The 72,089-nt window shown below is 34.8% G+C and overlaps 2 protein-coding genes and 2 pseudogenes across 2 annotated transcripts; 1 reads left to right on the forward strand and 3 right to left on the reverse strand.

Annotated features, from left to right (window-relative positions):
* Positions 1-5,036: 5,036 nt before the first annotated feature.
* On the forward strand, positions 5,037-5,975 carry LOC103562331 (olfactory receptor 6C70). The gene has a single exon (XM_008537371.2). It carries the CDS (start codon positions 5,037-5,039, stop codon positions 5,973-5,975), a length of 939 nt encoding a protein of 312 aa, XP_008535593.2.
* A 17,128-nt stretch (positions 5,976-23,103) lies between these two features.
* LOC103562344 (olfactory receptor 6C2-like) lies at positions 23,104-24,037 on the reverse strand. Its single transcript, XM_008537377.2, has one exon. It carries the CDS (start codon positions 24,035-24,037, stop codon positions 23,135-23,137), a length of 903 nt encoding a protein of 300 aa, XP_008535599.2. The 3' UTR covers positions 23,104-23,134.
* A 19,781-nt stretch (positions 24,038-43,818) lies between these two features.
* LOC103562343 (olfactory receptor 6C76-like) lies at positions 43,819-45,014 on the reverse strand (annotated as a pseudogene).
* A 17,812-nt stretch (positions 45,015-62,826) lies between these two features.
* Positions 62,827-63,998, reverse strand: LOC103562341 (olfactory receptor 6C3-like; annotated as a pseudogene).
* Positions 63,999-72,089: the final 8,091 nt, after the last annotated feature.

Raw genomic sequence — 72,089 nt, forward strand, 5'->3', positions numbered from 1 at the left:
GGCCAGCCCCGTGGCCGAGTGTCTAAGTTCGCCGTGCTCTGCTTTGGCAGCCCAAGGTTTCTCTGGTTCGGATCCTGGGTGTGGACATGGCACCACTCATCAGGCCACATTGAGGTGGTGTCCCACGTACTACAACTAGAAGGACCCACAACTAAAATATACCACTATATACCTGGGGGATTTGGGGAGGAAAAAACAGAAAGAAAAAAAAAAAAGATTGGCAAGTTGTTAGCTCAGGTGTCAATCTTTAAAAAAAATTCTAGGTGCTGGCCCCGTGGCCGAGTGGTTAAGTTCGTGCCCTCTGCTGCAGGCAGACCAGTGTTTCATTGGTTCGAATCCTGGGCGCGGACATGGCACTGCTTATCAAACCACGCTGAGGCAGCGTCCCACATGCCACAACTAGAAGGACCCACAACGAAGAATATACAACTATGTACTGGGGGACTTTGGGGAGAAAAAGGAAAAATAATATCTTTAAAATCTTTAAAAAAATCTTTAATAAAATCTTTAAAAAAAATTCTAGTTTTAAAAAAAAGAAATCATTAGTTTACACTGCTGCCTCTAATTCTAACTCAACACCACCGAATTTTTCTGTCATTTGTATTTGCTTCCCCTGCCTCCTTTTTTCTGTGGTGAGATTTCTAGTTCTCAATCTTAATATATTTACGAATTTGCCAAGTGTTAAAATTCACACAGAATAAAATCAGAATTGTTGTTCTATCAGTGCCACCAATAACACACAAACTATAGGAAGTTAAAGATGCATTTGTAATCCTTTTTCTCTTTAGAACATATCCCATGGAGAATCAATGATTAGAGCATGATATTTTTAAAAGTTAAATTCTAAATTATTTTTGTGTTTCTTTGCTTTTTACTCCTGCGATTTTTTTATTGTGTGAAATACTATTACTTTATTTGTTTCTATTTATACTTAATTGTAGTTTAATTCTCTGTGATATGGTACCTCAAAACTTTATAATATATAAAATATTTTGGTTGAACAATCAGAATTTTATTTAAAAAGTATACTCAGAAGAGCTGAGTGAGTTCATTTCGTTTCTTGAAAAATTTTTTGCGTGAATCATATAAGAATGTCAATCTTTCAATTGTAGATTTGTTTATTTATTTAAAAAAACTTCAGCACTGGAATGCTAGGTATGCTATCAGGCATTAGATATCTGTCGTCTATCTATCGTCTACCTATTATCTAAGGATCATTTACTTAATTGGAATTATTGCATAATGGTTAACAAACTACACTTTGAAATCAAAGATCTGATTGCAATCCTGTCTCCATAATTTCTAAGCTTTTTCACGAGGGTGAGCAAGTCAAATTATTTCCCTAATTCTGTTTTTTTAACAGCAAAAGAAAAATGTTCATAATTATGTGCATTTTGCCTATTATGATGATTAGATTGAATAATCTATGTATGATAATTAGCACAGTACTTCATGCATAGTAATGTTCACTACATGACAGGTGTTATAATAATTAGTAAGACTTCAAAAAAGGTTGAACTTGGGTGCACATCCTGAAATAACTCAAGAAAATATTTGCACTCAAAACATAATGTTGTGCAGAAGTTCTAATTATTTTCTTAATATTTACACAGCTGCTATTAAAAATATAAGTAGGAGTAGTATTTCTTAGCTACCCATATGCTGTTCTCCTAGTGATAGTTTACATATTGAAAAAAAAAAAACCCAGGAATGCTCAAAAAGAATTCTCTTGGTATCTTGGGACATATGTAATTATTTATAATCCAAAATAATCTGCTAGTTTGCAGTGTTTACATGATTGTTTTGAAATGAGTATTTTTTAATGTGACAACTTAAATGGTACTTTATATCATCATGCTTGAAACAAAATGCTTATTTTTAATTAAATGAAAAAGACAAAGGCCAATTGTGTTTTGTAGGCTCTTTTGAATATTTTTTCATCTTAACTATTTCTCCTCACGGACGCTATCCCTTTAGATTTCCTGTAGGGAAGCATTCACCCCATTTATGTAATTTGAAACTAGCAAGTATTTCCCAAGTTTCAAGCTAATCATCTCAGTTATGATAATCTTTATGAATGTTTGTGAGATGGGACTAGATACACATCGTATAAATTATCTGTTATTAAAAAGAGGAGTTTATTAGAAATCTTTATTATCCAAGGCATAGACACTACCATATGTTCAGATATATGTCATAGTGCAGAATAATTATGTTACTAAAATAGTCACACTAGCTCTCTGCTTTGAATTAAACTGAGAGATTATTTTATACTAACTTTCCTGCCCACAAAATTAAATATTATTTTCCCATGAGTACATTTGCCTTTTATTATGATTGATCCTTGCTCAGGTAATCTAGAGGGAAAAAAAGACATCAACATATACTACTAGTGGTAAGTAAAATAGTGGTGGCACTTTTCTTTCAAAATTTTAAGATTGATTATGAATACCATGCAAGTTACATACAAATAAATAACAGTGATTTAAGGGTGGTATTTTATTATTCCTCTTTGAAAAAAATATTCATTATTCTTCATTTACTATTTTCTGAATCAGTAAATGCAAGAACATGAAGTTTAATTTATGCACTTGCATTTGATTTTCTAATACTTTAGTATTTAAATCAGACACTGCACTGGAATTGCAGAGGAAGAGATGATTATTCCACTGATGTCTAGATAAAGAGAGCCTGAACAACCCTAGATGACCATCAAGCGTAACAAGGTTGGAGGACACTTTTTCCTGGAGAATTGATTTCACATGTTTAAATACATTTTCAAAAATAGAACAAAATAGCTGTTTTGGAAGGGCTAATTCTGATCAACACATTAAGCAACAACAACTTAACATTCATAATTATTAATTGCCAAATCTGCACTGGTCACAGAACAAACATCTGCTTCACAGCTTTGAAATTATTCTGAAATTATACCAACACTGAACCTATGGAAATGCTCAACGTCTTTTGCAGAAAAAGTAAAAGTTAGAGCAAGGACATATTAACAAATTGAACAGGACCAAATGAAGAGGAGATGAAGGGAGAAAGATTCAGATTCATCTACGGTTCTCTGAGATCTACCGTTTCCATCGACAGCCTGGAGATATTTCACTGGAAAATTAGTATAAGAGGAGAAGAAATATGCTAAGAAATATGAAGTTAAAAACAACGATTTGCTAAAAGAATAAAATTTTTAATCTAAATAATGTCGGGTTTATGAATTAGCATATGAGGTAATGGGCTCAATCATGTAGATGGCAAAATATTATGTGTTCAATAATAAAAAGATGAACTACTTCAGAACAGCCAAAGATATTGATTGGCAAAATTTAATGAATAAGAAGCAATTTAATTTAAATAGTTTTTATTTAAAAGACAGAAACATTGCACATTATGTGATGTAGTTGATTTTTTCTGTCTGTCAGTGCTTATGTTCTAAGTTTATTTGGAAAGAGTTTACATTTTTGCAAATTAGTAACAAAGATTTCCTCAGGCTAAGAGGAAAATGTACATCACTAGATTTGTTTTAGTTGAAAATATGGCTATAAAATATATAACCAGTGTTCTGAATTCATTAATAGTGTTTTTTGCTTTTATAAAATAATAAATTAGATAAGTTTGGAAAAAAACATGTTTTATTGGATTGTTTGCTTTGGTTGAATATTATTAACAGAATTTTTAGTGAAAAATATGAATACACTATAATTTAATATCTCACTGAAAGAGTACTTTTATTTTCAATTACTATTATTTTTGTATGTATTTGCAGAAATCATAACTGCATGTACTGTATGTGGACATTTATAAAAATGGGTCGGCTTGCATATACCTTCATGTAATTTGGTATCTAAAATACATTTATAATATTTTTAGTGAGAATATATATTCATCAATGTCCTCACTTCAAAATGTAACTATCAGAATGAATGAAATTATTTAAGGAACTGCTTATTTTTAAATTTTTCTCTCTTAAACTATGCCATGACATATAGCTCATATCTAAACATGGAAGTTGCATTTCTTTTTGAGAAAGGTAAGTTTCCCATTATATATTCTAAACATTTTTTTCCTCTTTAAAAAATTGTTTTGTCTGTTCACATTACTGGACTATCTTCTTATAATAGCTTCAATTTATTATCTTGGATATTCTTTAAAAATTTATTCTTAAGTAATAAAAGGCCTGTTCAAACTTTAATCTTAAGACTGTGAGACAGTCTTAAACAGTCTTAAAACAGTGATTTTTCACTCTCACAGAGCTGCATCTGGAAAGTAGGCTTAGACTCTAGATATCTGTAACTGGGTGGAGACTGTGAAGCAACATAATTCATTTTCTGTGTTTTCTCTTTTAATCTTAAAGGTCTCGACTACATGTGGCAAAATGTTGAAGTCCTGAATAGATTATTATTTTTTTTAAACATGGTTATATCTGCTTTATGTTCAGTTCCAATTCTTTCCTAGATTCAACTAGTATTTATTTTGTTGTGTTATTATACACCTACACTTTTTTTTTGTCTTTTTCTGTGTCTTCATCAGTAGTTCATATAGAAGTTATAAAAGGCTATAATGGAGATCTAAATGTCATTTTAATATGAAATCTAAAGTTGCATAATCTAACTATACGTCTTAATTCATTGTACTGGCATAATTTTATTTTGGTGAAGTTAATAATCAAAAATGAATGAATTATTTTTGAATCCTGAACCAAGATTTCATCTAATTCATTTAACAAATGGACAAATTTGGAATTAGTTATGATTGACTGGCAGTTGTAAGCAAGGGTGAAAAAACCAACTATTATGGGTTTTGCAGGTCAATTTCCAAAACTGAGTTGATCTCTATAGTGCTTTTTAAAAATAGTTTCTGTTGCACAGTTCTACATCATGTCTTCAACGTCCACGGAATATTATCTTGTAAATGGGTATGTTTGTGAACATGAATCCTTTTATATATCAATTCTTGAATATAAAGCTACTCACATAGCTTCTTATTTTTGTACCTTTTTATTTCTAGAATTTGACTGAAATTACAAAAGAGAAATGAAGAACCATACAAGGCAAATAGAGTTTATCCTTCTGGGACTGACGGATAATTTCCAGTTCCAGATTGTAATTTTCTTCTTTTTACTTCTAAATTACATGCTGAGCATACTAGGAAATGTAACCATCATTGCCCTAACTCTACTAGATTCTCATCTCAAGACCCCAATGTATTTCTTCCTCCGTAATTTCTCTTTCCTGGAAATTTCATTCACAAGTTCTTGCATCCCCAGATTCCTAATCACCATTGTAACAAGGAAAAAGACTATTTCCTATAATGGTTGTATATCTCAGTTATTTTTTTACATATTCTTGGGGGTTACAGAATTTTTCCTTCTGGCCGCCATGTCCTATGACCGCTATGTTGCCATCTGCAAACCTTTGCATTATACATCCATCATGAACAGCAAAGTTTGTCATCAGCTTGTACTCAGTTCTTGGGTAACTGGATTTTTGGTCATTTTCCCTCCACTGATTTTGGGTCTTAACCTGGATTTCTGTGCTTCAAATATCATTGATCATTTCATTTGTGACATTTCTCCCGTCTTGCAACTTTCTTGCTCTGACACACGTTTACTAGAACTGATTGCTTTTTTCTTAGCTGTGATGACCCTCATTGTCACATTATTACTAGTAATCCTTTCTTACTCTTACATCATCAAGACAATTCTAAAATTTCCTTCAGCTCAGCAAAAGAAGAAAGCCTTTTCCACCTGCTCTTCTCACATGATTGTTGTCTCCATCACTTATGGTAGTTGCATATTCATCTACATAAAGCCATCAGCAAATGAAAGAGTCTTTTTGAGTAAAGGTGTGGCTGTGCTCAATACTTCCATTGCCCCTTTGTTGAACCCATTCATTTATACTCTGAGGAACAAGCAAGTTAAAGAAGCCTTCCGAGCTATATTTAGAAAGATATTTTCTTCTTCAGACAAGTAATACTATTTATTGAAATAATTAACATGAGACCATAAAAGGGATATTGAACAAAAATTATTTTCACTGTCCTAGTTTAAAAATTGATCTCTAATATTTAATTATTTGGATCACTTTAGCTTACCCGAGCTTAGAACTCTTCCCATTCTTTACATTCTGACTTTAACTTATTGTTCTTCAAAATTAAACCTTTCTATGTTAGAAATATAAATGGAAAATTTATTTTCTCTAAAAGTATGTTAGAGGGTCCGGCCCAGTGGTGTAAGCGGCTAAGTTCACTTGCTCGCTTCTATGGCCTGGGGTTCACTGGTTCGGATCCTGGGCCTGAACCTAGCACCACTTATCAAACCATGCTGTAGTAGGCATCCCATGTATAAAAAGAAGGAGGATGGGCACAGATGTTAGCTCAGGGCCAATCTTCCCCAGCAAAAGGAGGAGGTTTGGCAGCAGATGTTAGCTCAGGGCTAATCTTCCTCAAAAAATAAAAAAAGTAAAAGTATGTTAGAATAAAATGAATGAAGAGTTTTAATAGAATTGTATAATATAAGTTCTTGGAGAGCTATATCTTAACTAATTTAAGTAAATGTGCCAGGTTTTACTTAAAAGCCATATTATTTAAAATTCTTAGATAAATTGAATTTTGTCATCATTAAATATGCTTAAGATTCTCTAAGACACCTTACTCCTTAAAAGAATAATGTAGAGGATTATTTTGTAAAGTGGTTTTTTGAAATGTCAGTGTCAACATAGTAAGAAATTATAATTTTCTTTGAAATAAATCATACATGTCATTTGTGTGATTTTGTTTTGGTATTTATGTTGGATAAATTTGAAAATTCCAGTAGAAAATCAAATATGATTTAATACACAAGTAGTTGGTTTCTCACACAATCTTCTTCAAGAACATATAAGTAAGTTTAATCTCTTGAACATGTCAATGAATATGTTGAATAATTGGGAATATATTATGAATTTCATGACCTGTCATATAATTATTAGTCTTTAATTCTGTACAAGTTTCTCACAGCAAATTATATCAAATATCAATTTCTCAAAATTCAACTGGCTTCTTTAAAGATAAAAGTATGTTTCATTTCCTCCAAAAGTGAAACATGAAATTATTATAATTTTTTTTTTACTACAAGTGTCAGCTCTTAGAACACCTAGATGCCACAACTCTATAGTTGTCCTAATGTATATGCCATTATACCATAATGGTGATTAAGCTATTTGTTCTTGTCTATGTCTACAGTTACTATACATTTCTCTAGTCAACATTCTTGAAAATATTTATATATTAACTTTAATGACAATAGGAAAAGAAAACATGAATGGATCAACTAAAATTTATTACCAGATTTTTGGTGGACTCTAATCTTCACAATAGATTATAAGAAGATAAGGACTTTTAGAAAGATACATGCAAAGTTAAAAAGACAGACTATTTCTCCAATACCAAGACAAGGATTATTGCTGTCAAGCTGCCTAGAATAACTGGAGGAGATAAATCTATAGAGTAGTGTGCTAAATAAACTTCCCATAATTTTTCATTATCTGTACAGCCTCATTGAATAAGAAATAAAGCAACACATCAAAGGGGAGGAAGAACTATTCCTCTCCCCTCTGGGTTCTTCTGGCTGGTCTAAGAAATAAATTGACATGAGACAGAACAGGAGAAAATCAAACAAATTTTAATAACATGTATACATGGGAGAAACCCAGAAAAACTGAGTAACTTGACAAAATGGCTGAAGCCACCACCTTATATACCATCTTCAGCTAAAGACAAAGGAGGGTGTTGGGAGTAGAGGTTTGGGACTTCAATGGAGAGGAAGGCAATTTACATGGAAATGGAAAACTAAATGTTTGGTAGAAAAAAGTTTGCTGGGCCATGTATTGACAATGGGACCTGAGAGAGAACTTTGATAAAAATGAGCCCAGCAAAGTTCCTCTCTGTCTACCACACCTAGAGTTATCTGTGGTGACAGCTCCTTCCTGGGATAGGCCTTCTATCTTAAATTCTTCTAGGCAGTTAGGAGGAAGGTCAAAGTTTCTTCCCGAGTCTTTTGTTCTTAAAAATAATCATGCCAGGGAGACACATTTTGGCGTGGCAAATTCTGATTCTCCACAATGTTATGTACTCTGCCTTCACCTCTCTGGCACATAGCATTTCCCTAAATGACAGTAACACAACAATATCTCCCATCCAACATCTTCTTACAATGTGACTTTGGCATGCCTTCCAAGGAGAAGTAGGGTCTAAATTCCTCCCCTTGAATTTGGGCAGAAACTAGTGACTACCCCAATCTATAGAGTTGATGCTATGTGACTCCAAGGTTAGGTAGTAAAAATGATATATTCCTGTCTAGATCCCTCTATTTTGAAAGACTTACCCTTTGAACCCAGCCATGCTGTGAAAAATCCTGAACTGGCTCTAAGAAGAGAAAACATAGAGGAGTATAGACCAAAAAAAAAAAAAACCCACAAAAAACTGAGGCCCCAAACTGACAGCCAGATTCACCTGCCAGACACATGAATGAAGGTGTCTTAAGATGACTCCACTTCTCAGTCTTCAAGTCTTTCATATGAGGTGCCAGACATCATGGAGCAGAAAGACCTGCTGTACTCTCTACGTATAAATTCTCTGTATAAATTCCTGACAACAGAATCTGTGAGCATAGTAAATGTTTGCTTTATGCCATAAAGCATTGAAGCAATTTTTAACAGGGGTCTCCTGGCATATAGGTGCCTACAACTGACAATATTTTTTCCTTTGGGAATCGAACCAAAAGTAAAACTCAAAGTAGAAACACACAACTCAAAGTAGAAACCTGTAATTGATTAATTGATCGATCTTGACAAATAATAGAAATGTGGTTTACATTTGTCGAAACTCATTGAATTGGTTGCTTAAGATTTGTGCATTTCACTAGATGTAAATTTTACTTAAAAATTGTGAAAGAAATTGAATTCTGGATGTTAGGTTTGCTTTTCACAGTGACGTGGATTATCAATTCTATAATTTCTTTGTGTGTACTCTAGGCTTATGCAAGTGGGGCATTGAAGAAAATGACACTGAAGTTTCTCACTGTGGGAGAAAGAAATTAGAAACACAGACAGGAGGCTCCCACTCATCATATTTGGATAATTTGGATGTCAGAATAAATGATGATATTAATGGATTATAACTTATTGAGTAAAATAATAATACTTGAGTCAACACTGCCTTACAATAAATAATATATACAGGAGAAAAGAAAGATTGTCTTCACAGTAAAATATGCTAATCAATATAGAAGTAATGATTAAGTTAGCAAATCATCAATGGATGCTAAAACTAGTGGATGAAAATTTCATGAGGAACAGGATATTTACGTAGTCTTAAGATATCTCCTAAGAAATTACTTATTATGGAGAAAATAGTAACTTTGCAGTCTAGAGAGATCAGGAAGAGATCACACTAACCAAGCGATCAATTGCCATCACCACAGGGAAAACCGACATTACATGGCTGATAATATACCCTAGGAAGGATCTATCATCACCTCTGTTTTATTCCTGCAAAAACATCAAAACCTCAGTTTCACCTTGAAGAAAAATCAGATGAGCTCAATTAACTTGTTCTCTTCCAAAACCTCAAGACAATAAGGTGAAAGATAGGCTGAAGAACTGTTCCAGATTAAACAACTAAACAGAAATGAGAACTAAATGCAGTGTGTAATCCTGGATTATGCTGGACCTGAAAGAAATAAAAAGATACAAAGGACGTTACTGAAGAAATTTATAAAATTGTATTATGGACTATGGACTATATAATATACCAATGTCAGATTTTCTGATTTTGATCAGAATATTATGATCTTATTAGGAAAGATACCCTGAAAAAGTTAGAGATAAAGAGGCACAATGTCCAACTTACTATAAAATGGTTCAGAAAAAGTGTATATATATTTATTTTTATAGTATTAGTATTTGTATATATAAAATATAAAAAGTATATATAATATATAAAGTATATGTATGGAGAGAGAGGGAAAGAGAGAATGACAAAATAAATCATACAAAATGTAAACAACAATGACTCTAGATAAAGGGCATATGGAGTATCATACTATTTGTGGAATTTGTTTTTAAGTTTAAAATAGCAAAAATATTATAAAAAACAGCTTTGGACTAACACAACCAGTCTCAGAATCTTGTACGACTTCTTGTTGTGGGCTTAGCTTGTCTTACAAGGGGAGTCATGATGGACTATGGGCTGTGCTAAAATTACAAAGACATTTCTTCATTTGGGAATAGTTCACTTAAAATGACTGAAAGCTATTAAATATCCAAGAATTGACTCATTAAGAGTTTCTAGAATGTCATGTTCATACACAAATGTCAGAATATTATTAAACTTTATTGATATCTAACATGTGGTATTTTCTTACAAAGCTTGGATGTTACAAAACATGTGGGAAGATTTCACCTGTTTTCATTCTTATAACTTAGGGAGTATGTTGTCTTGTTTTCCAGCCATCAGTAGTATGATCATACATTGATCGAAGTTTTTACTTGTTATTTTGTCTATCTTTTTTTGAATTTTTCTTTGGCTTGAATTTATTTTATTTTATTTTCTATTTCTTTGACGGTTTATTTATTCACATTTTGATTGTTTTATTGCAGTAAAATTGGTTTGTAACATTATATAAATTTCAGATATACATCATTAAATTTTGATTTCTGTGTAGATTACAACATGTTCACCCTCGAAAGACTAATTAAAATCCATCACCATACACATGTGCCTAATCTCTCCTTTTGCCCTCCTCCCTCCTCCTTCGCCTCTGGGAACCACCAATCCAATCTCTGTCTCTATGTGTTTGCTGTTGCTTTTATCTTCTATTTATGAGCGAGATCACATAGTGTTTGACATTCCCTCTGACTTATTTCACTTGGCTTAATGCCCTCAATGTCACAAATGGCAAGATTTCATCCTTTGTTGTGGCTGAGTAGTATTTCATTGTATTCCACATCTTCTTTATCCATTCATCTCTTGATGGACACCTAGCTTACTTCCAAGTCTTGGTTATTGTGAATAATGCTGCAAAGAACATAGGAGTGCAAAGATCTTTATGCATTCACGTTTTCATGTCCTTTGGGTAAATACCCAGCAGTGGAATAGCTGGATCATATGGCAGTTCTATTCTTAATTTTTTGAGGAATCTCTGTACTGTTTTCCATAGTGACTGCACAAGTTTGCACTCCCACCAGCAGTGTATGAGAGTTCCCTTTTCTCCACATCCTCTCCAACACTTTTTATTTCCTGTCTTGTTAATTATAGCCATTCTGATGGGAATGAGGTGATATCTCATTGTAGTTTTGATTTGCATTTACCAGATAGTTAGTGATGTTGAACATCATTTCATATGCCTGTTGGCCATATATATATCTTCTTTGGAGAAATGTCTGTTCAGATCTTTTGCCCATTTTTTAATTGGGTTGTTAGTGTTTCTCTTGTTGAGATGTGTGAGTTCTTTATATATTTTGGATATTAAGACTTTATCAGATATATGGTTTGCAAATATCTTCTCCCAATTATTAGGCTGTCTTTTCGGTTTGTTGATGGTTTCTTTTGCTGTGCAGAAGCTTTTTAGTTTGAAGTAGTCCCATTTGTTTATTTTTGCTATTGTTTACCTTGCCTGGTGAGACATGAAATATGCTGAAAGTATGAAACTATGCTGCTAGGACCAATGTCAAAGAGCATATTGCCTATGTTTTCTTCTAGAAGTTTCATGGCTTCAGGTCTTATATTCAAGCTTTTACTCTATTTTGGGTTAATTTTTGTTTATGGTGTAAGATAATGGTCTACATTCCTTCTTTTGCATGTGGCTGTCTGGTTTTCCTAACAACATTTATTGAAGAGATTTCTTTTCTCCATTGTATGTTCTTTCCCTCCTTGTCAAAAATTAGCTGTCCGTAGATGTGTGGGATTATTATTGGTCTCTTAGTTCTGTTCCATTGATCTATGTGTCAGATTTTGTGCTGGTACCATGCTGTTTTGGTTACTATGGCTTTGTAGTATATTTTGAAATCAGGGATTTTGAAATCAGTGATACCTCCAGCTTTGTTGTTTTTCTCAGAATTCCTTTGGCTATTTTGGGTCGTGTTCTATATAAATTTTAGGATTCTTTGTGCTGTTTCTGTGAAAAATGTTGTTGGAACTTTGATAGGGATTGTTTTGAATCTGTAGATTGCTTTAGGAAGTATGGACATTTTAACTATGCTAATTCTTCCAATCCAAGAACACGGAATATCTTTCCATTTCTTTGTGTCTTCTTCAATTTCATTAGGCAATGTTTTATTGTTTTCAGTGTACATATCTTTCACCTTTTTGGTTAAATTTATTCCTAGATAATTTATTCTTTTTGTTGCAATTGTAAATGGGATTGTATTTTAATATCTGTTTCTGCTACTTCACTATCAGTGTATAGAAACACAACTTATTTTTATGTGTTGATTTTGTATCCTGCAACATTACTTTATTCATTTATTATTTCTAAAAGTTTTTTGGTGAACTCTTTAGGGTTTTCTATGTATAAAATCATGTCATCTGCAAATAGTGACAGCTTTCCTTCTTCCTTTCCAATTTGGATCCCTTTTATTTCTTTTTCTTGCCTGCTTGCTCTGGCTAGGACTTCCAATACTATGTTAAATAAGAGTGGTCAAAGTGGGCATCCTTGTCTGGGTCCTGTTCTTAGAAGGACAGCTTTCAGATTTCTGCATTGAGAATGATATTAGCTATGAATTTGTCATATATTGACTTTATTATGTTGAGGTACTTTCCTTCTTTATCCATTCTATTCAGAATTTTTATCATAAATGAATGCTGTATCTTGTCAAATACTTTCTCTACATCTATTGAGATAATCATGTGATTTTATTCTTCACTTTGTTAATGTGGTGTATCACGTTGATTATTTTACAGATGTTGAACCATCCCTGCAATAAATTCCACTTGATCATGGTGTATGATCTTTTAATGTTTTGCTGTGTTCAATTTGCTAGTATTTTGTTGAGGATTTTTGCATCAATGTTTATCAGTGATATCAGACTATAATTTTCTTTTTTGTGTGTTATCCTTGTCAGGATTTGGTATCAGGGTAACGTTGGCTTCATAGAATGAGTTAAAAAGCTTCCTCTCCTCTTCAACTTTTTGGAAGAGTTTGAGAAGGATAGATATTAAGCCTTCTTTGAATGTTTGGTATAAGTAACCAGGGAAGCCATCTGACTCTGGACTTTAATTTTTTAGGAGGTTTTTGATTACTGTTCAATCTCCTTTCTGGTGATTGGTCTACTCAAATTCTCTATTTGCTCTTTTTTTTGTTTTCAAGGAAGACCAGCCCTGAGCTAATATCCACCACCAATCCTCCTCTTTTTGCTGAGGAAGACTGGCCCTGTGCTAACATCTGTGCCCATCTTCCTCTACTTTATATAAGGGATGCCTGCCACAGCATGGCTTGACAAGTGGTGCCATGTCCACACCCAGGATCCGAACCCAGGATCTGAACCAGCGAACCTCAGGCCACCAAAGAGGAGCTTGCAAACTTAACCACTGCCCCACCGGGCCAGCCACTTTGTTTCTCCTTGATTCAGTTTTAGAAGGTTGTATGATTCTAAGAATTTATGCATTTCTTCTAGGTTATCCAATTTTTTGACATATAGCTTTTTGTAGTATTCTCTTTTAATCTTTTGTATTTCTGAGGTGTCCATTGTATTCTCTGCTCTTTTATTTCTGATTTTATTTACTTGAGCCATCTCACTTTTTTCTTGGTGAGTCTAGCTAAAAGTTTGTCAATTTTGTTTATCTTCTTGAAGAACCAGCTCTTCATTTCATTGATTTTGTCTTCTTTTTTAATCTCTTGTTTTTATTTCTGCTCTGATTTTTATTATTTCCTTTCTTCTACTGATTTGGGTTTTTATTTATTCTTCTTTTTCCAGTTTCTTTAGGAAGAGCATTAGTTCATTTATTTGAGGTTTTTCTCATTTATTGAAGTGAGCCTGTATTGCTATAAACTTCCTTTTTAGAACCACTTTTGCCATATCCCATAAATTTTGGCATGCTGCATTTTCCTTTTCATTTGTTTCCAGGAATTTTTTGATTTCTCCTTTGATATCATCATTGTTCAGTAACATGATGTTTAATCTCCACATATTTGTGTCTTTTCCAATTTTGTTCCTGTAGTTGATTTCTACTTTCATACCATTGTGATCACAAAAGAATGCTTTGTTTTATTTCAATCTTCTTTAACTTATTGAGACTTGTTTTGTGGCCTAATATGTGATCTATCCTGGAGAATTTTCCATGTGCTTTCAAAAAGAATATGTATTCTGATTTTTGGATGGAATGTTCTGCATATGTCTACTAAGTCCATTTGGTCTAACATGTCTTTTAAAGCCAATGTTTCCTTATTGATCTTCTGTTTGGATGATCTTTCCATTGGTGTAAGTAGAGTGTTAAAGTCTACTAATATTGTGTTGCTGTCTATTTCTCCTTTTAAATCTGTTAATAATTGCTTTATATATTTAGGTGTTCCTATGTTGGGTGCATAGATATTTGCAAGTGTTATATCCTCTTGTTGGATTGTTCCCTTTATCGTTATGAAGTGCCCTTCTTTGTCTCTTATTTTAGTTTTTGTTTTAAAATCTATTTTGTCTGATATAAGTATTCTTACCCTAGCTTTCTTTTCATTGCCATTTGCATGGAGTATCTTTTTCCATCCTTTCACTTTCAGTTTGTGAGTGTCTTTAGGTCTGAAGTGTGTCTCTTGTATGAAGCATATACATGGGTCTTGTTTTTTTATCTGATCGGACACGCTATGCCTTTTTATTGGAGACTTAGTCCATTGACATTTAAAGTAGCTGTTGATAAGAATGTGCCCATTGCCATTTTGTTACTATTTTTTCTGGGTGTTTTAGTAGTTCTTCTCTGTTCCTTTCTTCTTCTCTTGCTCTCTTCTCTTGCGGTTTGATGGCTTTCTTTAATGTTATGTTGGGTTCCCGTCTCTTAATTTTTTGTGTACTTATTATAGGTTTCTGGTTTGTGATTATCAGGAGCTTCATATATAATAACCTTCATATATAGTAATGTATATTAAGATGATGGTCTCTTTAGTTTGACCTCTTGCTAAAAGCTCTACTCTTTTACTCCCCTCCTCCCACACTTTATGTTTTTGATACCATATCTAACCTCTGTTTTGTATGTGTGTATCTCTTACCCTCTACCACAGAAACAGATAATTTTAGTACTTTTATGTTTCAATCTTTCCATTAGCTTCATAGGTGGTTGATCTGCTATCTTTACTGTATTTTTGCCTTTAGTAGTGATTTTCTTTATTTATTGTTTGAAAATTTTATTCTTCCTATTTGTGGTCTTCTCTTTTCCTCTTAAATAGTCCATTCAGCATTTCTTGTAAGGCTGATTTCTTGGTGATAAACTCCTTTAGTTTTTGCTTTGCTGGGAAACTTTTATCCTCCTTCCATTCTGAATGATAACCTTGCCAGGTAGAGCATTCTTGACTGTAGGATTTTTCCTTTCAGCACTTTAAATATATTGTGCCACTCCCTTCTAGCCTGTAAGTTTTCAGCTGCGAAGTCAGTTGATAGCTTTACAGGGTTTCCTTTGTATGTAACTTATTGTCTTTCTCTTGCACCTTTTAGGATTCTCTGTTTATCTTTAATTTCATGACATTTTAATTATAATATTTCTTGGTATGGGCCTCTTTGGGTTTATCTTGTTTGATGCTCTCTGTGCTTCCTATACCTGGGTGCCTGTTTCCTTCCTTAGGTTAGGAAAGTTTTCAGCTATTATTTCTTCAAATAGATTCTCTGCCCCTTTGGCTCTCTCTTCTCCTTCTGGGACACCTATAATAAGGATATTAGTGCACTCGATGTTGTCCCAGAGGTCCCTTAGACTGGCCTCATTCTGTTTAATTCTTTTTTCTGTTCAGCTTAGGTGATTTCCTCTAGTCTTTTATCCAGCTCGCTGATCCATTCCTCTGTATCATCTACTCTGCTACTAAGTATCTGTAGTGAATTTTTCATTTCCAGTATTGTATTCTTCATTTCTGATTTTTTCCTTTTTATATTTTCCAATTCTTTGTTGAAGTTCTGAGTTCATCCATTCTTCTCCTAAAATCAATGAGCATCCTTATGATCATTAGTTTGTACTTTTTGTCAGGTGGATTGTATATCTCTGCTTCATTTAGTTCTTTTTCTGCGATTTGGTCCTGTTCCCTTTCTTGGAAAGTATTCTTCTGTCTCATCATTTTGTCTTTTTCTTTGTGCTTATATCTATGTATTGGGTCGGTCAGCTACTTCTCCTGAACTTGGAGAAGTAGCCTTATGTAAGAGATACCTTATGAGGCCCAGCAGTGTGTTGACCTCTCATCACCAGCTCCAAATGTTCCAGGAGTGTCCCCTGTATGAGCTACGTGTGTCCCTCTGTTGTGGTAGGGCTGCTCTTGCTGCAGGTGCTCAAGGAGGCTAGGCTATCCCCTACCCAGCTGGTTATAATGCTCAACTACATGTGGCTTCTATGGTCCCTTCAGTCACTTTATCAGGCATGGGGAGCCCCAGCACAGTTGGCTGCAAGGTCTAATAGCACATTCCTATTGCAGTTTTTCTGTGAGTGAATAGGCTCCCAGTGTGGTTGGTTGCTAGGCTCAGGGGCTTACAATTGCTGTAGACCTCTGGCCTCTAAGGCTATTGTCAGCTCTCTCAGGATTGCAGGTGAGTGGGGCAACCAGGTCTTCTAAATATTAGAAAGTATATCTAAATGTGCTGTGGTTCAAACAAAAACCTGTACATGAATCTTCATAGCAGCATTATTCATAATAGTCAAAAATTGGAAACAACCTAAATGTCTATCAGCTAATGAATGGATAATCAAAATGTGGAAAATCCATGCAATAGAGTATTATTCAGCCATAAAAAGGAATGAAATACCAATATATTCTACAAAAGGATGGCCTTTGAAACCATTGTGCTAAGTGAAAGAAGTCAGACACAAAATGTCACACATATTGTAAGATTCAATTTATAAGTGACCAGAATAGGCAAATCCATGGAGACAAAAAACAGATTAATGGTTGCCAGGGGCTAGAGGAAAGGAGTAATTGAGGTCACTGCTTAATAGATATGGAGTTTCTTTCTGAGGTGATGAAAATGTTCTAGAATTAGATAATGGTGATGACTGCTCAACTTTGTGAATGTTCTAATAACCACTGAATTGTACACTGTAAAATTATTAAAATGGTGAATTTTATGTTACGTGAATTTTACCTCAATAAAACAAAGCAGTTTTGGAGAGGAATATAAAAAAAGTTTAGATTGGACTAGAAGCTCTGAGAGCCTTCAGCACCCTAACTTCGTGATTGTCAGCCCACTTTGTGGAAATCCCTGTCTTGTTCAGAAGGGAGATTGAAATGTTAAAGGAGAAGGTAGAATTACTAACAACAAAAATGTTGATTGCACTGCTGATGTATTTGGTGATAGTGCTGTTTAGTTTAGAAAAATCACAGGGAATCAAAGACAGAGAGGACTTATATTCAATTTATTGTGCCAACTCTTCATCCAAGAACACAAAGTAATAGGCTCCTAAGCATAAAGCTGAGAAAAATCAAATGTTGACATCTAAAGTGACAGATTTTGCACTCATCTCGGAAAGGCAAGCCGTAAAGCAGCCAAAATTGAGGCTAGCAGAGAGAAAATGGTGGAAGCATGAGAATGTGACATACAGATTGCATGCAAAAGGGTGAATTAACAAAAATCATATAAGCCTGTATAAAATTAAATACAGTATTAGTAGATAAAACAGTCCTAGAAAAGATGTGGTAAGCTTTAGATTTTAAATCTGGACGCTTATCAAAATCCTTTATTCAGTCATTATAAAGAGATTTTAATACATTTATTTTAAATAAAATGTTTAATTAGAAGAGGGAAGGTTCATAAGTAAATTTCCAGATATAGGAGAATTAAAATGAATTTTTACAGTTAACACTGCTATCTAAAGGCACCTATCTTAATGAAAAACGTATGGTCTTAGATTTTAAACAAGCTTCAAATTTTTATCAGTCATGTAAATATCTCAGAAAAGTGTAAAGAATATAATTTATAAACTACAGATGAATAAAGTTTTCTCCTGCCAGATCAAGAGATAAAGGACATTTGCACTATGAAAATGCAATAATAATCTTTTTTCAATAATTTTAACTAAGAAAAGCTACGCTAAAATCTAGACATATGATTCTAACCTTCATATCCCAGTGTAATTATATCATGTTACAGATTAATAAGCATGGAAAATCAATATTTGAGTAATACCTATTTTCTCATACAAACTAGACAAGATTAAAAATTATCCCTATATAATGCCTCCCTCACATATTTCCCTACCACAAAGCATCCTTTATTTGGAAAGAAAAGATTAGAATAACAACTAGTCACATATGGGATTTCAAAAAACACTGCAATTTTTTCCACAAATAACAAATTAAAGCAAAATAGTTATTAAAGTGAAAATTGGAATATTTCCAGTTCTACTAATGGCACATATTTGATCCATTAATAAATACTTGGTATAATATGTTAATTCTAAGTATTGTACTATAAAACAATATTTCAAAGTTATTTTATGCATTTTTAAATTGTTTGAATATTTTCTGCTTATTCTCATTACTGGAGGAATAGCAGCTCAAAAAAACAAGACTCTTAATATATAAAAATCACTACCTTAAGCTAAACTGTGCACATTTGTTTTCCTCATAAAATAGCAACTTATTGAGAAATTTAAATGCCACATTTTCTTATTTGCATGCTTGTAAATGCTTTCACAAATGACATGCAATGTCAATTTGCTTTACTTCTTCACAAAATTCATTTTTGTTCTTTTGGTCAAAATCTGGATCAACCCATGTAACTGAATTATATGTGGAAACAATATCCAGAATTTGACACAGGATGCAATATTAAACTTCTTGAGTACATTGAGTAATTTTTCAAGTGATGGAAGCTTATCAAAAAGACACAGTGCCAGCTTAAGGGTGCTCCAGTTGGATACATCTTGAAAAACTGAGAATCAGATGATAAATAGAACAATGTATTATAACACATAGAATAAGAAAAAAATATGTAAAAGTGTTACTGATATAAAAATGAGTAAATAAATAAAAGACAACAAAAGAAAGCCCTTTCTTATGGTAAAATGTGAACTAGCAAGCATAGAAGGAATGATAGAGTTAGAAAATCTCAATAGAGGCGAAAACTAGTGGGTAAATGTTTGATGAGAAACAGGTTATATATATATATATTCTCAAATTATTACCTAACTGAAAAATTATAATAATCAGTGTGGCAAGACCAGGAGGACACCACCTTACTACATAACCAAAGTTAGCTTTACAACCAAAGAAAATGGCTAAATGTAGAGTTAATAAGTTAACAGAAACAAACAAAAATATATTTAATTAAAACTAAATGAGGAAAGAAAGAAAAATAAATGACATTAAAACTCCTGGGATAAATTAAAATGATGGTAAGACAGGAAACAGAAGGCAAAAGGTAACCATAAATATGACATCAGCAAGATGGTACGATAGGAGTTTCCTGTCCTCATCCCCTCACAGAAGCATAAATTTGAATAACTGTCCATGCACAAAAATGCCTTCACAAGAGCCAAGGGTTCCAACTGAGAGATGACAGCCCATGCATTGAGCACAAATATAAGAAAAGGCATATGGAAGAGGGGAGGAAGGACAATCTCACATGACCTGTGTCACCCTTCCCTAAGCCCAGGTAGTGCAAGATGGAGAGAAAAAATTTCCCTGTGGGGCAAGGAGAGTGAAGTGAGCAACTGACATCACCGGGGACGCCAGCCCCAGTGAACTTCAGTGCCAGGCCAGCCCCCACAGCCCAAGGCTGCATGTTGGCACCTGCTCTAGCACCAGTCCAGCCCCTGAGGCCCCAGGCTCCAGACCAGCTCTCACAACCCCAGCCTCAGGCCTGCTGCAGCACCAGGCCGACTCCACAGTTCTAGGCTTCAGGCCACTCTAGAACCACACGGCTCCTGAGGCCCTGAGCTCCAGAACTTCCCTGCGTTTCAAGGCTTCAGGAATGCCCCAGGAGACTTAGGCTCCCAGCCCACCCAAGTAGCAGGCCAAACCTTGCAAACCCAGGCTCTAGGCCTACCCCCTATTGACCCAGGCTCCAGGACCAACGCCACACTCCCAGACCAGTCCTGTCCCCATGGACATAGGTGCCAGACCACCCTAGCAGACTCCAGCACCAGGCTGACCCCCATAGACTCAGGAAACCAGGCCCAACCCGACACCAGGTCAGCCCCCAGTAGATTCAAGCTTCAGGCTACCCCCATGGGCACAGGTTCCAGATCTGCCCCGTGGACCCAGGTCCCAGATTTGCCATAATGGAATCAGATGCCAGTCCTACATCAGTGGACACACGCTCCAGTCACTCCCATGGAGACTCAGGCTCCAGGTCAGACCCTGTGGACCTAAGCAGCAGGCCTTTGTACCTCCTGAGCCAGTCAGAAAGCCAGCCCACTTGAGGTCTTCAGCAGCAAGCCCACCCTTGGACCCACCAGATGGTGAGCCCAGAACTTCTGGGCGGAGGGCTGGTGAAGGGTTTTTCCTGCCAAAGCCAGTCTATAAAGACTGGAAGAGGTACCTACTTCAAATTTATAGACACCAATGAGTCCACAAGGATCACAAATAATCAGAGAAACATGATACCCACACAAGGAAAAAAATAAAGCACTAGTAAACAACCCTAAGGCCGTGCAGCTGCTCAGGATTAGCAGCTTGCTTTCTTTTATTTGAAACTATAATACTCCCACCACTGCGCATCTTTCTTCTCCAGTTTAAAAGAATGCTACTCTTCAATCCTGAGTGAAATTTCAATGTTTAAGATATTAACTACTAGTTATTATTATTTTTTCATTTATTTGTTGATATAAGACTTTGAACTCCGCATGTCAAGAAGATTGGAGTAATGCTCTTTGGCTCAGTTTCTTGGCTTGTACTCCTGTCTCTTCAATTTTAGATATTGATGTCCTGAACTTTTTCGTGTTTCAATTTATAAATTTAATAGTACATTATCTAAATTAAGCATAAAGTTATTTAGTAAATATATCAAATATAATAGTTATATTCAATGACTATTAACATTAAATTAAACACATTACTAAATGGCACATAACTACTTTGGTCTCGATAATGACTATTTTAGAGTCTCTTGTGCAGATTTCTTTATTCAGATATTTCTTATAGTGATTTCAGGACATGAGAGCCCTTTGGCGAATGCTGCATGAGGTCATGTTGATAATGAATATGCTTCAAATTTGGCAGGGAGATGATAACTGCAATTTCACCTCATCTTCTTTCTCCTTATCAAAATATAAAATCTTCAATATGCTACAATAAGACAGATTATGGCACATAAAATTCATTACATAAATTCTGAAATACTTAGACAACAATTTTTTCCTCTGGTGTCAATAAAGCAATTTAGTAAACAGAGATAAACAGACACGTCGATAAACTAAGAGCATATTATTGCAGAGACAGATCTCTACTACTCCATCAGCTTCTATGCATCCAATTACAGGGTCCTTTCCCATCCCTCTGCCACAAAAATGACACAGCTGCTTGAAAGGTAGTGTATTCCAGCAGATTGAACGTGACTTGAAATCAGAATTCAGTCTCCGTTATTTGCTACCTATGATATATTACTCAATTTTCTTCTGTCTACATTTTGATACAGCTAAAAATATATTTACAGGATCGGTAAGGGCCTTAATAGTAAAGTTTGAAAGCAGTTTCACATACGATTGGAGGTTCAAAATGACAGTTATTTTCAAAATTATGCCAATGGAAATAATTTAAAGAATGTTAACTGTTGTTTCAAAGCCCACTTTTAAAATCTAAAGTAAGTAGTCCCTGAGTTTTTAATTTAATATAGCAGGTAATGTTTTAAAAAAGTTTTAAAAAATTAATTCTTTGTCGTTTCTGTTAGCCAGTAGAAGTAATTATTTGCTTTCAAAGATAATAATTAAAAACGTGGGAGCATTATCAGTGGAAGTTTGTTTTCATTTCTTTTTCTTTCTTTCTTTCTGTCTTTCTTTTATTTTTCTTTTTCTTTTTTCATTGGCAAGCACACTGTTACTTGCTTCAAACTCTAAGTTCTTCAAGTTAGGATTTGTCTTCAATTTTCCCCTTGATTATAATTCCAGTATTTAATCCCTTTTGTAATTTCTTATTTTTTCCTATTACTTCCTGTTAGATACCCTTGGTATCCTCTCAATTATTCAGTTAGCCTTGTGTTGATGTGAATAGCTGTCTTATTCCATCAGTATTTAAACTTGGTTTTCCAGTTCACTCTTATGCATCTGTTCTGACTTTGTAGCCCATAACAAGCGCAGTTATGTTTAAATTTGCTTTATTTATGTGTATGACTTTGAATGGAAGTTCTCTAATGAATGTAAATAAATTGCTAATACATCTTATCAGTGATTGTAAAGATGTTTCCCTATCTTCAGTTCTGATTATTCCCGAACTCCCGTTGATGTTTCAAATTTCATGTTGTTGTTTTTATTATTTTAATAGGCCTGGAATGCCTTATTTTTTAAATTTATTTTTAATACATCATTGCTGTTGTTGTTTTCTATTTTTTTATTCTTAGCTTTATGATATTAATTTTGATAACTGTTTTGGAGAAAGAAGTTAGTACTATAACTATATAATGTATCTTCTATATAATTTACCTACTTTAAAATATTATTACTTTCCTTCCTTCCCTAGAGCATTGAAGAAAAGACTAGGTCACAAATGAAGACAAGTTTAATTACTCAGAAATATATTTTGTAGTTTCACAATGAGGGAAAATACAACGTATGAATTTGTTTGAAAGATGAAGGAATTTGATTAAGGTGAGACTAGGATGCAGTATTGAATGTCTTTGAGGAGGTTAATCTAACTAAATTATAGGCACAACATAATGAAATAAGTTAGAAACTTTAGATAAATATTTAGAGGAATTTTCTTTCATTTACTCTGATTCATCAGAACTTCTATTTGTTTGAGAGATATATAATCCTCTTTATGGAGTCATTGAAAGCTTTTTTCACTTGCTTTATTCCTCAAGGTGTAAATGAAGGGGTTCAACAAGGGAGCAACAGAACTACTGAGCACTACAACTCCTTTATTTATGGCCACCTGGTCCTTTGCCGAGGGCTTGACATAGATGAAGATGCAGCTTCCATAGGTGATGGAAACCACAATCATGTGGGATGAGCAGGTAGAAAAGGCCTTTCTTCTTTGTTGGACCGAAGGGAATCTCAGAATTGTCCTGATGATGTATGTGTAGGACAGAAGTACACACACTAGGGTGATAATGAGTGCAAATACAGCCACAAGGATAATCATTTGTTCTATTACCCAGGTGTCTGAGCATGAGATCTTTAGGAGGGGTGCTACATCACAGCCAAAATGGTCAATGGCATTGGAGTCACAGAATTCCAGCTGGAGAACCAGGCTAAGGGGTGGGAGAATGATCATCAAGCTAGACACCCAACAGCAGATGACTAATAAGGAGCACACCCTATTGTTCATGATGGTCATGTAATGAAGAGGTTTACAGATAGCAACGTACCGATCATAGGACATGGCTGCCAGGAGAAAAAACTCTGTTGCTCCAAAGAGAATAACAAAAAATAGTTGACTTATACAAGCATTGTAGGTAATGTTATTGTCCCCAGTTGATATACTGTACAGAAATCTAGGAATGCAGGCAGTGGTAAATGAAACTTCTAAGAAGGAAAAATTTCTGAGGAAAAAGTACATAGGCGTTTTAAGATGGGAGTCCACCAATGTGAGAGTGATAATAACAAGATTCCCTGTTACACTCAGCAAGTAGGTGAGAAATAGAAAGATAAAAATCAGGATTTGCAGTAGTGGGTCATCTGTCAGTCCCAGCAGGATAAAAGTTGTTATTGCTGTGTGGTTTCTCATCACTGACTTTTGAATTCTACGCAGCCAGCATGTAAAACATCAAAGGGATTTAATGAGGAGGTAGATATTCAAATTCTGTAATACAAGACTGCAAATAAAAGTCAAGCAAATTACTCCACATTTATTTTCTCCTTTCTCGTGATAATCAATATTGCCACAATTGCAATGGCCTTCCCGAATTTTACGTGTATGAGCAGCAGATTATTCCTTCTGGATTCAGATTGTAGTAAACAATCCATCTTTTTCTCGGATAACTCTTCACCCCTCAAAATTTAAGAATTTAGTTGATTGTAATTCATTACACGGATTGGGTTTACAAATAAGTTAGAGGAAAACAACATGATGTTATTTCATGTGTACTTAAACGGTCTTTATCCAAGACAAACCTTGGATATAGGACATATCCAGATAATTAAGACCATGAATTCTCTTCAATTGTTACTGTCAAAGGATTGTTATAAGGGTAAGATGCATTTCTCCTGGAATTCAAACAAACACCAATGACAACAAAACATAGCTCTGAATCCTGAGATTTTCCTTTGTCTTCTTATTCTTTTCTGTTGGTATTTGTTATTTTTAGTTCATAGATGGTTTGATGTACAACTATTTTATCTATAGTATGAGAAAATGTTGTATTCCAGTTATTTACAAAAGGAATATCCTCATATGCATTCATGTTCTATTTCACTTAACTGACTGTGGTCCCATTTCTCTCAAAGTCCTTTAAGCTGAAAAGACATGTAATGTCACTGAATATAGTCTTCCAGGCTGTGCCTTTTTTCGTTATGTTTTTAGTTCCTTTGAAAAGGTATTAGTGTCTCCACCTTCTCATCTTACCCCTATTCAGTTTAACTTTAAGCCTCTGCAACCTGATTTTCACTGCCAACCCCCCACTGCTTTCTAACGTCTGCAAGAGCTATATCACTTTTGAAGCCAGTGGCACATTTTTGTAACTATTTTGTGGCATTGCCATAACACTTTTCTAATTAAAGTTCAGTCCCTCTTCAAGTGGATTCTCTGCCATCACTCTGATATTCCTCCTAACTCTACATCTCCCTTTTCTAGTGTCCTGCACACTCTCCTCATTCTCTGTTCGTCTGTCAAATACTGCTCTTCCCCAGTATTCTGTCTTGAGACCTCTCCGTTATTGTTTTCTGGTTTTTATTTTTCTTACTCCATATTCTCCAAGGGAGATGTCATCTCAGTGAAATTGTATTGTCATTTGTATGATGGATTGCCGCATGAAGATCATTGCTAAGTATTCACCACCAGTTGGATGCTCCACAGACACGTCACATGCTGTACGCTCAAAGTGAAATCTTGCTCCCTCTCCAAGCCTTCTCCTCCTCCAGTGTTGACTGTTGCTTCGTAAAGATTAGTCTCTTTTTTGTTGCCTGTAAAGCTCTTCATGGAGAGGACCTTCCTTATTTCCCCACCTCATCACTTTCAAGGTCCTCACCCTTCTTCCTCAAAATTTAAGTTCCACTAACCTTGACTACTTGCAGTTCTTAAAATTTTCTACATGTTGTCCCCTCTGCAAGGGCTCATCCTGTAACTGACTAATGGCTCTTGGTCCTTCAGGGTTCTCCTCAGGTAGAAGTTCTTCAAGGAAATCTTCACTGACCCACCCAGAGTATGTGAGATTATGATCCTGTGTTATTTCCAAGCACCTGTTGCCCACCCTGTCTCAGAATATACATACTGGATACTTCAGAAGGCTTATATTTCTCCTCTGTGTTTCTGGAAACTTCTCCATTGTAGAGGCTATTTTTACATATCCTCACATTCCCTTATGTCTGGCATCTATAGAGTATTATGTAAATGTGAACTGAAGAAACGAAACAGCGTTCTCCATGTACTGAGACTAAGCTATATTCTTTACTGCCTATTTTTGTCAGTTGGTTCAACATTTTAATTTTCACATCTGTTTCAAATTGCACTGTAATTTTGAGTGCATTCTTACACAAAAGGCCTGAAAAATCACAATTGTAAACTTTGTAAGTCCTCCTTTTCCAGACTTTTCCTCTGGCCTTTGAACTAGCCCTTACTTTACTTTCAACGTAATTCTTCACCCACTGTTGTTGTTCACTTGCTGGTTTTCCTCTAGCAATCTCTCTTCCGGATCTCTTGCTTTTAGCTCCTTACATATTTTCCTATTGTCCTGAATGTGCTCCCCATTTAATATTTTTAGATACTGAAGTTGTTTCACTTTCTGCTTCCCCTTTTTTTCAAAGTTGAAACCACCTACCACGTGTCTAAAGATTCACTCCTCTTCTAAGAGAGACGGTGGAGTGTGGCATGTTCTCTTTAGTTTTCCCACCTCAGTCCCCAACTTCAGCACCCTTCCCCTGAGAAGAGGCACTGATGTTCTTCATTCAAGGAATTGCTTTGCTTAGTTTTTGTTAAAATTGGCAAGAAATCACATCAATACTATATATGAAGACATTCCAGAAGTTCAAGAATATACTAATATGCTTAGGATCCCCAACAAAATCTAAGAACAGAGGATTTGTTCTTTCTTTGTTAAATCCTTTGTTGCTGCAGAAACTGAGCCTGACACACAGCACGTATTTCATAATTTTTGAATGCGTGATTTAATGTACCTCATATAGAATTTTAACTCAATTTGGATTTTAATATTTTAAAATATAGAGACAATTTCAGACAATACAGATAGTTAAAAATCTCAGACTGCAACATCAGGAAGATTAGAATTCCTGCTAAATCCTGTGATTGTACCAAGATAGGCTCTATTTCTTCTTTATTTACATAATTTACTTTCCTACCTATATTCTAAAACCAATTTCTCTCCTACTGAAACTCTCAGTCCATTTGCTAATATAACCTGAAATTAATTAATGAGGTATCCTATAATGTTCATAGTATTAATTCCATCCCTCTCTTTATAAACAGATCAGAAGGTTCATTTAGCTGCCCAGTTTATTGCTCTGTCCAGAACCAACCTCAGTGAATAATCTTTTTAGACAAACAAATGCTTAAGCAGAAAGAGAAACCAACAAACTGACTTTTGGTAAGGGAGAAATTATGTCATCCATTGCTGCCCCTTGAAACTGTCATAGAGCTTCTAAAGACTATGTTATTCAACTTTTCCTTGCCTTGTCCGTATTCCTGTTTCTCCATCTTCTTATCTGCCAATCAATCTAAAATAGCACAGCAATCTAATCTTTATTTGGACCCATATTTTGAGATATAGAATCTGACACCATAGTAGCAGTGAATTGCCCTCTTTTGCAGTGATTTTTAATTGGGAGCCAAGTATAGGCTGGTGAGTCTATCACCCCTAGGATGTGTGATCATGCTGGAGATTCTTCAGTGCAGTGGGAATTTCAGGAGTTTGGAATCAGACACACTCAAAACAGAATTCTGATTTGTACAAGGGTCCATAAAAATATTCAAATAAATTACAAATTTTATAATTACTAATAGACTTCAGAACATACTCCAAAATAGCTTTCTGTTCCATTCTCACAGCCAGGGATCTCAGTCCCTTGTGAACAGACTCTTGGTGAATCACAACTACAGTCATTACAGAAGCAATATCATTTGGAAAGGAGAAGAGAAAGCTCATTCTGAGTGTCTTAAAGATAAAATTTCCTGAATCATTTAATCTGTAGTTTGCTTTTTAAATTTTTTCTACTTTCTAACATGATCCTTTATCCAAACTTTAAAGTTAACCAGCTTCCTTTCTCTCTTCCTCTTCAGAAACACAACATCTTTTTATTCTCCCTTTCCATCTTTATATTTTATTAAGTAAGGATGAATTATCTTCTCCTTTTTCAGAAGATAAGAATCTCCGCATTCTTCTAGTTTATCTGGGTCTTATGCAATCAGAAATCCTTCCACAAATGGAGGGTAGGCAAACTAGGGCAAAGGTCAAGTTTGCTTCCATAGCCTTTGTTCTCCATCTCACCTGCCAAAACTCCCAACCTCCTTTTGCCTGACTCCCCAAGGTGTACTGGCCTGTGCATTGGTTGCGTGTGGAATGCTGCACTCTGAAATTCTCTTGGGCTCTCTCTTCCCAGCTAATGATGCACCTCTGGAGCCTTCTCTCCCCATCCCCCTTCTCCTATTAAAGCACATCCACTTAATTCTCTGGCAGGACTTGTTTCCACTTGGCTATAGGAAAATCTGAGACAAGCCATTTTTAGTGGTACTACTCTATCCAGTGTCTACTATTTGCCAAGTACAGGGCTAGGCTCTGTATGGTAAAATTCATTTAATTTATACAGAAATTCTCACAGTAGTTATTTATCTAATGTTTTATCTTCTTTTTCCAAAAATACTTGCATTTAACTAGGTTATTTAATGTGTGTAACTCTCTGAATTGGAGTCATCAAGGATGCTTTTCACAACATAGATTCTTGAACTCAGAAATCTGTATCGTTTGTTGATAGTATCTGTGACCATTACGTGTTTTCTTTAGCAAGAAGAAAAGGCTCCGTTTCTGTTCACAGAGTAATAACTACTCCTACTCCTTAACTGGCATTAGTTATTTATAACAGCAGCTATGAAAGTACATCTTATCTAAAAGCACAGTCTCCAGGGTTCTTGCTATTTCTCTGTCACTGAAAGAAATGATATCTCCCAGCAGACATCAGTTTGTTATGTGAATGATTTTTCACTTAGTTAGCTTTAAAATATTTCCTGCAAATGACATGAGCCCTCTGAATCTGAAAAATTAATTCCTCTCTCTATAAACATGTGCCTTATAAAATCCTGTGAGGTCCGTCTCTTGGGGCCAATCTTGCTGTAAATGGACCATCATAGGAAAATGGGCTCTCATGCAGGATAACTAAAGCAAAAGAATAATAAAAGTAATGGTGCAGACCTGGCACGAAAAGAATGAAGACACTAACAAAGCTACTGGCCAACATTACACAGTGGCAGCCTGTCACATCCACTGATCTCTCTGTTAAACTCTCAAGGTTTTCAAGAAATTGATAAATAATGGAAACCCTTTCCTTTGATGACCCTTCCACTCCTTGTGAGCCTCTCACACTAATCAACAGCTTTTACAAGGCAAAGTTCTTTGTTTTCAAATTCTCTGAGATTTTCCATATCCCCTCAATCCTTTCTCTATGCAAATCTTATTTTTGCCTTTGTTAGATAGGACCAATTTATGAATCGTTTCTCTTTTATGCTAGTAAAGTAATAAGCTAATAAATTACTATGATTTATTCTTTGCCTTGTCCTCTGATTTTGGTTTATCTAAGAATTAATTCTCTCCTAACTACTTCAGGGCTACAAAAAGGGCAATAAATGGAACAATCTATAAAATAACTAAAATGGGACATCCTTGCTGTCATCCCTTTTTCGTACCTCTCCCTCTGAACACACCAGGCACAAACTGCCTTAGTGAGATCCTCTTCTCAACCTTACAGTCCTGTGCAGTGCTTCATGAACAACAACGAATGTGCCTCTTTCTCCTGGTCATCAAAGTACTCTTTATTGAGTAATTCAGATATTAATGCAACATGTCCATTGAGCTAACAGACTCTTAAGAGGGATTGAATTCTTTCTACTTAAATTTGTCATCACAAAAGAATATTTATAATTTAGGAAATGTTGACATCTTGAGCAATGTAATATTCTTTTGGGATATAAATTCCAGGGGTTTGGAAGGTACTTTTCTGCACATTTCTGAAACAATACTGCATGGATGACTACTTATAGATGCAAAATGTAGCCCTACGTATGATCTTAGTCTTACAAAGGGCTAATGAATAGTACTTCACATGTCTACTACAATTTTTCACATTAAAAGTTGAAAAAAGCTTAACTAAGTGCACTACAGAAGAAAATGCCAATAAATATTTCTTTCTCCTATCTCTCAAAAGGAAAGGTAATTCTCATATCTACCTTTGTGGTACTTACTCTTTTGATACTTTTTCCTGGTTTCAGCTGGCAGCTCCTTGCTGTATTTAACTGTGCTGTGTTAAGGAACATGTGACTCTGCACTGGTCTAACAGGATAGGGTAGGGGAGGAAGATATTTCCTCTACCCACTCTGGGTCCTTCTGGCTGGAAAATGAATTAAATTCACATGAGACAGAATAACAGGAGAAAATTAAACAAAGCTTTATAACATGTATACATGGGAGAGGCTCAGGCAAGCTGAGCAACTCCCCAAAATGGCTGAAGCCACCACCTTAAATATCATGTTTAGCTCAAGACAAAGGAGGATGTTGTGGGTGGGGAGAGTCAGTTATGGGAGATTACCAGAAAAGCACAGTAAACAAGGGTAAGGTTATTATTCAGATTTAAGTCCTTGCCTTCCTCATTGATAAGAGTTTCTAGACCTAAGGTCATCCCTCCCTCTTCCTGGTACAGAGAGGGAGACACCTTTATAGATGGAGATTTCCTTTACAAATGTAAATGTCTCTTAACAAAGGGTCAGCAAATTATACTTTTCAGAATTTCTTTCCTGTCTGCAGTTTTTAAAAGTAACCAGCCCAAAATAATCCTCAAGCCAAAGAGATATATCGTGGGGTGGCCCATTCCACTCCCCCACAATAGTCAACCTGCATTAACTCTCTAGGCATCTTCTGGAGGGTCTAGAGTTCTTGAGTTTCCCATTTTCATATCATATAAAGACTCTCATTAGGGACTTTTTCTTATTTTAAACCTTGGAAACGTTTTCCTTTGGTCTCTGTCATGAAGGGAAGAAAGTCTAATGTAAGGGAGGAGAACAAAAGAACTCCCTCTGGGTTTTGGAAGATCTCCTATCAATCTGAGCAAGAACTGGCTTTCCTACACCAAAATTAATGATATTTATGTTCTTCTGCTCAGTATTCCGGAGGTGCACTGGGATAATCTGAATGAATAAAGGATCTTCAGTGACCTGGGTTCTAATGTCACTAACGAACCTTTTGCATAGTGAACTTTGGCAAATCAACTAAAACAGGTAGCAGTGACACTGTCCTTTGAGACAATGAGATAGAATAACAACATCAGACAGAGGCCAGGGGCACATTCTACTAGAGAGAAAAAACACACAAGCCTGATTCAGTCTCCTACTACAGTTTCTAAGGATGTTGACGTAAGAGATTTTAGTCAGCACAATATTTTGCTTTACCCAATTTCCCATGATATAATTGTTTGTAAAGTATCTTTTCAATATGAAAATGCACATTGAGAAAAATTACTATGAATTCAATGATATTGCAAAACGAATTTATATCTTTTCAGTCACAGGAGCATTTATCTGCATTTGAGAGACAGGGTCAAAATACATGACAGACACGTTCTTTATTCTGCCTACAGACAACACTTTGTAAGAGCATGATTACATGGATGACTCAAAAACAGTTCACCCAATTGAAAAACACTGATCTAATATTCTTGCTTTGAAATATCTGCCTCTGAGAACTTGAAATAAGTGCATATTTAAAAGGAACCCAACTGAGAATATTTTAAGACATAAAACTAAGGTTTGGAGAACTGGTTAACAAACGCTGCTTTTGGTCAATTAAAAAAGAGAAATAAAATTTACAGTAACTTGGAGATGAGGTGACTATTTAGACACCTGGAAAAATCTTGTAGGATTACATATTAGTTACTTTAGAAATTTATGGTTTGCTGATTTTAGACCAGGACTTGCAATTAATAAATTTGTCATGATTAAAGAAGAAAGCTCCTGTGGTAAAGGGAGAATGCCTTTGTTGCTGACTGTTTGAATAAATAAAGCTGCTCTTTTTTTATTAGTGTTTATTATATCACCATTGCTTTTATGAAATTATGAATTTCTTTCCCTAATTTTTATTTTGTTTTAATTAAAACAAATATTTTTAATTTTTATCATTCATTTCATATTTCTAATAATTGTACACAATAACGTTGTCTTTATTATTAGGATTTATGTTGTGTGAGACAATATATGAGAGGAATAGGCTGTTACTACGCCAATAAGTATTCAAATTTTTGGTCAGGGGCATAGAAAGAGATTAAATAGTGAATTTGATTAAGATTTATGAAAATTATGACTTTATATGCTGGATTTGAACTGATGAGAATAAATAATAACCATCAACCAGTATTATGCAGCTACAGAAAGGTTTAGTCTTTGGTATTTTATTATTTTCTTTTCATCCCCTTTTCTTTTTTTTTTTTTTTTTTTGGTTAATGTATGCAGTATGTTGATATATGTAATTTACCTAACCAATATTTTTGCATTTAGAAAATGTCTTGATTTTAATAAATACATATTACAACAAGTCATCCTTTTCTAGATGATTATCTTAGATTTTTCAAACATATAATCATATTATGAGTAATTTGTAATAATTTTTCCATGCATTCACTAATGGGATTTACAATACGTTGAAGTTATCCTATTGTGCAGCTTTTAAACAAAACTTCTATTTTTATGAAATCTACCATGCATAGTGTAATTTTGGAGGTATCCATAATCCAGCTTGAGGAACAGAACATTATCTGTAACTTAAAAATCTCATATTTGTCCATCTCTGATCAAATCCCTCTTTAACTCTCATAGATGAATTCATGGACCACTTAGTTTCTGTTTGCACTCCTCTTCATCCTGCCCTACATCTGAGGAGGCTGACCAGTATAGACTGTGTGCACAGACTCCCTTTCCAGTGGATTTGACTGTGTTCAGCCATTGAGAGCCCCTTATTACACCATTGTCAAGTTTAGTACCACGATTATGCTGTTCTCATTTTTGAAATGTGTAGATAGTCCTTTAACTATGCCCTAGAATTGTCTGTGTAGAACTGGTATTAATTCTTTCTTAAACATTTACTAAATACTTTATAGAAACTTTTATATCCTGAAAGTTTCTTTATGAGATGATTTTCAGTTGGGGATTCGAAGTTTCTAAAAGATACATGAGTATTCAGATTTTATATTTTTTCTCTACCAGTTTTGATGTTATATTTTTGCAAGAATGTTAACACTATTTACAAATTTATGGGTAAAATTATAATTAATTATCTTGCTTTTATATCTATATCATGTGTAGTGATGTGTATTCTAGTTCTTAATATAATTTATAGATTCCTCACTTCTTTTTCTTTGATCACTCTTGAGAGAGATTTAACAATTCTCCTTTGGCTTTGCAGGTCTTTACTTTCCAATCACTCTCTTTGTTTGCTTCTTCTCCATATCTACAATCTCTGCTTCAATTTTTTTTTCTTCTTTCCAATTTAGTTAGGGTTCATGTCATGACTTTCCTAATTTTTTTTGATTAATACTTAGATTATTGATTTCAAGGTTTTATCATTTTTTCTAATGGGATTGGGACTCCAAATATGCTGCTAATTACCACTTTCTATTTCTCCCACAAATTTGGGACTTTACATCTTTATATGACTATATCAAACTTTTTTTAACATTTGTTGTGATTTATTCTTTGATCAATGTTTTATAATAGATGCTATTTCATAATATCCAAGTGTATGGTGATTTCCCTTTTTTTTTTTCTTCTTTATTTCCATTCTGGTCAGAATTCATTCCCTTATAATTTTTAATATTTGTGTTATACTGCAACATATGGCTTTTCTCTGCAAATATTTTCTAAGTATTTGCATGAAATGCCAGTTCTAGAGTAGTTGGATGCAGTATTTTATATGTGTCAGTTAGTTCAAATTTACGTATTTCACTTGTCCAGTTTTTTACACTTAAATATGTTTTATATCTTTCCACATTTGTTATTGTTTATTTTCTTTATCAATTACTGAGAGTAGTTTGCTAAGATAGCCACTATAGATTTGTCTATTCCTCTTGAAAGTTCTAGTGATTTTGCTATGCATATTTTGATCCTCTGTTATTAAAGACATATGAATTCAGAATTATATTAGCTGAAAAAGTTTTGTCATTTTGAAGTCTTTCTCTTTATTCCTAGGAATTTTTTTTTCATTTGATAATAAAGGATACTTGGCCTTATTGTTAACATAGGTACACCAGCTCTGGTTTTTTTCAGTATTTGTATTATATATATATTTTCCATGATTTTACTTGAAGCCTGTACACATATTCTAGATGTGTCTCCTGTAAGAATATTACGTACTTTAAAAAAATGTATTCTGACAAGACTTGTATTTAAGAATAGCACTTATTCCATATAAACTTATGAGTAACAGTTTAAAAAGAAAGTTTTCCCCTCGTATAACAGAAATTAACTGGACATTAAACTTCTTAACACTGTGTTTTCAGCTTCTAGCTGATAAAAATGATACATCAGCTATATTACTAGGCAACATCACTTATAGTAATTCTAACCCTGAATTGGTAAAATGCATGTGTACTGGGAGGGCTGTGAACAAACTAAACATATTGAGTAACCACAGCTTTGGCCTTCCCTAAGTGTGATAACTCTTGTATCTTGGCATGTCCCATATAGGTACCAAGGAAGCTCTGTTCATGGATTATTACAAGAGACTTGAACTCCTAGGAGGCAGACGCTTCTAAGCTTAGGTAGGTCTGTACTGATCCATGAGAATTATCATTCTCTTGCACTTGGAGTTCCAAATGAGGCTAGTGTTGGAGGTTTCAAGGACTGAGGAACACCTAACGTTACTATTAGGACACAGTGAGTTTCCTGCCCACAATACTTGTAAGTTAATTATCTCTCTATCTACCTTTCATCTGTCTAGATTCTACAGTAAGATACACCAAGCATTTAACAAGGAAATCATATGGTAATTTTGGGTTGTCTCCATAGATAGTATCACATAACTCTAATTTTTACTGAAATTAATAGACAATATTTGTTAATTTACAAAAAAATAAACAAACTGAATGAAGAGATAAAATGGATCTTTGCCCTCATCTCTCCTGTTACCTTACTAGTATTGTTGTGTAACTTTTTTTGTTTATCTTTGAGAATCCTATGCCCATAACTAATTTTCCCCCAAAGTTAGTTATTCTATAGATTTCTTAGTGACTTTTGAACAAGAGCCACCAAGATATTTTTTTATTCATTCAATTGATCCCCATGCACTTAAAGAAGTTTAGAAATTTACTGAAATATCAATTTTATTAGGATAAATGCTGTCTATGCTTAGAGAAATAAAAACACTTCTTTAGATTTCTTTTGCTTGCTATATTTTTTCTCTTCAGGAACCTACAATACAGGAAATTATTCTACAGGTTTTAAAATGAAACAATATTTTTGCTGAGAAGACTGTTATATGGTACAACAGATGGAAACAAAGAGAGAGATGATTGTTTCCAAAGTATATGTGGGAACACACTGGACAGCCTGACCAGGAGATTTGTATGTCTAATTAACATAAACTTTTTATTGTGTGCCAGTCTGTCTTAAATCTACGTGTCTGCCACACTCACAAGTTAACAGTTACTACATAAAAAACTGAAAAACCTGTTAGCTTGAAATAACACTAACTATTATCTTTCACAATTTGAAGTTGACCAGGTTTAGCTAGTCAGTGCTTTTGCTCCACTAGGTGTTGGCTTGGCTGGGATTTTAGCGATCTGGAGACTCAACTCGATTAGAATGTCTAAAACAGCTCGCACACATGGCTGGCAATGTTGGCTAGCATTTGTCTGAGAGTTCAACTTGGGCTGTTGACTGGAGTGAGTCAATATCCTGCCGTAGCCATGTATATAGTGAAATTTTCTCACCGCATGGTGACTGGTTTCTAACAGAAAGAATGCTAAATTCATGAAAGAAACTGCATATTTCTTAAAAGCTCAGAATACACATTTTATCACATTCACTACTTTCTGTTGGTGAGAACAAATCACAAATCCAGCTTAGATTACAAGGAAAATACATAGATTGCACTTCTCTGTGGGGATATCAGTAAATTATTTAAGGTCAGCTTAAATTCACAACAGTCTGCAAAACAGTATTTAAAAGAAAAATTATAGGGGCCAGCTCAGTGGCATAGTGTTTAATTTCAAATGCTCTGCTTTGATGGCCCGGGGTTTGTGGATTCAGATCCTGGCCACAGACCTACACACAACTCATTAAGCCATACTGTGGTAGCATCCCACATACAAAATAGAGGAGGATTGTCATAGATGGTAGCTTAGGGACAATCTTCCTCACCAGAAAAAAAGAGAGAGAGAAAGAGAGAAATTATAGCTTTAAGTAATTATAATAGAAAAGAAGAAAGGTTTAAAATCAACAATCTAAGCTTCTGTAATAGACATAGTAAAAATAAAACCAAACTAAACACAAAAGTAGCAGAAAAAAATAATAAAGAATGCAAATAAATGACACAGAAATCTGTCAAATAAAGAAAATCAATGATAATCTAAGCTGGATTTTTAAGACAACCAATGAAATTGATAAATATCTGAATAGAATAAACAAAAGCAAAGAAGTGTATCAATAACAAATAAATAATTTAAAAACACCATTCCATGTATTTCAGTTATTAGTAAGGAACTGTTACAAAATGTATTATGGCAATAAAATTAACAAGCTAGATGAAATGGAAAATTTTTCCGAAAATTATAAATTACCAAAGTTTACTCAAGAAGAAAGTGAAACGTTGAATAGTCCTATAACAATTATAGAAACTTAACTCTTTTTCAAAATTTTTCCTTCAAAAAATCCAAGCTATAAAAATTACCAGTGAATTGTCTCAAATACTTAAGAAACAATACCAATCCTACACAAACCCATTCAGAAAATAGATTAGGAGGGCAGACTTTCTAATTCATTTTATGAGGACAGGATTATTATGATACCAAAACCAGAAAATGACATTACAAGAAAAGACATCTACAGACTAATACTCCTCATAAACATAGCAATATTCTTGATGAAATGTTAGGAAATACAGCAATATATTAAAGAATAATAAATTGTGACCAAGTAGGAATTACCCTAGAAATCCAAGTAGGTTTAATATAAAAAAGGCATCAATGTGGGACTACTACTTGTGTGATGATGGAGTAGAGATACTTTTCTATTTCTCCACTAAGTACTATTAAAAATCCTCAGCACTGTGTATGTAACAAATAAAAGAAGATTCCAAAAGGTGGAGAAAAGAGGTCAGACTGGCTAGAAAACTTGGGAACCAAGGAATAACATAGTGGTGGGTTCTTTGGGTTTTCTTTTTTATCTCATACACCCGAAACTTGGAGTTTCATAAGCTGACAACCTGATAATGTTAATGAGTACAGACAACAAAATAAAGTAAAATGTAAACCTGTTTTCTAGACAATCAGGAAAAAAGCAGCAGCTTGGAAATGGAACACTTTTAGACAATAGTGGCTTTATCTAACCAAACACACAGGTAATCCTGTGTCACTATTCCCACCTACACCAGTAATGGCTGAATGAGGAGACTAGGTTTCTATGCTCAAGAGGCTGTAATGAGGCACTCCAATGCCACCTCTGGAGTGGTATCAGAGAAGGCTGAGTAGAAAGCCAAGACTTTCACTCTCGTGATGTGGTCATGAGCAACCCCTACCCTGTGGTATCAGTGGACTTCCATCATCTTCTGGCAGTACCAAGACACCTTTCCTTTTCCTCACTGAGGTGGTGTTAGAGGAGGCTTTGCAGAGAGTCAAACATTCACCAAGGACCAGAGGTAATGAGCCCTCTCTCTCTCCCCTCCGCATTGTGTCACTGGAAGTCTTGTGGAAAACATTGATGGGCACTTTTACCCCTTCAGCCACTGTGATATCAGCAGAAGTTAGTGGGGACCTAGAAAGCCCCTCCCTGTCCAGCAGTAATGAGGAGCTCCTCTTCCCCTGGTGTCCACAGGTGCCAAGTACAAGACGTGGACTTGCACCGTATCTGGCAGTGACATGGCTGAGTCCCCACTTTCTGAGGCTGGACTGGTGTCAGAGGAAGCCAGCTAAAACAGAAAATCTAGGTACGATTCAGAGACTCGTAACATAATAACAAATCTGTCCAGGTTTCAATCAAAAATCACCTGTAATACCAAGAACCGGGGAAATCTTAGCCTGAATGGAAAAAGACAATTAACAGAACTCAACACTAAAATGACAGAGGTGTTAAAATTACCTGATAAAAACTTTAAAGCACCTATCATAAAAATACTTCCATGAATAATTATGAAGATAGTTGCAGGAAAAAAGAAAGAAAGTCCCAACAAAGGAATAAAAGGCCAGAGAACCAAATGGAAATTTTAGGACTGAAAAAATTAATTAAAATTTGAAAATTCAATTGATCGCTCAAGAGAAGAATGGACGGAATAGAGAAAAGAGTCAGTCAACTTGAAGAAAGGACAACAGACATTGCACAATCTGAATTAGAAAGTAAACTGATTAATAATAATAATAATAGTAATAATAGCCAGAGCCAAAGGGACCTCTGGGACCATAACAAAAGATATAACATTTTTGTCATCCTAGCCTCTGAAGGAGAGGAGAAAGATGTTGGGGCTAAAAAAAATCATTCAAAGAAACAATAGCTGAAAACGTCTTGAAATGAAAATAGAACATATTAATAATTTTGGGACACAGCTAAAACAGTGCTGAAAGAGAGGTTTATGGCACTAAGTACATTAGAAAAAAAGAAAAGTCTTGAATCAATAATCTAAGCTCCTGGTCCAACAACATGGAAAAGAGAAGCAAAATAAGCCCAAAGCAAGCAGAAAGAAGGAAATACTAAGGCTAAAAGCAGAAACTGAATGAATCAAAAACAGGAAAACAACAACAAAAGTCAATGAGACAAAAAGCTATTACTTTGTAAAGATCAATAAAATTGAGAATGAAAGAGTGAACTTAGATGCAATAGATCAATATTCAAAAAATGAAAACTACCACAACTCACCCAAAAATAAATGATTTGAAAATTCTTTGTACCTGTTAAGTAAATTGAATTATAATTCAAAAGAAAACAAAAAAACTTCCCCAAAGAAATCTATAGGCTCAAATGTTTTCAATGGAGAATTCCACCAGATGTTTAATGAAAAATTAACACCAATTCTATACAATCCCTTCTAGAAAATAAAAGAAGTAACACCTTATTTTATGAAAGTAGTGAAGGAACACTTACTTTATTCTATAACGCTAGTGATGCCAAAACTAGCTACGCGATAAGTGATTAAAGACTTCATTGTTACTTTCATTTTTGGTTTGTTGCCATAATTGACTACTCTGACACCTGGGAGCTCCACTTTCTCCAGGTCAGTAGAGTTCCTAACACCATTAAAAATGTGTATGTGAATTACAAATGTTCTTCTACCAGTGAATGGACCAACAAGCCAGTACATTCATACATGGGAATACTACTCAGCAATAAAAAGGAACAAACTACTATTCATGAAACAATAGGAATGGATCTTGAATGGATCGCTAAAAAGAAAAAAGCTTAACACAAAAGAATACATATTTCATCAATATATTCATATAATATTTTCTCCTAGAAGTTTTACAGTTTTACATTTTACCATAGTCTTGTTTTATTTAGAGTTAATTTTTATAGTATAAGATGTGATGCATAGGTTGATGTTTATTTCTTTGAATATGGATGCCCAATTATTCTAAAAATACATATTGGAAAGACCATACTTTCTTGATCTAATTGCCTTTGTACCTTTGGCAAATCTTACTTAAATATATTTGTTCAGATTTATTTCAGGAGTGTCTATTCTCCTTAAATGACTTATGTGTATAACTTTTCACCAATACCACGTGGTTTCTATCACAGTAAAATTATAACTGTTTGTTACGTGAAACTTCACAGTTTGTTCTTTTTCAAAATTGTTTGTGTCTAGTATATTTTTGCTGCCTTTTCACATAAAATTTAGAATCAGACTGTTAATACTAAAAAAATATCTGCCAGGACTTTGGGATTGCAATGAATCTGTGGATCAAATAGGGACAACTGCCATGATAAAAACGTTGATTCTTTGAATTCAGTAACAGTATCTCTCTTCTTTTTTAAAATGTCTTCCATACGAATTTTTTAGACTTATATATAAGTACTTCATTTTCTTTCAGTAATGGCATTGTTTATTTTGAATTTCAACTATTCGTTGCTACCATAAAGAAACAAATTTATTTTTGTAGGTTGACTTTCTATCCTGTAAACTGCTGAACTCATTTATTATATTGAGCTTGTTTATGGATTCGACTTGCCAGCAGTGCTCTAAGATCCACCTAAGAAAGGTGCTCATGGGATTTGAAATACGGAAATTAAGGAGATGACAACACAGTTTCGCAGCAGTTCTTGGCAGTACGAAAGAGTCAGCTGTCAGCCAACATGAGATTTTGCCAGCCACATCCATGCATCCTGAGAATCACCAGCTCTATCGCTAAAGATGCCTAAGGTCAATGATGGACATTTTCTCATACTTAAGCACTATACGCAATTTTGTCATTTCCTTTGAGTCCCTAGTTCTTATGTTGGTTATGTATCCTCTAACATCCTGCCCTGTATTAACACTCCTAGTGCCTGAAATATCTTGGCTATTTCTGTTTTCCTTCCCTAATCCCACTTAATATAGTTATTTTAACAGCTGGAACATTGAACTAATCCAGATAATAAATTTTAAAGCAGCAAACTAAGATGTTGGTATGGAGAGTGAGAACATTAGAAAGATTTGACTTATATTTGGAAGTAAAACCCACAAGATTTGATGAATAATTTGATGTAAGAATAGGGAAAGAAGCAGTACAGATGAATGCCAGATTTCTGGTTTGGCAAGTTGGGTGAGGTGATATTCACCAAGTAAGACAACAGGTAGAGAGCAGGTTTGGTAGGAGAGAGAAAATGATACTTTCAGTTTTTGAACCCTGATTTTTATGTGCAGTCAGATATCAATACAGAAATGTAGATGAGACGCTTGCATTGGCAGTTCTAGACATGCTCTACAGAAGGAATGGCTTGTGGGGCAATCTGCATAGCTCGTGTTATCACCAGGATAATTATCTCTCAGGTGATTTTACTTAGCAAGGATATTGTGTTTTCTTAGATAGCATGCTTAGTTGAGGTTATTTTGGGGGTTAAGGGCCAAAAAAATGTTTTGGTTTATGTTATCCATTGCTCAAGCCACTTGTTTATGGTGAAAATTAGAAAGTCAGATATTTAGGCTTTGGCTGCGGTAGGAGTGGGTTAGATAAAATTTTAAAAGGGAGGATATATAGAATGAAAGAACAAAACATAGTCAATAGTTAATTACAGAAGACAAATATTTAATGGCAAACTTAGGAAAGCCCTAAAAAGAGAAGAGAGAGGAAATGAGTGTTGTTTTTTAAATCCAGTGTTGAAGAATGTACTAAGAAAAAGAAGTTATACAATAAAAAATAACAAATATTTATCGAGCTTCTGAAACTGTCGACCTACAAAACAGAAAGCAGTTTAAAAGGCACAGCATTTACTCAGGATCAAAGAATTGCAATTCGGGGAGCAGAGATTCAGGTAGAAACCCAAATAGTGTCCTGCTAGCGAGTAAAAAAAAAAAAGCCAGAGGCTTTTAAAGGCAAAGAAGGGAGGTTGTGTTACAAAGAATGTTAATGGAGTTGGAGACAGGATCTAGTCTTGGCTAAACATTGACCAACTGTTGACTCTAGCTTCAGAAAATCCACAATCCCCAGTCTTTGTGATCAGGATGTCTGTTCTGCTGACTTCTCAAAGAGTTGCTTGTAAAACAGTTGCCGTTTTGGCCCATCCAAGGTTCAAGACAGCAAAGCAAGTTCTCTGGAAAGGCAGTTCTGACTGCGTTTTAAAATGGCTCCATTATAGTCACTTTTGACAGAAACAAACACCTTAAATAACCTCATTTACCCTCATTAAACAAACAAAAAATCAAACAACTGAAAAAATTCTGACTTATAGGCTGTTAACCCAAGTTCACAGTTAATAAAACCAATAAAACTGAAAGCTTAGATGAACTTGAGGCAAGCCACATAGGGAGAGTTAACTGTATCCTAAACACACATTCCAAGTCAGAATTTAGCGGTATTGATTTAGTGAAATCTAGTAAAGAAATACATTTGGTCTGGAGCGTTTACTTGTCACAAATACTTTTAGGGGAAGGCATGATTCATGATGTATCTTTAAGTCTAGGAAAAAGAAAAGCAAACAAACATACTGAAAAAAGAACAATGATACTCATTATCTATACTATCCTATTGTCCTCAGTTCCTTATTAGGTTGATGCTAAGGATGTGGTTCTCCAATAAGGTACCCAAAAAATTCCAGCTACTAGTGACCATTTTTAAGTGACTAAATTTACATTGTGCTTTATATATTTGATTCTTTCGTGATATCATTGGTAAGAATCAAGAGCTGATGAAATATGTTACTTGGACAAGGCAACGAGCTGACCCTTCACTATCATAAATTTGCCAAGAGAGTGCCACTGTTTAAAGAGTGTTGATATGCATCCTTAGGTGGCCCTTATTTTCTAAGGGCCTTGCAGTCACAGGTACACATGCTTTCCATAAAACCAAGTTGGCCAAATGAAATTGACTGATATAAATTTGGATGGTATTTTCTTTTCTCATCTTTAAACAAGAGTAGCCAGCTTCCAACTCTACCTTTCAGTGAAAAATATGACCCAGGCAGGTATGTCAACAAAAATAACTATGATAACAATGAAAATGATCATTGCTAACATTGCTAAGCAATTTTAGGATGACCAGCAAAGTCTCAAGATTGTAAATGACAGGCCAGAGTGCAAACCTAGATGACCTAACACCAGGACACTTAAACTAGCCAATACACTGTGGCTGAGAATCACGTAACTGACCCTCTTGGATTAAAGAGAGGGTCAGTGATGAACACCCAAAGATGAGTCAATTAGTTCTTTTAAATTGACACTTCTATTGGAATTGTTGGCCAGGAATTTCTTCCCTTTGTATCAAAAATTAAAAAGAGTGAATTGGAGGCTGCGAAGTGCTATGCTATTTATCATGTGGTGAAAGAGTATCTCTTAAAGAAGAAAAGAAAATTTAAACAAATAAATGATTTAGAAAAAACAGAGAGAGAGAGAAGCATGCAAGAATGAGATTGAGTAAGTCATGAACATATGAATCCTTTTTGGCTCCTGAGCTAAGGAGAATTTCCTAGAATTACAAGTCTTCCTAGGATTACCAATCCAGTAAGTATTTTTTTCTTAATCTGGTTTTATTTTTATGTGTACTTGGCAGCAATTTGTAGCATTGTTTTATAGAAACACGATTACATGCCATTATCTTTCCTTTAAGTAACAACACTAATTAGAAAAGTTCTACATTCATGAAATTGTTCTTAGTGGCATAGTTTTTTATTTTAATTAATTATTTCCTGATAATATAAAAATTAATGTCCCCCTAGTCAACATTGTTTGATTCTTAATGTTTGTTTGTTTGTCAGTTATCCCTGTACCTCATAAGTTTCCTCTAAGTATCATTTTAAAATGTATATATATTAAAGCAGTGGATTTATATATTACATATAAATATATATAAATGTAAGTACATACATAAGGAGGTACATTCATATGTACATTATATGATTTAATAGATGAAAAATAATAATGCCATGTTCTGTTTGAATAAATTAGGCAGTGATAAATGTTGTCACACTGTATAGAATTTGGAGTACATACAATAACATAGGAAGTGACTTTAGTCATTTCTTTGTGTTATACCATCGGAAAATGCTACAGATCATTCCACAATAATTTTGTGCTTGAATTCACGAAAAGAAAACTTGTAAGGACATTGAATCCAAATTAACATAAACAATTATATTTCTAAGTATAAGTAAGAAGAGAGAAGAAGTAAAGCAATAAATTACTTATTGTTCTTTGGTAAAAAATGTGTGTTTGCCGTAATTATAAACTGATGTCAGATCAATATTTTCTAGGAAATTATCTTTCTCACAGCGTCCTTAAGTGCTTGTTTCACCTGCTGGTTCCTTAAGTTGTAAATAAATGGATTCAGCATAGGAGCGACAGAGGTGTTGAGGATAGCTACCCCTTTTGCCAAAGCAACCCCTTCCTTTGCTGATGTTTTCACATACATAAAGATGCAGCTTCCACAAGAGATAGACAACGATCACATGCGAAGAACAGGTTGAGAAGGCCTTTTTTCTTTGTTGAGCTAAGGGGATTCTCAGAATTGTTCTGAGGATGTAAGAGTAGCAGAGAATTACTAATGTCAAAGCAGACATAAGAGTAAGCACAGCTATTGGGCCGGCTCCATGGCCAAGTGGTTAAGTTCGCGTGCTCCGCTGCGGTGGCCCAGGATTTGGATCCTGGGCGCGGACGTGGCACCGCTCGTCAGGCCACGTTGAGGCAGCATCCCACATCCCACAACTAGAAGGACCTGCAACTAAGATATACAATTATGTACAGGGGGGTGGGTTTGGGGAGATAAAGCAGAAAAAAAAAAGAAGATTGGCAACAGTTGTTAGCTCAGGTGCCAATATTTAAAAAAACAAAAAAGAGTAAGCACAGCTAAAACAAAGCTCATGAGCTCTAGAGTACTTGCGTCTGTGCAGGAGATTTGCAGTAAAGGGGCAGAATCACAGGTGAAGTGGTCACTGACATTGGAGTCTCAGAAATCCAGCTGCAGGTCCATGGCGAGTAGTGGAAGAATTTCCAAGAAGCCAGCCAGCCAAGAACTGACTACACACTGGTAGCAGATGTTGTTACTCATGATGGTTGTATAATGTAGAAGTTTGCAGATGGCCACATATCAATCATAGGACATAGAGGCCAGAAGAAAAAACTCTGCTCAAGTGAAGAGGATCAGGAAAAACAGCTGAGCTGCACAAGCATTACAGGAAATAGATTTGTTTCCAGTTAGGATGCTTATCAAAAATCTAGGATTACAGACAGAAGTTAATGAAATTTCTAAGAAGGAGAAATTCCTAAGGAAAAAAATACATGAGGGTCTTCAGGTGGGAATCCAGGAGGAGAGGAATGATGATAGTTAAGATTTCCAGCGACACTCACTGTATATGTGAGAAATAAAAAGAAAATCGCAGCCTGTAGTTCTGGATTATCAGTCAGACCTACGAGGATGAAAGCTGTCACTGATGTCCTATTTTTCATTTCTGGTGGTTAATGTATGGATTAAAACTTGAATGTAAGACCTGAAACCATAAAACTCCAGAAGAAAATATAAGAGAAACTCCTCTTGAACATCAATCTTAACAGTGTTTTTCAAATACCATGTCTACTCAGGCAAGGGAAACAAAAGAAAAAGTAAACAAATGGGACTGCATCAGAGTAAAAAGCTTCTGCAAGGCAAAGGAAACCATGAACAAAATGAAAAGACAACTCACCAACTGGGAGAAAATATCTGATTTTTGACAAAAATTCCTAGTAAAATAATTTTTAAAAATCTAGCTAATAGTTGAGCATGAAACAATATGTTCAAAAACACGTTATTGAAATATAGGATTGCTCACATATAGAATTTAGATGTGAAATGTATACATACTTTATGTTTGTTATTTAGAACTATCTTGGGCAACCACACCAGGAATATGCAGGTCTTTCTAATGTGTAAACGTACCAATATTAAGGAAAGCATTCCATGTTCTATATATTGCAGTTAATTGACAAAAATCATCATTTAATATATTTTTACATTTTAATTTATTGATTTAACTATTGAATGAATGTATATATTTATAACGGAGGGAGGGAGAGAAACTCACCAGTGGGCAGTAATCAATGCTGTACAATGAATAGAAGTTGAAACATCATATAAAAATAAACTGAGAATACTTACATATTATCAAAAGATTGATGGTTAGTGTTAAATATTGAATCAAACTAACTTTCTCAATTATCTTAAATCAGAAGACAAGCAGTAGGCTAATATTTCATGGAGAAATAACTGTTTTGCACTCTTTTCCCACAAAGCTATACATTCCCTCATAAAAATCTTTATATTTCCTCTCAAAACATCTAATGGAACAGTTTCCTCATGTTTTCCCCACCATTGTCCCAAATCTGAAATCTTGAAATATTCCACCTGCCATCTTAACACCAAATCTTCGAGGAAAGTTACAAAAGAAAAACGATCTAGAATTATTTTTTGATAAGCTATTCTGATATTTCACAGAGAGCCATTTCTGTTTATTTTCTTTAGGAAAATAGTAAACATGGCACATTTAATGTGTTTCACTGCAGAATTTTTTTTTTTTTTTTTTTTTTTTTTGCTTCAGAAGTAATCTTTGAGATAAATTCTTAATGACATTGGGGCAAATAGTAATAAGGCGCTGATGAATCACGCACAAGATCAACTTTGGGGAATATATTTTAACTGGCTTATTATGAGACCTGTGTCTGGGGAGAAGTTTGAGGAAATTATTCAGGAGGAGGATGGCCAGGTATGTGGGGAGGGGAGAAGCTTAGAAAAAATAAACCAGCATTTTCTGATAGTCATTTTCCCATGACCCATGCATCATTCTTAACACTGTGGAGAATCAGTTAAAAATATGAAAGGCAAAACAGGCAGAGGACTATTTTTTAAAAAGCACCTGGTTCCACTGTCTATGAAACAATTTTAAAATTATTGAAGACTTTAAATACATCAGTCTAGCTAAAATTTTCATAGGAAGTACTTCTTGCATCATCAGTTGAGCTAAGTAACTAGTATACATCTTAAATTAGAAGCAAATCAAATTTCACCTTTATGTTTCTATACGATTTCCAACACGTCAGTACAAAATCCAAATATATTTTATATTGTATACCAAAGCTATTCTTTACTGATGAACAAATGAAGCAAACTTGTTCCACAGTGAATAAATACAATGCTAAGAAATATACCTTCTTTGAAATAGCATCTTGTTGAACATATAAGTGAAAACTAGTATATTTAAATTATTTTTGTGTAACTAATAATGGTACTTCAAAAACAAAGGTTTACTAGTTGGATTATTAGAGACTTTGTGACCACTGTAGAGACAAATATAATTTAAGAAAAATTCACAACATGAATCCTTTTAAAGAGGTTGTCTTCACACAATACACACAATTTTTTTTTCAGTTTTTTTGATGAGGAAGATTCACCCTGAGCTAACATCTGTGCCAATCTTCCTCTATTCTGTATATGTGATACCTCCACAGCATGGCTGATGAGTGGAGCAGGTCGGCACCCAGGATCCAAACTTATGAACCAGGGTGGCTGAAGTGGAGCGCATGGAACTTTAACCACTCAGCCACGGGGTGGCCCCTTAGTACATACATAGTTTTAAGTCCTTGACACTTAATTATAAAATCTTCATTTTGAGCAATAGTTAACCATTGTTATTAATATATACATTTCCAACTTCGGTTTTAATGGCTGAATATGGTTTCTTTTTATTTATATGCCCTAATGAATCAAATTCCCATTTGTTGAGCAATTCAAATCCCCTATTATAAATAACATTAGAATGTGTAGATATACAGATACACCTTGGCATTATTGTCCTATTATCTTTGGAGAGTAAGTTTCCACAAAAGAAGTTACTGATCGTAACTTTGCATACTTAAAATGTTCATATATGTTTTTACAAATTGCTGTAGAGAAATGGTTGTTTGTATCCCACACTTTTATAAGAATGGCTCCTTTTTTTTTGAGGAAGATTAGCCCTGAGCTAACATCCGCTATCAAACCTCCTCTTTTTGCTGAGGAAGACTGGCCCTGAGCTAACATCGGTATCCATCTTCCTTTACTTTATATGTGGGACACCTGCCACAGCATAGTTTGATAAGCAGTACTAGGTCCTTGCCCAGGATCTGAATGGGTGAACCCTGGCCACCAAAGTAGAGCACACGAACTTAACCACTATGCCACCAGGCCGGCCCAAGAATGGCTATTTTAACACAAGCTCAGCATATGAAAGATGAATACTTTTAATCCTCACCAATGTGATAGAGAATAAAATATCATTCCCCCTACACTTTAGGACAGAGAATATATATATACAAAAGCAGAAAATAGCAAGCATTGAGGAGAATGTGCTAAAATGAGAATCCTTGAGCACTGCTTGTGGGAATGTAAAATGGTGGAACTGCTATGGAAAAGAGTATTATTTCCTCACATAATTGAACACAGCATTGCCATATAATCCTGCAATTCCACTTCTGGATGTATACCCAAAAGAATTGAAATCAGAATCTCAAAGAGATATCTGTAGTCTCATGGTCACTGCAGCCAATAGCCAAGACATGGAAGCAACCCAAATGTTCATTGACCGATGAATGGATAAAGAAAACGTGGTGTGCATATACAATGTAATAGTTTTCAGCCTTAAAAAGAAAGAAAGTTTGACACATGCTGCACTACCAGTGAACCTTGAAGACATTATGCTAATTTTAAAGCCAGTCACAAAAGCGCAAATGTTATGTAATTTCACTTATGTGAGGTACCTAGACTAGTCAAAATCAAAGAATAGAAAGTAGAAGTGTGGTTGGCAAAGATGGGAGGAGGAGATGTTCTGTGCAACATTGTGCCTGTAGTTAACAACATGATATTGTGCACTTAAAAATCTGTTAAGAGGGTAGATCTCATGTTAAGTGTTCTTATCACAACTTAAAAAAAAAGAGGGGGGACCCTTTCACATTCTCCTCTGGGAAGTTCCACACACACAGTTACACTAAAGGAAGAGGGAAGAGGCGCTCCAGAATTTGGAACCTAGGCTGTGCATCCTCTAGCAGCTCCAGGCTTTGTCTGGGCAACCTTGAGGCATAAGCAGCAGCAGGCAGGAGATGTCAGGTTCCCGCAGATTTCCAGCAAAGCTCAGTTCTGGTTGGCTGCCTGCTGAGGAGTGCCCCTTGAAGCCATATTAGGGGACTGAGAAAAAGGTTGATATGCAAAAAAAGCCTGTGTTTAGTTTAGGGTAAGAATTGGCTGTCAGGAAACATTTTATGGTGACTAGGAGAGGGATGCTCTTTTCTCAACTTGGGGGAACATACATGCCATGAATCTTCTGGCTGAGTTTGACGTTGTATGTGCCACCATAAAGTGCTCCTAATTTTGGCATGCCTGCTTTGTTCGGAATGAATAAATTATTGCAGAAGCCATGACCAGGAAAGGAACAAAGAGGTAGGCAGGATGGTGTATGGAAAGTTAACTGAATTGGGGTGTAGATCTAAATTTTCACCAATTCACTGAGTCACCTGGGACAACTCCCTTCCTCCTTCTGGGTTTCACTTTCTTCATCTCACAAGTGAGAAAGTTGGACCATATCAGGGATACAATAAATCTCATCTCACAGGTCAACTCTAATGATGTTGACACTGTGTTGAAAAGGATTCTGAGGTCATTTCCCCATTCTTAAAGAAATAATCGTGCAATTTATTTGTAATTATTTGCCATAGACATGGGAAAGGGAGGTTAGTTGCGTGTCTCTTTTATTTGGTGTCCCTGGGTGAGAAGATATTCCACTTTAGATGGAAAATTCTGTTATTCTAAACACTTTAATAGTTTCCTTGGTGCTTGACACTAAAAAAATTATTTTTAAGCCCTCCCATTTTAAATGATACCCCATACCTCTCTTCTACAAAAATATAATATTGTAGACTCTCTCTTTAGGTATCAAAATTCAAAACACATAAAGCACAAAACCTAGCCATTCAATTTACTAAGGTTTTCAGTTCCTTCCGCTGTGTGTTCTGGTAAATGAACTCTGCCGTACATCAATAAACTACAGTGTGCAGAATCACACACACACAAACACTTTGAATGAACGGTTTGTGTATCTAAAGTTTATGCATTTGATAAGATATTAATAAAATCTTGGGAATGTTTTGAAGGCACAGCTCTTAGAACTTTAAATATTTTTTTAGTAATTCCTTCCATAGTTAAAATATATATTCATATTATCTCTTACCTTATGAATATTTGTTTATTAATCCTATATCCTAAAAATTTTAAAATGAGTGTTTTTATATCATTGTACATAGTACCATAATTGCATTAGTATCATATAATTATACAATTTTACTATTTGGAATATCATAACCTTATAATATCGTCAACGAAAATAATCCATAACCAATCTATAAATGAAAATTTGGGTGAGTTTATTCTGAGCTGAAATCTGAGGATTATAACCCGGGAGAGTCTTTCCACAAAGGAACAGAGCACTCCAAAGAAGTGGGGGTATATAGGGTGGTTATATACCCTCAAAGAGGATGTTTCACATAGGATTGAAATGTCCCTTTTACAATAGTCACGAGACTGCTCTGTCGGCACAGCACGTGATGGACACAGTGGGTATTGGGTCTGCTGTCTCAGAGGGCATAGCAGGAAGCAAGTCTATTGTCTTGAGCTGGGTGATCACAGGTGAGCGCAGCAATCAGTTCCTAGCCTAAGGAAAGATGCTTAATCTTTAAGGAAATGTCAATGTTGGGAGGGGGAGGGAAGTTGCACCTTTATCTCAAGGGCCTTTGTTCTTGCCATAGGGAATATCTAAAGCAGATATACAATGTATGCTCAATGGCCAAGGTCAGGCCCTTTTGGAAAAACAAAGTCAGGCTGAATTAGGCTTATACCAAATGGCTTCCTCATATACTCCAATATATCCTATTGCTTGCCATTTTTATTTGTCATCATGATGTTTGAACAATGTAGTAGAGGTTTGCAGATAGCCACAAGCAATTATGAGATAACACATGTATGCTGTTTTAAGGTGCTAAATTTGTGGTAATTTGTTATGCAGCATAGAAAACTGTTACACAAGGTCCTCTTTCTGCCTCGTAAGTGATGCCTTTTTAAGAAAGCAAGTTCAGATTTTGCAAGCTTTCTATCCTTTTCCTTTGGATTCCCTGGAAACTGGCAATCTGATGCACCAAATTCATTCTTTTTCTTTTTAATGCGAGATAGTCTTTCTGAGGTGAACCCTCATTGATCTTATCAGTTTGTATTTATTTCTTGTTTTAAATTTTTTGCTACTTCTGAGACTTCAACTAACTTCCCTTCACAACATTCCCACGTTACTCCTTGTTTGGGTTTGGACTTAGGGATGATTATTCTAGTCTTCTTATGCTGAGGGCTGAGCTATGGGTAATCATATTTACTCTTTCTTCTAATGTTTTTAGAAGATGTGTGCGAAGATTTTTACTTGGAGAACAAAATTTTCCTATAAGAAACTAGGACTTGGAAGAGCGCCTTTTCCCTTCACGGCTTCAACTAAGAAGTTAGAGAGCAAAAGTTGATTATAAAATGCACGCCACTTACCACAGGCTCTTCCATTAATTCTTACTTCAGTAAAACACTTCTACACGTATAAAACATGAAGAAGAGCAACTTTAGAAAGAACAGCATAAAGTAAATAAAATAGAAATAATAAATAAATAAAATAAATAATAAATAAATAAAATAAAATAAAGTAAAAAACGTAAAGTCAACATCTCACGGGCAATCAAAAGTAAGCTCAATCTCTTCACCAAAGGAAGGGCAAATTACCATCAGTTTTATTTTTCTTTGGGTGACATTCACTCCTCTTGTAGTTCAGTGAAAAATCTCTCTTTAGTAACTTGCAAAATTATGTTTAAATTATAAAGGTCACCACCAACATATTTTTTGGATGAAATAGTTGGGAAAATGTAAAGGGATACTAAAGCAAGGGAAAGATAGGGATAGCTACGTCTGCGTTGTTTTTCTGCAACTGTTCACAAAGCCATCATTGGTATACCATTGAGCATTGTCTATGGTGTGCTTCATTAACAAACCACATCAACATTTCAATGGCTAAAACAAAATTATTTCTCCTTTCAAACACGTGTCAAGTGTAGGTTGGCTAAAGACACTGCTCCTCATCTTGCTTCTTCTGGGACCCAAGTTAATATCATTTAAAATATCATTAGTAATGGTCAGGAGGAAACTAAAGTGGAGAATAAAGTAAAGGCTGTTATATAGCTCCATTTGTAAATGACACAGCATTTCTATTTATATTTCATGGCCTCAAGTAGCCAAATGACATATTTATGATCTTGAATGTAAGGAAATAAAATCATGCAAAATATCAGAAAGGAAAATATGCTAATTTTTATTGATAATTTTTCAGCTCCAATTCCACCATTTAATACTTAGTTCTGGATGTTGGGAATCAGTCACTGAAAACTACATTACCCAGTCTCCTTTGCCATCAGGCTTCCTGATAGGCTCTGACAATAAGAGGCACTACACAAAATTAGAAAGTGGGAGAAAACAAAAGGATTAATTTTTTCCAATTTTTTGGTCTTGGCTTCTGCCCGATGGCCCTTGCAGTGGAAGTTGTCTTCATAAAGGCGATTGGCTCCAGGCTTCAGCCTATTTTACTGTTTTCAGAAATAGCCACACCTTGGCCCTCAAATGTGTAAGCAGGAGTAAGCTGTGCCCATCTTCAGAGATATGAGGTCCTTCTTCTGAGTTCCCAAGGACCAAAGCATCCATTACAGCAACACATCCTCATAAGAAAGCACCAACTCCATGCAGCACCTACTCTGAGCACCTGAGTTCTGGAAATCTGCCTGTTCCCCCAGAGTAGACAATCCAAGGGGCCAAGGCAGAAGCATCAATGCTTTTTGTTCTCTATCCTCGAAAGTCATATACTTTCTTTTTTTAAAACATCATCTCTGAGGGTATAGTTATCTCTGAGTTACTTCAGTGTTCTTTTTTTGTCTTTCACCGTTTTCAACCTAAATAACAAGTTCTTTGTGTGGAATTCCCACTAGGGAAACTTCCCTTTTCCTTTCTGCTGCGGAGAAGAAAGAAATACCGGTGAATCGGAGAAATTACTATTATATGGGGTATTTCTACATCATCCCATTATTACCTATTCTATTTTCCCTTTGACAATAGCCCTGCCTTCAGAAAAGTATGCCCAGCTACTGACTGGATAGATACAAACACGCATTACCAAGGGTTTTGAACTCATACTTTGCCTGCATTCAGTTTCAGTAAGTTTCAGTGAAGAGGCCACGGAGTGTGGTTTTTGCTTGGCTTCACTGAGCTTCTTGAGTCCATGGGTTGATATCTTAGCACTTTAGAAAGTTCTTTGCAGTTATTGCCTTGAATATTGCTTCTTCCCTATATTCTCTCTCTTCTTCTGAGACTTCAATTTACATGTATGTTAGAACTACTGACTGTGCCCCACAGATATCTTATTCTCTATGTACATATTTCTTTATTTTGGGTATTTATTACTTACCTGTCTTCCAATTTACCCTTCCAGCCTTCAATTGCTAGTAAAGTGATTTAATATGTTCTTAAATTTAGATACTATATTGTTTAATGCTATTAAGTTCATTGATTTCTTTGTTTGGTTTCAACTATCTATTGCAGTCTCCATATTTTAATCATTTTATTCATTTGTTCTATTCCCTTGAACATACCATTAATAATTGTATAATCATCATATCTTAACTCCAACACCTATATCATTTACGGTTTTTTCTGTTGTCTTTTATTGTTCTTATAACCCGATATCTTTGATTATTTATTTGTGTTGAATGCCAGACATTGTTTTTAAGAATCGTTGTATGCTTCTGATAAGTTATTGTTTTTTTCTGATATGCAGATAGAGGTGAGGCTGATGAAATTAATCAAAAAAGGAAATTATGTTGAATTGAAGCTGGATTTATTTAGATAGACTCAACCTATCTCTGGATCACTTGTATATGTAATGTGCAGCTCTTCAAAGATTCCAATTAATACGCTGGGGTGGGGATGGGATGTGTGTCTTTTAGCTCCCAGAGTCTGCATGCTTTTCAGAAATGTAGGGATTAGATCTTTAGACTCCTGCTCTATTCATCTTCAAAATTTGGCAAACATCTCAAGGAAGAAGCTGCTGGATCTGCTTTACTCATTAGCCTCAAATACCACACAGCTTTAGAAGTTAGCATGGGTCTTTAATGGTAAAATTGGCCATTTGTTTGAGGTCCTCAATATTCCAATTTTTCACTCCATCTATATAGACTGCCAATAGTTTTCTTGACTGTCTGAGCCACAAAAGCAATCCTCTACTAGGACCAAGCCCAAATTCTCATCATTAACCACAGGTCAGATATAGCAGATGATCCAAGTGAAAAACACCTGTGGATATTGGTGTCTCCTCTGAAAGTTTCCCTTCTTTTTGGAATTTTAATTTCTCAAGTCCACATTGCTTCTTCAGTAATCTCTTATATTTATAAATAAGATTTCCCTTTGTCCCACATGTGGCTTTCTTCTGAACTTCCTACTTTCTTTCTACAACAACTTCAGGAGTAGCATCAGAAACAAAGGCAACAATCTTCCATATACTTTTTTCATCAGTTCCACAATCGTGCATGGCCTAATAGGTCTAGTCTCTAAAAACTTTTTTTATTCAATATCGCTCATAATAGATTTTCTCCTTATGAAACCCTAGCCAGTATTCCCTCTTAGTCTGCTGTTTTCAAAGCCCATCTGAAAAGGACGTATCAGTACGTAAACACTGAAAACATTTTTATTTGGTTTTGTATTTAAATTTTAGACATTTTCTAAAATATAATTAATCCTTCACAAAGCAAATCTCCTACTTTATATATGATCATAATCAATTACTGATATCACTCTCTCTACAAAATCTCTCTAGCTTCTTCTGTTACCAATTCAAGTGGTTTTTCGTCAACTTTTACATATTTTAACTATAGTTTTCCTAATAAAGTATAAATTTGGAAGAGTTACTTTTCTTATCTTCCTGTAATTTTGAGTTATGTTTAAGGAAAGAATAAATCATGTCTGTGGTTTAGAAAACACAAACAAAAATCTAGATGTATTTTTCTCTAAAGGGATTTTATTTAATTACATTTCTATTATTAGATACTTTCTAAAAAGTCGGTTATGCCATTGTTTTCCTGGCCTCTGTATTAATATATAATAAATATGCCAACACTTATTAAGTATAATAAAGGTCATTATAAGAGATTAAGACGTTGTGTGGGGCAGATAAGAAATAAATATTTTTTACCTAAAAAGTTACACACACAGGGGCTGGCCCCGTGGCCGAGTGGTTAAGTTCGCGCACTCTACTGCAGGCGGCCCAGTGTTTCGTTGGTTCGAATCCTGGGCGCGGACATGGCACTGCTCATCAAACCACACTGAGGCAGCGTTCCACATGCCACAACTAGAAGAACCCACAACAAAGAATATACAACTATGTACCGGGGTGCTTTGGGGAGAAAAAGGAAAAAATAAAATCTTTAAAAAAAAAAATTACACGCACATGTAATTGGTGACTATTCAATTATAGAGGTTACACACTCAATATATTCTGTAGAGGTTATAGACAATGTTGTCAATAGATAGATTGCAACATTCTTCTCTTGAATCTCCGTTTGGAATGAAGAGTGAGAGAACTCTAGTTTTCTTCTTCCTTTGGACCAATCTCAGCTCAGACACTTTGAAAAGCCTGAAGTTCTTTATACTCCCTTGTAATCTCCAGTAAAGACATCAGACTCCATTTTAACATCAACATTTCAGGTTTCCCATAGATGCCATAACTAGACTCTTAATTAACTTTGTTGTTTTGTTTTTAAAATTAATGATGAAAATAGTCAATTAGTATCTTCTCCTCATGCATCCCTAGGGCCCTATACCAGTTTTGAGTAAATATGCTCTTTGTTATTAAAAAGCAAAGATGTGGAGGCAAAATCATTAACAAAGATTGAGAGTCTCTAGTGAGTGACCAGAATTCTTTTTACACACGCACAAAAAAACCTCTACTCTTTTGATTCTAGATTAATAACTTGGACATTCAGATTTTAAGTTAGGCTGAATCCAGACATTATTCACTTTTTATTTGTAGAGATTTCAGAAAAATGTGTTTGGAAATGCCACATATATGACGAATGGAGGGACAGAGAGAGACTGGGTCCACACATGTTTAAGTTTCTTATTAAACATCCCTGGATTTTAACGTGATCAAGATCTTTCTTGAGAGTGAGAACACAAAGAAAAATATGGCTTAGAAAGAAATACATATTTTGTTGGAAAAATAATTCATATTATCTTTCTAGTTAATGGTGCAAAAGAAAAATTTCACAATGCATCAAGAATAAAACCCTTCCAGAATTCATGGATAGTGAGTATTTTCAGTATTTTGTTGTTTTATGTATAAAGTAATTGCTATATAATCCATTCTATTCTGAATGTGTGACCACAGATTAAACCAACTTAATTCAGATTTAGAATAAATATTTGTGAAACTCATGATTCAAGATTCAATGTACATATTTGAAAGACTGAATTTGTCTATTAGAATAGCATCATGAACAGTAATTCTCAATAGTTTTTATTGAAAATTTGGCTGGTACATATTCCTTTACACTTAGTAAAGAGGTTGGTACTTTAATTGTACTGAATGTAAAATATTTCTTATATTGATAAAGTTATTTGATAAATAAATGAGAAAAATAGGATATATTGGTGTATATGAGGAAGCCATTTGGTATAAAACTAATTTGATCTGAATTTGTTTTTCCAAAAGGACCTGACATGGTCAGTGAGCATGCATTGTATATCTGCTGTAAGTATTTACCATGTCCCAAAGTCAAGAACAATGACCTTAAAGATAAGGATGTAATTTCCCCCACTTTGGCATTTCCTTAAGGATAAACATCCCTCCCTAAACTAAGGATTGATTGCTGACCTGCCACTTTCACCCTGTGACCACCCACCTTGCAGCCACCAACCTGCTGTGCTCACCGAATTGCTGTGCCCAGCAAAGCTTCGTATGTGATACAAGCTCGTTGATGCTATATAACCACTCTGTACACCCTCCCTCCTTTGGACTGTTCCCTTCCTTTGTGAAAGGACTCTCCCAGGCTATATGATCCTCAGGGCTGGCTCAAAGTAAACTGACCTCAATTTTTATTTATAGATTGTTTATGGATTATTTACGTCAACATATTCATGAAGTTCAGACCGACCGAACAATTCAGTAAATTAATTCCAAATTCCATTAAAAAATTCCAACATCATTCTTATATACTAGTTTTGAGACTTACATTATACTAAAATTCATTAAAATTTCTTTCCATCAAAAGTAGTTCTAATAGGCAGTACCAAGGAACCCAAGACCAACCAGAAACATACTATCAGAAAATAACCGTTTAAAAAAGATTAGTTACAAGAGTTGGGTCCTAATTAGCTGTTAAAAATGTAGAAGAATACAGAAAAGATTTATCTTGCTGAAAGAAACTGAGCAGAAGATTATTTTAACAATGGAGAAAGTAACCAAGACAAGCTAAAAAATGTTTTCTTGTGGATTCAGTAAGATTTCTGAAAGACGCAGTAAGATTACTTCTCAGTATTTTAGACAAAACTTTAAACTAGAGAAACTTGCAGATACATATAACAGGAGATAATATAGCCATTCTTTTACAATGTAAAGAAGATCTGGAAGAGAATTAGGAAAATGAGTATCCAGCAAAGGAGATGAAATAAGCAGGATTAAGCCTGTGATTCTGACTGCCAGGTAAAATGATTAAAATCATAGGAGTAAAAAAGCATAAGTATTTCAACTGAGTTACTTGGTTCCTCATATTACTTTTAAACCTGTTTTCAGCGAAGCATTTTTAAACATGAGATTAATTACTTTTTTTCCAGATCTAATGGTATTAGAAGGAATTTCACACCATGAGAAACCATACAATGGTGACGACATTCATTCTTCTAGGACTCACAGATGACCCAAACTGGCAAATTTCTCTAATTTTCCTGTTTCTGTCATTAATTTTGAAAGGTTCCACAGCCATTATTTTTTCAAATACTTCCTTTTCTCTTTTCTCTTTCTTCTCTTTGTGGTATTCCAATTTGCATATGTTACAAGTTTTGGAATTAGTAAGTTCACAATAAAATATTTTCAGAGTAGTGATATCTAAAAGAGAAGTGTAAATTATTCATATCAATAAATTAAATAGAACTTATTGTAATTCTCAATTTGCAGATGAGGGGATACTGCATAATGTGCTATACAACGACAGTTGTAACAACACTATAGTGATGTGTAAAGCTGAATTGTTTTTGAGTAAATTGTATTGGATGGCTGAATGTCATTAAATTAAAACTGGCATTGTTTAAGATAATAGTAATAGTTACAATTTATTAAGCACTTGGAAGGTAACAGGCATGTTTGTAAGCACTTGTAAAGCCTTGTCTAAATAAATATTCACAACTACCCTCTGAGGAAATTACTCTTACTCTCCCTACTTTTCATATTAGGAAACTGACTCATTGAGATTTTAGCTAATTTGACCAATTTCACACAAATGGACTTATGCTCCCGGAAATTAAATACAGTGAATAAGGGAGTAGATGAGCTGCTACTCAGACTTGAAGAAATTCAACTCAAGGAGGCCACCATGAGGAGTAACGGCAAAAGAACTTCCCTAAATTAATAATGTAGTTGAGTTTCATTGTGATATTTCACTATCATCTATATGAAAACATCACAAGTTAAGAAAACATCAAAATGTGATGCCCATGGGTTCTAATCATAGTGGTCCATCTGGTACCTTAATGAGTAAAAGATAGGATTCTGCCCAAATATGTATATAGTGGAGATCCTGGAGGTACACCCAAAAAAGAAAAGAGAGGTTCAGTCTGTTGAATAAGGAGGTTAAGAGATGGCTAGTATTGTTGAAGGGTTACAATGACTCCTACTTATGGTTCTGAAAAACAAGGTGTTCTACAAAATTCAGACAGAAACTTTTTCAAACAAGATGTCAGAGCAGAGCAATGATAATTTCAAAACAAGAGATATTATTAGTTTAGATAGGAAGTAGGCATTTTGACACTTACATTTATGTGTTGATTAATTTAACAAATATTTTACTGAATGACTATGCTGCAATAAATCCTTTAGTAGGCATAATGAACAAAATGTTTCCTTTGCTTGAAAAATGCTCATAGTCTGTTAATAGAGATAGTCAAGAAGAATGAAATTCCAGGACACTGTGAAAATTTCTGTCATATTGGTAAGCACACTGCACCATTCCAAGAGGTTCATGTGATTCTATATGATTGTAAAATATAGCAAAACAGGTCCAATTATATAAATAGAGCAAAAAAGGAGGCTTGAGCTTGAGAACTTGAACACAGGAAACCTGAGGTCAGAAAGAGATGTAGAGCATGATGAACACTGAAGAGCTTTGACTATGAACACAAAGATTTACTGGGACTCAAATCAGCCTTATGGAGAATGACTAAGTAATGTCTATGAGTGAGATAATGAATTATCAACTGCATAGTCTACAGCTGTGGCCGAGGTTGGTGGTGTGGATAAGTCAGTGCTCAATCCAAAAATGACAGAGTGTCTTGCCCATAAGAGACTAAATTATCATGCGGATATATATTACATCTGAGATTACCAATAGAAGAGTTGAGGGAGTCTTGAATTTCTTTGGCTAAAGTGATTTTTTCGTATTGTCCAAGGGATTTAAGTTTATTTCCAAAGGAGTAATTGTCTTCTGAATGTTTAGTTTTCTGAGATATGTTATTTTAGAGAGAAATCCCCATAGGCTAAGGCTGCCATTTTCAATGGGTTCCTTTAGTGCTTTTGTGAAAGAATAAATTATCTAAATAGCATTTTATTCTGAAATTCTATGATTCACTTGTATATTTTTATTTTTCAAGGTTTCTCCCCTCCCTCGGGAATTGGCAAAACTTATTTTGGGGGCATAGTCCCAATTTGAATCACTGTTCTGATGTTTATTGGCCATATGTAAGTTATTTGTTTCCTATGAATTTCTGTCTCATTCTCCGAAAGGAGGAGGAAAACATCCTTACTTAAAGGGACTGTTAAAATCCTAAAGGAATAGGTAAAGCATTTAACATAGTTTAAAACATTTAATATTCACATGAGGAAGTAAGCCTTGGTTTTATTGCATTATTTTTCTTTGCATAATAAATTGAATCAAAATTCTCTCTTTCATGGAAAGCATAAAAAGGAAGTAACTGTTACTTGTTATTTATTTATTTCCACATGACTCACCATACACTTCTCTCCCATTTAAGACTCTTTTATTTGCAATCATGATTCTCTTTGCCCAAATATCCATTTAGTTGTATTTATTATTTTTACTAGGAATCCTTATTTGTTTACTGAAAATGTTGTGAGAAACTCCATCTTTTATATTGATATAGCACTTGGTATATGCTTTTATAAGAGATTTATTCTATTATGTAACATCTACATTTTTCCCCCACAGGACTGGACTTATTTATTTATTTATTTTTAAAGATTGGCAGCTGGGCTAATATCTGTGGCCAATCTTTTTTTTCCCCTCTTCTTCCTCTCCCCAAAGCCCCCCAGTACGTAGTTGTATATTCTAGTTGTGAGTGCCTCTGGTTGTGCTATGTGAGATGCCGCCACAGCCTGGCCTGATGAGCGGTGCCATGTCCACGCCCAGAATCCAAATCGGGGAAACCCTGGGCCACCAAAACGGAGGGCGCAAACTTAACCACTCGGCCACGGGGCCGGGCCCCCAAATGTCTACATTTTTTTTTTTTTTCCTTTTTTTCTCTCCACAAGCCCCACAGTACATAGTTGTGTATTCTTCGTTGTGGGTTCTTCTAGTTGTGGCATGTGGGACGCTGCCTCAGCGTGGTCTGATGAGCAGTGCCATGTCCGCGCCCAGGATTCGAACTAACGAAACACTGGGCCGCCTGCAGCGAGCGCGCAAACTTAACCACTCGGCCACGGGGCCAGCCCCCCAAATGTCTACATTTTTATCTGTTGCCTGAAATCCTGTGGGGTGGGGATGGTATGTTCTAAATGACTAGCTCATGCCTGTAACCTAGTGGCTTTAAAAAGTGTAGTTAGAAACAACATCTGAATGAATTATCACAATGATATAAGAATTAGGAAGAAATTATATCTGTAAGATCCTTGTTCTACTTCTAGAAAGCTTTTAATATCTATATATAGTTATTGAGTGAAGAAAAAATACTGTACGCATAATCACTTATTTTATTATTTATAGGATATCTTTTTACAGTATTCAATATATATTATCGTTATGGGTTTTTCTTTTTGTTTTGTGCACGGACCTAATTTGAGAAATAGACCTCAGTGTTTCCTGGTTGCAAAGTGATAAATATTTGAAATAGCTTGACATCTCCTAGAAATTTAGAGTGTGGTTATTGATATAACATCTTTCATATACATCTGAGATAATAATAGTTATGGATTGATACACAGGTCAAATGAGTAGAGAATCAATCCATGATTCACAACAGAGGTTGGGGCCAGAAGGAGCCCTCTGGGAAAGTTTCAGAGATCATAATAATCTTTTTCCCAGTAGCCCTTCTTTACTCAGGAAATAATGTGATTTTTTTATAACACACAAGATAATGACAAAGAAAGAAAAGTGAAAACTAAGATGACAGCCAAAGTAAACAAGGTTTATCACATGCGTGAGACTTGAGGGTTAAAATGAAGCAACATTTTGCAATTATTGTGAAGTTGACCATAATTCTGCCAGGAGAAAAGGCAGGAAAACTGACATTTTTTTTTTTTTTTTTTGTCAATGGCAACACTATCTGGCCTATTGCTTGCTTAGACACAAATTCATACGTTTATCAAATTTAATTTTTAATTATGTGTTATTTTTTCTCCCCACTAGATTATGAGTTATTTTAGGGCAAGAATCATCCTTTTTCATTAATATATACCCAACGTCTGTCATAAAATAAGTAAGTAAAGCCCTGAATGAGATAAATACACGTAAGAAAGTCCGTTAACAATTCTAATACTTAACATGAACGTCTATTCATAAATTATTACAAATGAAAGTCAGTGTGAAAAAGAAAGTAACCCTACTAGTGCGAATTTTGAGGTTAAAGCAGAATGATTTAAATCCCAGTTCCGAAACCTGCAATCTCTGTGAACTCGAACTCTCAACCTCAATTTCATTCTGTTCATTCACCTATAAATGAGGAATAATGTTCACTTTCTAAGAGATTTTGTACAGTGAATATTGCATGTGACTCACCTAGTACAAGGCAGAGTGTGTGGAACATATCAGTAGATGCTATTTCTTTTTTCTTACCCGCCAAAACCCTAAAGGCAGCTCTAGGCCCTCAGATTAAAATTTAGTTCTCCAGAAAGTTGAACTCTCACCAGTTGATCATAGTTTCATGCATTTGCTTGACATGTTTTACATTGTCTCCTCTCTGGTTTTTAATTTTTGGAGGTATTTAATCTACCTAAATAAAATACCTCTTACTAAAAGAGAATAACAATTGTAGGTACCTCATGAATTCGTTGACGGGATTAGATGAGCCAATACAAAGAAAACAATTAGAATAGGTCTTGAATATAGTAATTGCTGAAAAAAAATTATTTTATCTTCTACCCCTCCTCCTCTTCCATCTCATACCCCTTATTAGTATTATTAATAGCATAAAGAATTTGAATATATATATGAGTTTCTAATCTTTTATAACATTTAAGTAGATCTTTACATTTTATTCCCAGTCCCCTGGTGATTGTGGTTATTTGATTTCATAGAAATCAAATAGAACTGAAATTTCCCAGTAACATTCATTTCTATTACCTGATAAGAATCAAAAGTTCAGAAATTCACATCTATCCTGATACTTTTTCCATCAAACTAAATGCCCTGTGTCTGCTTAAAAACAAACCACTGCTACTCAAAATCATAATCTTTAACCCAGATTTTTTACTTCATCCAAATACATTTGAATAAAACACCTGAATTTACAGAAAATTATGAAGCAATAGTCCGCTTTATCAAATTTATTGAGTTCAATGTGGGGAGATTTTAGTATGGGAATGGAATAAAGAGGTAATTGTATAACTATAGTGAAGGAAAGAGAGTTTGGAGAGAGTATATTCATACTCATACAGAAAGCATTGACAAAAAGTTCACTCTTTTAACACTACTAATACTTTCATTTACTAGAGAAAAATACAACGTTTTGGATGGTGTCCATAGAGGCTTGCTTCACTTGCTGGTTCTGTAGGGTATACATAAGTGGATTCATCATAGGAGTGACAGAAGTATTCAGAATAGCTACTCCTTTGGTCAATGATGCAATTTCTTTGGCTGAAGGGTTGGCATACATGAATATGCAGCTCCCATAAGAGATGGAAATGACAATCATGTGAGAGGAGCAGGTAGAAAATGCCTTTTTTCTCCGACTGGCGGAAGGCAGTTTCAGAATTGTCCTAATGATGAACATGTAGGATAGAATTATTAATGCTAGAGTCAAAAGCAAAATCACTATTGGGGCCAGCCAGTGGCGCAGCACATTCCACGTCCGCAGCCCAAGATTCGCCGGTTCAGATCCCTGGTGTGGGCCTATGCACCACTTGTCAAGCCAAGCTATGGCAGGCGTCCCACATATAAAGTGGAGGAAGATGGGCACAGATGTTAGCTTGGGGCCATTCACCCTCTGCAAAAAAGAGGAGGATTGGCAGCAGATGTTATCTCAGGGCTAATCTTCCTCAAAAAAAAAAAAGGAAAATCACTATTGCAGAGTAAAAACCAATCACTTCTAGGAACCATGTGTCTGAGCAGAATAATTGCAAGAGGGGAAAATAGTCACAAAGTGATCGATGACATTGGAGCCACAGTAATCTAATGGAGGAAAGAATAACTGGTAGAAGACATTTAAGAATCCTACCAGCCAAGCACAAAAGATAAGCAATGTGCAGAGTCCTGTTCATGATGGTTGTATAATGCACGGGTTTGGAGACGGCTACATAGCGATCATAGGATATGGCAGTTAGAAGATTTCAATTATACTGAGGAAAATGAAGAAAACAACTGAGCTTTACCATGACTGTATGAAATAGTTTTGTCCCTGGTGACAATTGTGCTCAGAAATCTGGGAATACAGACAGTTGTAAAGGACATTTCTAATAGAGAGAAATTCCTGAGGAAGAAATACATAGGGGTCTGTAGATGGGAGTCCACCAAGGTGAGAGTGATGATGGTCAGATTTCCAGTGACACTTAACATGTATGTGATAATTAAAAAGAGAAAAACCACAATCTGAAGCTCAGGGTCATCTGACAGCCCTAGAAGAATGAATTCTGTGGGTACGGTGCGGTTTTTCATTGCCGATGAACAGAAAAATGCATGTTGAACAGAAAATTCTTTTCCTCCCTTTTTCCTCCCTTTAGAACAGAAAACGTATGTTGCCTCTATCGAATATAAAAAAGTTAAAACAAGATTCAGGCTAAAGTATAAAATTTTTAAGATATACGTGATGATGAATAATCTATGAAAATAAAAATCACACATTCCCTTCAAAAACTCTGCAATTTCTATTCGACCTTACATTCAAGTAATGAATATTATCTGAAGTTAAATATTGATCTCTTTTCTTTGAAAATACACTATCACAGGCCATGGATAAAAAACTTTGTGCTAATATTTAAACAGAAACTATGTCTTCTAATGTTTCTTTAAAATTAAGCGTACAATTATTCTTTAAAATATTAGCTCCTTTTATAAAAAATATGAAAATATTCTAATTGATTTTTTTTCTTTCCTCAATATTATAAAAACTGGTCTGGATCGTGGATAATGTAAATACAGAGTTTGAAAGCTCATAGAGGTTATTGAGGCCTCCCTCCATATTTTATATTTTGAGGCCCACAGAGTTTAGGAAACTTTCACAAAGTTAAACAACTAGGCGACATGGTAATCATCTCACTTTAGAGCAAGCATGTTGATCCATGGGAATGTTTTGCTGGCATTCTCTCCTAAATTAAATTACTATCTTAAGAGTTTAGTTGATGTTATCACTCACTCACATCATTTTTTCTTTTTCTGCTAACAAAGAAGGATAAGAAAGGTAAACTTCCATTACTAAAATGAATAATTGCTTAAAAACAGTTTAATTTACACCATGCACAATTCATTTTTTTTACAATATTGCTATAGCAAAAGAACAAGTAGACAGTCAAAATAACACTTACTGGGAAGCAGATATTCTTTCCAATAGAGAAGATCTTTTCTATAATCCTATTTCTGTAACAGAATACTATTTAAACATAGAAAAAAGTAAATGAACAATCCAAGACTTATTTCTGTGCTCCTGCTTTGGGCCTCTATTAATAGTCTTGTTGGTAGTAAACAATTATTTAGATTTTAATATTGAAAAGGTTATAAATTCACAAACACATATGCAAATAATATTCTTAAACATTTAAAGAAAAGGGAATAATATATATTATATTGAAGAATAGCAATTTTACTGACTTTTTGGTTCTTCTTGATGATTTAGAGTCAGATTTTATTGTCTCATTTGCTTAAATATTTACAGAATTTCAGGACTGCTAAATTGAGTTAGCAGTTTATTTGGTTTCTATTGTACTCTCAAAACAGACATGATGATTTAACATTTCCCTAGCTCTCAAAGGTTATAGTTCTCTTTGTTGTTAGACTAGTAACGTCAGACCCACAATATCCTTCATTCCTGATATTGTAAAAATTTTGGAACATTTTGTTATAAACTCATTCTTGCTTTTCTTCTCCCACCTAAGCTCCATATACAAATTCAGTTACACCTGAATGGACTACTAAAGTACTCCTCAATTTGCCACTTTTCATATGGTACAAAATATTTTTTTATTGAAACACTTTCTTTGTATTTATGCAAATATTTTAAATGAATATTTTGTAATTCTATGATTATACATCTATGAAATCTAAGTAATATTTTCCTTAGGCTTCAGAGACTGTTATATTTTCCTGGAAATGCTGCTTTGGAAAATAGAAAGTAAGGAATGTTCTTCTCTATGTATGTCATGCAAATGGAACTGGACTTGTTTTATCTGTGTCTTTCTTGTTGGCTCAGGGGGATTCACTAAGTAAACAGAGTGTCAAGGAGAGGCATCATTGAAAGATGCAGGTGGATCATTGATGCTGGTCTTTTTATAAATATTGATAAGAAAGTACAAAAGAGGGGCTGGCCCCGTGGCCGAGTGGTTAAGTTCGCGCGCTCCGCTGCAGGCGGCCCAGTGTTTCGTTGGTTCGAATCCTGGGCGCGGACATGGCACTGCTCGTCAGACCACACTGAGGCAGCGTCCCACATGCCACAACTAGAAGAACCCACAACGAAGAATACACAACTATGTACCGGGGGGCTTTGGGGAGAAAAAGGAAAAAATAAAATCTTTAAAAAAAAAAAAAAAAGAAAGTACAAAAGAGCAAAACTATTGAGGTGAATGAGGCAAATGTATAGGCAACACGTGATACTGAATGTGTGAAAGTTTGACTTAGAATTTGACTTTCCTATGTTTGCACAAGGAGTCCACATTTTTCTCCCAGTAATTCTGGTCTTTATCCTCAGGAGAGTTAGTGTGCTTATCTCCTCTGAATTTTGGCAACTTAGAGAAGAGTTCTTTACAAAACCATAAAGAAATGGTAGAAAATAATGCTTTGGATTTCTAGGATGACTTTATTGTCTTCCAAAATGGACAACATATTAAAGACAGATAAGGAGTTCTGTCCCTGTATCGGCCCTTTGAATTTAGGGAAAACTTTCCCACTGCCCATGACTAATATCATAGCAATGTTTGCTAAATGTTGCATTTATTGCCTTTTAACTACTTCCTTTCACAATATCACTTACTTTCATTAAATCCTTTTTTATATTTGTGCATATGATATCTCATTGTGAGAATATTTATGAACCAAGAAAATAAGCATTTGGAAATCTTGCATTGGATATTCTTGTTTATTTCCACATATTCTGCAATGAGAGATGTCATTTTTATTACTAGAAGAATATAATACTCATATACTATATATACATACATGTGTAATATAAATTGTACATCTTATAATTTGTCCTTATTTTCTTCACTGTTATAAATATGGAAATGAAGAATATGTGCATTTAATGTCAGGAGTGCAGATTGTCTATAGGACTGAAAGATGAGAGTATTGGAAAGTAAGACAGAAGGAAGAAAATAGGAAAGGGCAAACCACTGGTGAACACACAGGACAGTACATAGACATTGAGATACGTCAAGTTTATAATTGATACACATTAAAATAGGCATTGAAAATATTTAATATATTTCAGTAGAGACTTGTTGTTAGTGCTGTCCAGTCAATTCTGACTCCTAGTGACTCTGTGGACAACAAAGCAGAACCCTGCCTGGTTTTTTGTGCCATCCTCTCCCCTTCAGGCGCTCTATCAGACGTTGTTCCACTGCTATTCACAGGGTTTTTGTGGACGTTTTTTTGGGAAGTGGGTGGCCAGGTCCTTCTTCCTAGTCTGTCTCGTCTGGAAGCTCCCCTGAAATCTGTCCACCACGGGTGACCCTGGTGGTATTTGAAATACGGGCAGCATAAATTTCAGCAACACATAAACACGCAGCTGTGGCAGTGTGACAACCAAAAGATGGGTGATGTGGTTCCCTGACTGGGAAATGAACCTGTGCCAGGGTGGTGAGGCCTCTGGATCTTAACGACGGGACCACCATCAGTAGAGATAGTGAAACTGATTTTCTGCTTATGAAAATTCAACTCCTTCGCCTTTATTTTTGTATCCAAATAGAGATTCTTTTCATGTTTTGTTTCTTAAACTCTTTAACAATAATACATGTATCAATCATTTTATTGATTACCAGGCATTGATTATACACTTAAATTGTGTCATTTTTTTCCAAACGGACAATAAAAAACCTCATGAGGTGAGTATTATTATTCAGATAAAGAGTTTGAGGCAGAAAAAAGTTTAAGTATCTTGCCTTCACCACATGTGTTGTTGTGAGCAATGTCTTTATTGATTTTCTTAGAGGGAAGAGAGTGAGTTTGATCTCACAAAGCACCACATTTCATTTGAAAAATCCTATGAGACATGTTTCTTCTCCATAATATCTTTTCTCAGACTCCTAGCTGCTAAATTGCCTCTCTTTCTTCCTTGATCACTCTTCTCATTCTCTTACTTTCTACTTTTATTTTTTGTTCCTAGTTCCTAATAGTTCTCTAGCTTTTCTCCGGGCCTCCTAATAATTCACCCTTTTGAAACTGATTTATTTTTATTACAGTCCTGTCCACAAGCTAGTAGGACATCTGCTTTTTGATAACGTGTCAAATTATCTCCAATGTATTCTGAGGTTGATGAGTGACTATGTTTAAAGCCAATGAAACATACATAGTTCAGCTACCAGGATTCTCCTCTGAATTTTGGCAACTTCACTCTTCTTAAAGAGTGAAGGAAGAATTTCAATTACAAATAATATTTTGCTTTAACATGCTCAAACTCCAAAAGATAAAATTTATTAAATCAAAGTGGCTAAAGGGTCCAAATATGTTAAGACCTTCTTTGAAAACCTAAATTGAGATCATATTACTGAATAATTCCGGTGCATGTTACCAAATTAATTCCAGTGATATATCATCATCCTTTATAGGTAAGTCCCCCAGCAAGATGTCTGATTGGCCTACCATTTACTGAGGACCATCATTTAATTGAGTTATTATTCTATAAAGTGAGTTTAAAATCTCAGAAGTTATTTTATTGACAGATGATGTTGGACTTCATATAGTACCAGGTGTAACCCAAATAGTTAAAAGAATATTTTTATAAGATGAATATGGGTTTACATCATTTGGAAATTCCTACCCTTAGAAAGCTCGAAAAGCAAACCTTAATAAGAAGAGTTATTACTGACCTCGTGAAAAGTCAACACACATAAAATAAAAAAGGGTTATCAACTGGCCTAACATAAAATAAAAGGAGAAAAAGGAACATTAAACAAACACCTTAGAGAATATTCAGTTAATTATTTCCTTGTCAATCAAAATTGTCTAGCTTTGATGAAATACATTTTATTTGAACGTTGTTTTAAAGCTAAGTCAACGTTATGTCCATTATTATATAAATTGTGTTTATGTTGGATAAAATATTTAGTTAATGCTTCTGATTTCTGCGATGCTGGAACCATTCTAAATTATGCAACTTATTGATTTATTCAAAAATATTTATTGAATATGCACTACACGGCAGATGCATATTCTAAATGAAGAGGCTGTGACTTCTTGTAAATGTTCAACCGTCTCTCAGGGGATAGAAGTAAGGGGCAGCTGTGCAGAGTTTGTCAGTTTCTATGATGTGAAGTCTCCCGTGATGGCAGATTTCAAGCTGCCGATATGACCTTACTGAATGCAGCATTGAGGAGAGACACACACAGTTGGCTCTTGGGAAGTGATACAGGCAGGCTCCACACACCACTGCTGAGAGCACGTCATTTTGTCTACAAAGGGGTGAGGGATGTGAGAGAATATAGACAATAAGCAATGAACTCGATAAGTAAATTATAAGTTAATAAGTATTTTGTAAAGGAAGGGAAAATTTAAAAACTTGGAAGTGGGAAGCTACTATAATTTTAAAAAGTGTCATTGGATAGGCCTTACTGAGGTGCCATTTGGACAGAGAGCTGAAGGAGTTGAGGGTGTTAGCCATGCAGATACCTGGGAGAGCAGAACTTCAGGTTTAAGAAACATTTAGTGTAATTGCACTAAGGCCTTGGCAGGAAAATCATGTTATTTGCACATAAAGATTTGTTTCTTCCTTCCTAATATTTTTAAATATGTTTGTTTTTTGTGCTAGTGCCCTGGATAGACCTTCCAGCAAAGTATTAAATAAAAAGCAGTAGCAGGAATTTTCATCTTGTATTTGATTTTACCAAGGATATTGCTGTGGTTTCAGAAATTAAGCATGATATTTGAGGTAATTTTTTATTATGCATATTTTCAAACATACACTAGGATAGAGAACTGGAAAAATAAATTTCATGTACAGATCAAGCAGATTCAATAAATATGAAGACTTTTTCATATTTCCTTTACCCGTCTTTTTTAGTTTTTTTTTTCTTTTGTTGACGTATTTTAAACCAAAACCTAAGTCTCATACCTTTTCACTCCTATATATTTTCAGTATGAATTTCTAAACTATATGTTTATTTTCTTGCTTAACCACAGTGCAATTTCCACAGCTAGAAAAATTAACAAAAAATCTTTGGTTATCATTTACAACCTTGCCTATACTCATACGACCCCAATTGTGCCCAAAATATCATTCTACAGTTGACATTCAAATTAGAGCCAAACCGGTGGCATCCAGCATATCTGGTTGTGCTTGCCTATGCAGGTACTGATTTGGTGGATGACCTTTATCAGGTTAATAATGTTCTATTCTTTCTATTTTACTAAAAGACTTTTTAAAATCATAAATGGCCACTGCATTTTATCAAAGAGCATTTTTCTTTTTGTTTTACTTTTTTTCTCTTTAATTTGTTAATGTGGTAAACTCCACAAATAGATTTTCTAAAGATAAATTATCTTTGGAATAAAATCATATGTAAAATGAAGTAGTAGGTTTCCTAATTTCTTTTAATATTTTATCTTCTATTTTATGAGTCAAATTGCTGGTTATTTTTCCTTTCTCATATTATCTTTTGATATCAAGAATGATATCAAAGTCCATAAAATGAGTTAGAAATGTTTACCGCTTTTTTCCTCTGGAAATGTTTTATAAGATTATTCTCATTCACATTCATAATAAAAAATAAAAGTTAGAGTTAAATTTTAAAATCTTACATATATTATTGAATTTTAGTCAAATTATCTTACATTCAAGGTGAAATAATATGTGGGTCAATGTTTATGGAAAAATCTAAGACAAGTGTGGGCAAACTATGCTTCATGGGCCAAATTTGGCCCATCGTCTATTTTTTTTAAAAGTTTCATGGGAACACACCCAAGCCCAATCGTTTACACATTGTTTATAGCTGTTTTCATATGACAATGCAAGAGCTGAGTAGTTACATCAGAGACTCTATGGCTGCAAAGTCTAAATTATTACTGTATTGCCCTTTACAGAAAAAGTTTGTTGACCTCTGATTTTGACAATCAAAATGTTCCTACAGATTCCAGACATTTATAAAAACCACTAAGGAGTTGGTATAGAGTTATATAGAAAGCTGAGTCATCCAATAATACCAGCATAAACTTCCTCATATTTTTTGTAATAATGTTACAATTCTTTTGATTCCCAGATCTACAGCAATCTGCACTTTATTGTATATTTTTATTGAGTGATTGAGAACCAGCAATTATCAATCAAATCTAAACTTCAATATTTTCAAATTTTCCCAATTTAGCTTAGAAATGATAGTTCCAATAAAAAGGAAGGAAACAGTGACTCCATGACCCCCCAGAAACAGCTGATCTCCTCGGCGTTAAATTGTGACAACTTTGTTTCTCAGCAAATCATCGAGCTGAGTCTCTCAATTGAGTATAGTACATGAATATTATGAAGAATTTGGCCCAAGTGATTATGATTCTAGTCTTTCTTCTCTTTTCAAGAAAAAAGTTAATAAAAATTTAGGATATTTTTGAGTATCCTCCATTCTTATTTCAGCTTTTGACTTCACGGAAAACAAGAAAAAATTTCATGGCCAGAGTTGTCTGATCTTGTATGATCACTGTATAAATTCTAATCAGTAAATTTTCCAATGAAGTCCCACACTCTAATGCATAAATTAGAGTGAATGTGAAAGATTTGTTTCACAAAAAAAAATTCTCAAGTTTACGTATGGTGACTGCCATTACCTTCTTTATTCCTGTCTATATGGCTTGTCACTTAAGTAATTGAATGAATTATATGTGTGAGATATTATATCAAAATGGCCACAAATATGAGAAAGTTATAAAACACTTAGCTATTGGTTATCAAAAAGAGCAGCTTAACATCAAGCATTTATTTAAATATCCCACTGAGCCACAGCAAATTGTAATCAAATTTGGTATCTAGTAATTTTTATTTCTTCATGCTTCTATTAAAAATTGGCATAATCTGTATGGCAATTATAGAGTTCCAAAAAATTGGGGGTTATTTGAAAATTTTCCCTAAGCAAGTATGTATTCATAACTGTTTTTTAAACTAAGTTGTATGGCCCAGAAATATTAAACTGCATAACGAAAAATGATTCTTGATTTCTTAAGAAAATATAATTACATGATTTTTTTAGTTGTACTGTTTTTCACATAGTTACTACATGAGCTACAGCATCAAGTAGATAGTGTCCATAATATTCTAATAGGTCTGTCTAAGTATGTTTATAGCAAATTAAAAATAATAGTAAACATGATTTAATATTTCCTGAATTTCTAGAAAAACTGTTT

Source organism: Equus przewalskii, chromosome 5 (assembly GCF_037783145.1).
Source record: "Equus przewalskii isolate Varuska chromosome 5, EquPr2, whole genome shotgun sequence".
NCBI classification, from domain to species: Eukaryota; Metazoa; Chordata; class Mammalia; order Perissodactyla; family Equidae; genus Equus; species Equus przewalskii.

What these genes read in the sequence shown, in the direction of transcription:
- LOC103562331 (XM_008537371.2), top strand. Translation starts at nt 5,037, where the DNA reads ATGAAGAACCATACAAGGCAAATAGAGTTTATCCTTCTGGGACTGACG.
- LOC103562344 (XM_008537377.2), bottom strand. Translation starts at nt 24,037, where the DNA reads ATGAGAAACCACACAGCAATAACAACTTTTATCCTGCTGGGACTGACA.